This window comes from Triticum dicoccoides, chromosome 1B, assembly GCF_002162155.2.
Source record: "Triticum dicoccoides isolate Atlit2015 ecotype Zavitan chromosome 1B, WEW_v2.0, whole genome shotgun sequence".
NCBI classification, from domain to species: domain Eukaryota; kingdom Viridiplantae; phylum Streptophyta; class Magnoliopsida; order Poales; family Poaceae; genus Triticum; species Triticum dicoccoides.
In genome coordinates this window covers 322,823,086-322,895,174 of record NC_041381.1, presented here as the reverse complement: position 1 = coordinate 322,895,174, position 72,089 = coordinate 322,823,086, and the positions used below count along the sequence as shown (strand labels likewise).

The 72,089-nt window shown below is 45.4% G+C and overlaps 1 pseudogene; it reads left to right on the top strand.

The window, feature by feature from the left end:
• The first annotated feature begins 17,529 nt into the window (after positions 1-17,529).
• Positions 17,530-65,808, top strand: LOC119304605 (annotated as a pseudogene).
• Positions 65,809-72,089: the final 6,281 nt, after the last annotated feature.

The window sequence follows — 72,089 nt, the reverse complement described above, 5'->3', positions numbered from 1 at the left end:
CGAGTTGACAGCAGGGGGAAGGTTTTTTTCGCGAAATACGGTGGCTGTCGGGTGGGTCCCAGCAGTTAGGGGCAAACGTTTTTTCACGAAATACTGGTGGCCCATCCGCTGGGTCCCTGCTGTCAGGTGGAGGAATAATTATTTTTCACGTAATAAGGAGGCACTTCCTTGCGGCTGCCGTGGACCCAGCTATTAGCCTCTCCACGTACAGTATTCTTCCGATGGAATTCGGTCGTTGACCACATTTACCACGCCACGCCGTGAGCACCACGGCGGTGGATGACGGCGAGGCCTAGGAAGGGGACGACGCGGATCCGGGGAAGACGCAGCAGTGGATGCCCACGCGGAGAGGAGTACGAGGGTTCACTGGTTCGGCTGCGCTGCCGCCGTCGTAGAATAACAGGGGGTGTGGGTGAGTGGAGTGGAGGGATGGCCTGGCCAGCGGTGGGAGTAGTATGGGGGCGGTGAGGCCTCCGCGGTAGCACAGCCGACCATGGGAGGCAGGAGCAGGCGGCACGACCGGCGCTGCTTTGGGCGGCTGGAGCAAGAAGACCAGAGGTTGAAGAAGCACTACGACCGTTGGATGGACATCATACGGTCAATCGAGCTAGAATCACGCATATTGACTAAGTTGACAAAGCCCTTCGTCCCCGTCAACTTAGTAGGCCCACTATACTGGGTCCCAGCTAGCAGGGGGAGTATTCTTTTTTTTGGGTGTAATAAGGAGGGACTTCCTTGCGTGCGAAGCTATAGCTGGTGGGTCCGAGCTGTTAGCGGCGGTAACGTTTTTTTCACGAAATACAGAGGCCCTTTCGGTGGGTCCCAGATGTCAGGTGGAGGAATCATTATTTTGCGCATAATAAGGAGGCATTTCCTTGCGTGCGGCCGTGGACCCAGCTGTCAGCCTCTCCACGTACAGTCCACTTCCGATGGATGTCGTTCATCGACCACGTTGACCAGGCCACGCCGAGAGCACCAGGGTAGTGGACGACGGCGAGGCCTAGGAAGAGAATGACACGGAGCCAGGGAATACTCGGCAGTTATTTCCCACGCGGAGGAGTACGAGGGTTTACTGGTTCGTCTGCCGTCGCCGGAGAATAATAGCATGTGTGGGACTGAGGGTGAGTAGAGGGATAGCTAGGCCAGCGATGGGAGTACGGTGGGGCGGTGAGGCCTGCGCGGTAGCACAGCCGGCCGCGGGGAGGAGGGAGCAGGCAGTCCTGCCGGCGCTTGTTTGAGCGGCTGGAGCAGGAAGAGCAGAGATTGAAGAAGCACGACGGTCGTTGGATGGACATCCAACAGTATACAGGCCATCTGTGGAAAGCCTCAAATCTGTGGAAAACAGCATACAACCCATCTTCCATTATTTCAAATAGTTTATAGCCCATTTGCTAATTCATACGCGTTTTTTTGGAGCCCATATTCTTTTTGTTAGCATTACAGCCCATATTGTGGCCACGGTTAAAAAATTATACGAAATTTTGCATATGTCGGTGCGGTCTGAACTGTTTTTAATCCCGAAATTTCGAGTCACATTCAGACTGATTTTAAAAATAAATGTATATCAATATAAAATCCAATAAAATGTCCATGCATAAAAATCAATGCAATTTTAAATCTCGAAATGAAAAAAAGATATTTGAAACTAATTGCCGGTTTGATGTGTTTTAAAAATGTACAACCCATTTCTCATTACTGATAGGACATTTTCTCGGCCAGCCGAATGAAGCTCTCCTCGTCTAGCCCAACAGGCCTGATAAAGTGACTTACTTGACAAATCACAAAAAAAACTAGGCTAGCCATTTTCAAAAAGAAAAAAAACTACTGGGCTGGTCCGTGGTAAACATAAAAGAAAAGGCTGTCTAGACAGGCCAGAGTGTCCCGCGCAGCCGAGTTGACACCCTACTTCCGTCTCAAAAACATATTAGATAAATGCCACTCCAATTATGGCGATTCATAAAAATGCCACTGCAATTTCCAAACTTTGAAAAAAGCCACTGCAATTTTTGCAAACTTTGAAAAATGCCACTGCACTTTGCAAACTTTGAAAAACGCCACTCCAGACTTCAAAAAATGCCACTAGAAATGGAATGAAATGGCATTTTTCAAAGTTTGGAAATTGCAGTTGCATTTCTCGGAGGCATTTATCAAATTAACCCAAAACAAAAATAACTGGGAGAGCTGCTAGGTCCCTTGTGTCAACCGCTTGTTGTGCAATTCTCTCGTTTATTGACTACGTTGACAATGGCATGGGACCCACATGTCAGAAATCCACTAGGAGGAGCCTTTTTGATTGGCTTGAAATAAGGAGGCACTTGCTTGCGTACTGCCATGACCTTGGCGGGTCCCTGCTGTCATCCTCTCCACGTACAATCATCTCCTGATTGTGTACGCATCAACTTGTTAGGCCCACAAGTCAGCCTTTAAACCCGTGGAGGACAAATACAACCAATTTAAAAAAATAACAACCCATTCCATACATTCAAACGGAAAGTTCAACATTCAGAGCAAAGTAACAGGTCTGATCCACATATAGAGTATTGAACTTCCACGTTGACAACCATCATAGCCAAGTTAACTATCTATTCCCACTAGACAAGTACTAACTTACTCTTAGCTAACTAGACGATGCCGGCGGTACACGCTAAACGCCGGCACCGGCGTCCTGCGCCTCGCCTTGGACTTGCCAGAGGTGCGATAGGGCGCGTTGCTCGCACGCGTTGGCCCTTTCCATGCCGCTGTGGTCCACCGAAGCTTCGGCTTCCAAGCGGGAAACCCACTTGACGAGCTAGTAGTAAAAATCGGCGTCGCGAACGCGTGCGTCCCCGACAGCCTCCAGGGCTATTTGCTGGGCACCGGCCTCCATGTAGTCGGCCCAGTTGCGGGCGCTCTGCTCGAGACTCAGAGCATCGGTGCACTGCTGCTCCATGTCCCACTGGCGGCGCAAATCGGCGATACGCTGCTCCTCCGCCAGGCGGTCGTGCTCCAACAACTCCTGCTCCTCTGCAATGCGGTCGCGCTCCAACAACTCCTCGATCTACGCATTGCCATCTAAAGACAGATAGAATGCCTCCTCCCTCCGTCTGCCTTCCGGTGAAAAACCGAACACTAGTTCCGGCGGTGACCGCCTCCGGCGTCGCCTACCACGGACGGGCGGGGGCATGGCGTATGTGGAGAGCAACGTCGGGCTGGTGGGGGCTTATGAGGATATGGCGAGTTGGGTCACGGTGGCACTGGGGAATGCCGAGAAATAGTACTTATAGGGGGAAGGTAGCGCGATGGTCATCGGAATTCAATGCATAATGGCTTAGCGCGCCAGCTTGCCATGGAAAAGTAGGGAAACTAAAATTATGACTGTGTCGTCCCGTCCCGTCTGGGTCGCACGCCGGCATGACGGTCAAAGAGTGCACTTGAATCTTCTCCCTCCTTGTCAATAATGATTTCACGGATTTAAAAAGCCCACAACAATTAAAGCGTATCTTTTTTCGCATCAGTTAGCTGCCTTAATTATGGCCGGCTGCTTGTAGGCACTCAAAATCGCTCGCAGGCAGTACACGAAGCAGCATGCAACGAGTCGCAGCCGAGGGCACGCATGCAGCCACTTAAATCGCTGGAATTAATTAGGCTTAAACTTCTGCATGCCGTTAATTATTGCCATGCCTTGGTCCTGCTGCTTTGCTCACCGGACTAATAAACCCGGACGGAGGGAGTACCTTGGTTGGTGAGAGGTTTGAATTAAACCCTGCAAACCGGAAAGGAGGTACTAGTACATGCGTGATCCGCTATTTATTCGTGTAGGATCGAGTAGGTCGTTTCTTGAATTGAGCCCTGCAAACCAGAGAGGAGGTTGTACGTGCGTGATATGCTATTTATCCGTGTAGGATTGATAGTGTAGCTTATCAGTTTCTTCAGAGGTAGGCATTTTTATCTGTGTAGGATCGATAGTGTAGCTTGTCAGTTTCTTCAGAGGTAGGCATTTTTATTCAAAAAACTGCCACTTTGCATCTTGCGTCGCAAATAAAACTGCCAGGTGCGCATTTGTAGGCTAGCTAGTGATCGATCAGTAACTTGTAAACACTGAGCGAACATAAATAAGTAACTGTTAATGCATCTCAATGTAGCTCCAAAAGCAAAGATCATCCACTTCGGATCTTGGGTCGCAACTAAAACTAACTAGTACGATTCCCATACATAAGATCAACATGTTAATGCATCTCAATTATTCACTGATCATATAGAAATATGTAGCTCCAAAAGCAAAGATCTAGAAAAAACATCTGTTCTTCCTAATAACATGGATGCTTCTCTTGGCCAACATTCAGTACAGACTGAAAGACAAATTTGTTTGTGAAGTCTACAATTCCTCTTGCAAACGTAAGTGGTTTCACCAACAGCTGGAACCATGAGAATGAAGCACACATGATGGAGGAACATCCACTGCAATATGATTTGGTCTTCTCTCGATCACACCGCGAGACTATTTTCGGAATACAAACTTTAACTTAGTGAAAATGATGCCCATTGTATAATTAGACCAAAGAAATGAAGCACCAAGTGTTGGCCAGTAAATAGTACAATACTACTTTTCTGCAGTCCATGAAGTGACTATCCAATCTTTGTGTCTATTTTCAAATGGCACTGCATGCAGTGACTATACTATTCTCTTGTGCAGTTCAACCAAAATTGCGGACACTTTGTTTGTTTGCCAAATAGCAACAAGCAGACATCTCTGTCTGCACAAATATCAAGCAGCTAGTAAACATATACCACACCATGTTCGCAGTGATGGAAGAGGTGAAATCGATACAACCGAAATTGAGCATCCAATCATTGAATCCTGTCCTACACCTCCAATGTAGGTCCACCCTGCCAATAAATTCACATGCAAACCACTAGTATTACTAACTAATGACAGTACAAAAAGAGTAGCAAGATAGTAGCAACCCATGTACCTTCGTAATGAACAGCTCATAGTGCCACCAATTGGATATAAAGGTTTGGAAAAAACATGCTCCTAATGTTGAACCAGTTGGACTTTTTGTGCAGCTCCACTAAAATCGAGCATCCCTGTTTGCATAGATATTGAAAGTGTGATTACTATAAAAGTGGCACTAGTTGAAGCATAGACTCACAAATATAAGCATTCCAATTTCTTAATGGGAAAAGGTAGCAAGACTGTTTCTAACCACCTGTTTGAAGGAATAAATAAAGCAACAACGGCTGATGTCAGGAAGACATACATAGTTTTTTCTAAAAAACTGAGCCATTCCTGACCTTTCCTCTTCTTTTAAGCAAAATTTGTGCAGTTCTACTAAAATAAAATGCCATCACCGCCTTGACAATTTAGTTACACTGTACAAAAGGAAATGACTTAACATTACATCATGATGTCGGGTATGTAGTAGACAGGCATTTGAGACAAACACATAGACCTCCTCTGATAACATAATGAACATTAATTTTAACAAAGGTGTGACTAGCTTTACCGGGATAATTTGAGTGAACTCTACACCCTTTGTTCCTTAATATAAGACGTTTTCGCGCTTCAATTTAAAGTACCCAAACGTCTAGTATTTAGAAAAACAGGTAGTAGTTTTCTTGAGCACATATCTGGGAAAGCTTGCCACACTTTATTTATGTCCATACGCTAATGCAACACCATTCGAATACTACAAATATACACTAATCCAGTGGCTAGTGCAACAGTAGAGTAGTTAGTTTATTACAGGGTACAGTACAATAGTTTTACTGAACAGATTTCAATAAACTCTAGCACTGGAATGTTTCTATAAGAATTAACAATACAAAATATAAAGGTAACAAGTTTCAGCATTGGTATACTAGTTGTGCATGAGCATTAAACCAAATACAAAAGTATGAAGGTAACTAGCATTATTAACTAATCACAGTATAAAAAAAATAGCAAACCATGTACCTCCAAGGTAAATATCATTTCAAACTCGGGGGGACCTTAAAAATTGCTATTCCAATCTTGATAATCGATCAAACATAAAAACTTGATCGAACGAATCAAGAGAACAGCCGGAGGAGGAGGTGCCCACTCTTAACCTTTCCTCTTGTCTTCATAATTGTCTGTGCAGTTTAACCAAAATAAAATGACATCAGCACCTTGGCATTTTGGTGACACTATACAAAAAAATTAACTTATCTCATGAAAGTGAGGTATGTAATCTATAAGCATTAACAGTGCTAAAATCTGAAGGTAGTAACAAGTTTCGTCATTGGTATACTGGCTGTGCAACAACATTAGAATGCCTTAGCTAAAAAATCTTTAATACATCCACAATCAACAGCTAACACTGAAATGATCCAGTGACATTAAGTGGCACTGCTTAAATTTATCTGTGGCATTAGACTGAGAGCGGCATTAGTTAAATGTGGCATCACTTTAGCAGTAGAATTGCTTGACTTGACTGCTGGCGTTATACTAACAGCAAAAAAAGTGGCAATAAGAGCATGGGAGGCCCATTCGAACAGTGGGCGCACTAGTACGATGTACCTCCACGGACACAGAGTGGTGAGGGAGGTATGGTTGCCCAGAGCAACAAATATCCAGGCAGCATATGTGGATTACGTCCCATTTTTGTTCTCTTTATCCACCTTTTTCCTATGTGAGGACAACAAACCGATCGACCTGGTCATTCTCTATTGCGTTGTCATGCCTTTCTACCCTTCTTCAACCAAGAGACACGAGACTCGTTCCTTAGCTACTGATTTTCCCCTTTTCAACCTAGATGCGGGTTCGATGCCTACTCTCTTGGACAGTACAATATCCCTTCCTTTCCTTATTCAACCCAGACATGCGTTAGTCTGCATGAAGTAGGGTTTCCTTTAATAGTGCAAATTATGGTTTTTGACTGCGTGGCCAGCAGAGCAGAGGATAGAAATTGGGAAGATGGTGGAGTGGAAAAAGATCCACATGCAACGACGTGCCAGATGGGGCTATAGAACAAGGGTATGGTTCGAAAAGAGGTAGCATACCTGAGGGTCGGCGGGAAGTGGCTTCGCTCGTGCTCGTCGTCCTCCGCACACACTACGGCAGCGATCCCGCGCGGGCACTAGGTCTGAGAGGACGGCCTTGTTGTCAGTGCGTGACCTCGCTCGCCGACGACGAGTGCGTCAACGCTGCATGTCCTTTTCTTCCCCGGTGGATCTGTGACCACCGGTGAGGAGGGAGGGAGGGGCCGTCTTTTTTAGATCTGGAGAGAGGGTGGTAGTGTGAGAAGCAAGTGGGCAGCCCTTGGCAAGAAAGCGCTGAAGCTCCAGCCTATATATCTTCTTTATACTACTAGTACTGGAGGTGGAGTAGTGGTAGAGTAGTTTATATTTTCTCTACGTACAGTACCAGTTAGTCGTGCTTCAAAACTGAACGACACGCCATTAAAAAAATAAAGGCCGATAACTAATGCGGCACCTCGGGCCAACGCGGCCAGATCACATTTTGCACGAGAAATTACACACCATGTTTCGTTGACATGTGGTCCCGTTCCACATATCAGTGAGACGACGGCGAGTAGTAGGAGTATTTCCGAATCGACGTGTAGGCCGGGGCGCCCCTTCGTGAACCGTGGCAAACTGGCAACCATCCACCGACTCTTCGCCTTTCCCTCTCGATTTGGAACTGCTGTCACACGCTCTTCCTCTCCCTCCTCCATTTTCCTTCAGCCCTTCACCCTTTCTTCTGCCATTGTTCGATCGTCTTCTCCATGGAGGGAACAGGACGGAAATGACCCCGTTATTCTTGCTCCGATCTGAAAGATGACGTGGTGGAGGAACTCATTGATCGGTGCGACGTCATCACCTCGGCTAGCATGGCAGGTTCATTCAAGCCCATTCTCGACTCAACTAATAACATCATTACAAGGAACCCAAGAGTTAAGGAGCGGTTTGATCTCCCCTATCTTCTTTGCCGTGACCCTGATGACTGGCGCCGTCACGACAGAGGCCTCGCCCTGTGCAAGTTGATGCCGCTTGATAATGATATGTATGATGTTAAGATGCCATCGCTTGAGGGCAAGGCTTGGGCATGCGCAAATGGAGATTGGGTTGTTTACATTGGGTCCAGCTGCGAGTGGGAACTTTTGAATGTGTACACTCGTGACCGGGTTCCACTTCCAAAAATCTCAGCAGTCTGCCCAGAGGTTGAGCACACCGGTATTGTACGCACGTTCAAATACAATCATGGTGATAGTCTTCTACGGAAGATAGCAATTTCTCGAGTCCCCAACCGCTCTTGGAATTACAACAACTATGAAGTTGTTTCTATCTTCGACAAGCTTGTTGCCATCGTCAGTGGTTTGACTGGATGGATATTGCTCAAAAATTAGTTTCTGTACACGGATGAGTACTGTGATGCAATTCAATACGAGGGCCTTGTGTTTGCTGCCACCACTCGTGGCACTGTTTTTGCATGGCATCCTCGTTGTTTCGGTACGTTTGTCTTCCACCGTAATTATAATTGTTTCATCCACATGCATGCGGGTTAGCAAGGTTGGTCATAGTGGGGAGTAACTTAGACTAGTAACATGCATATGTTACTAGTTTATGTTACTACCTCTATATTGCATAGTATCTTAGATTAGTATCATAGGTGGTCTCATTTATTTCCATGCATGACACATAGTAGCATCACATTTATTATGTTACGGTATCTACCTATGTTACTATAACCATCTCTCTCTTCCTTAATTGCCTGTCACATAAGCATGTTTGCGAGTCCCAAGTGCATGATACTACTTATGTTACCCCCACTATGGCCAGCCTTACTAATTAACCTTCTTCTTGTGTTTCCAAGGTCCTGTGAACATTCCACCACCTATACTTGAAGATTTTTATAACCAAGGGGGTTATGATGATGGTGATGATCACGAGCATGAGGACGAGCAACGCCCATATACAATTTGGCGCCTGGCAACTAATTCTGATGGATCACCTCTTCTCGTGTGTATACAGCCCACTGATGATGTTACTACTAAGGAAGCAGGTGTAGTCTCCCATGGTCGCACTCTCCGGACCTATTCCAACACCTGTTGCATGGTATTCGGGATGGACACTAGTGTGCTAGCGCCAACTCCTTCTCCCTGGTACAGAATTGGTAGTCTTGGAGAAAACTCGCTCTTCCTTGGACAAAACTATCCAATGATGGTGAAAGGCGATCCAACTTCTGTTGACACAACATTACTACCATTTATGAGAAGCAACTGTGTCTATACCTCGGACATTTGGGTGGTTCCCTACCCTGGTACTGATATAGTAGGCCGCTTCAGCCTGGATGACCAGTCCTGCGTTGGTCTCCAGATCGACAATGGATGGCCCGTCCCAGAGAATCACTTGTGGTTGAAAGCAAGCGTTTACAACGCCGAGGAATGGTTGAGTTGAAGTTCATTTCATTTCTTGCTATTTGTTGTGTGGTGAAAACTTTAGTATTTATAATGTATCCTCGTTGTCGATGTGGGTTGATGACCTGTTGTATGTAATAAAATGATATGCCTGTGATAAACTTACTAAATTTATGAATGGCTTTTGAGTTGCTTCTGTGAGTGAGTGGTGCGACGAGGCAAAAAATATATTTTCCGAATACATAATTGTACGTGCATTGCAACAGGTTATCAGATGAGGCCAATCAACAATAGTAGTGCACTATTTGTACTAGCTTCACATGCTTTGCGCGTCGTGCGGGTGTTTTTACTGTAGCCATACTGTACTACATAACCAGCACCTCGAATCCTCGATACTAGTAGTACTATATAGCACTAAGTAGTAGGAGTAGTAGGGTGGCATGGGCCAGAACAAGCATTCACGTCCAGGAGTACGGCACACACCACTAGCACGACTTCCATCTGACACCATATTTCTTGGAGTCCGTGCTAGAGCAATCTCTTTAACCTCATAGTTTCTCTAACTCAGCCATCGCGCGGCGGGCGAGGTGGGGGTTTGCCGATAGTCGGTTTCCTTAACTGCGGTCCCACTTGTAAGGCCAACTGCAACGCATGACCCCAAACGGACCTCCGTTTTGCACGAACTCCAATGATAATTTTGACTAGAAAAGCAAGACCAAAGAAAACAAGAACCACAAGAATACATTTTGCTACTCCTGTAAGTTGGATTAGTGCCTTCTCGATGCATTCATTGTTGATCTGCGGAGGCTCGATCTTGCGTGCTTCTTTCTTCTTCGAGTGTAAAGAAGTAGACGTTGCTTCCTCGCATCTAGTCTCATGTCTAGCCTCTATTCTAGTACTCCCTCCAGTCCATTTTTCTCTGCGTCTAAGCAGCAACACGCATACCAAGTAGGAGTATTAACAAGTGCACTAATCTCATCTATAGCCTCTGTGCTAGCTAAAAGTGATAGAACATCTACTAAATTGCGCTCTATAAATATATGGATGTACTCTTCTTCCCAATACAAAAACTTGCATCCATTCTACTCCCTCCGTTGCACAATACATGCCTTCTATTTGTCAAAATATATATGTATCTAGACATGTTTTAGTATATAGGCACATCCATTTTTGGACAAATGGAAGTTAAGTATTTTGGAACGGAGGGAGTACACAATAAAAAATTTAAGTTAGCACAACTAGTCTAATCGGAGAGCACAATCGAAGATTTGGTCGGGTTCTTCATCCTTTTGCCGACACGTGGGACATCCAACACCCAGGACGTGTCATGAAAGAAAATAGAGTGGTAGTTGAAGCCACGAGATGTGCATCTTGGGTTAAACTGTAAATAGAATCTTACTACTCTTGAGTAACTCCAAAAGCGACCACCAAAGATCTTTCTTGGATTTGTTTTTCATCACCAGCACGTCGAGGTGAAAGATGTGCAGGTTCAGTGGGTCCGCTTGTGTTTTCACTGACATGTGGGACTGCATGTGAGAAAACAGACGATGGGCTCCGCGCGTCCGCTGGCTGGCTGAGAAGAGAGATAGAGGAGTGTTGATCACGGACTGCAGGAAATTTGTTCTATGTACTGTACCTCGATATAGGCTCGATATAGTGGGGTGGCATGGGCCATAACTGGCATTCACGTCTAGCAGTACGGCACACGCCACCCACACGAGTCCCATCCGACACCAATTTTCTTGGAGTCCGTGCTACAGCCATCTCTTCTCCCTCCTGTTTTCTCAGCCATCGCGCGGTGGGCGGGGTGGGGGTTTGCCGATAGTCGGTTTGCTCAACTATGGTCCCACTTGTAAGTGAAAATGCAACACCGCACGCATTCCCTCTTAAGCGGCGTGTCGGATCAACCATGTGGGGGTGCGACGCGAACACGGCAGGCTTTTCCTTTTGAACTCGTAACTTGTAAAATTTGGTTCTGCTCCATGGCGCGATCGATAGATAGAAAATAACAATTTTGCCTAGAGTAATGAGAAGTTTGGTTCTGGCGCCGTTCATGCATGGAGTACGTACGAAAATTATGAAGTTGATGCAAAAGGTAAGATAATTACTGTAGTATCATATACTACTACATGGATTTGACGGAAAGATAAAAATACATACGGATCCATCAACGACATCCTCACGCCCTAGTGCACCGGGTCACCAACTGACGTGTGAGGAGCAGCGGTGTTGGCGGCGAGCTCAACGTGCTTCTGAACAGTGCCGTCCAAGGTTGCCCTGCGGTCCAAGAAGGCCAGCGTCCTATCGTCCTCCTCTTGCATGCGCGTAGACGTGGGTGATTATGTCCATGGTGTCTTGCTGCGCCAGGCGCTGCGCGGCGAGCACGACCTCAAGGTGGACATTCTCCAGCACGACGGCGGGCAGTCGCAGGGCCACCAGTGCGTCGAAGAGGTTGTCCCCATAGTGGCCATTGAGGGTGGCGGGCATCGCAGAGCCTGGGCGCGTCGGCTGAAGGCTTACGCCAAAGTCGTCCGTGAGCTTCTTGATGACGGTGAACTTGTCGATGAAACCGACGAGGACCTCGTCGAACAAGGAGATGAAGCTGTCGTCCAAGTGACCTCTCGCCCTGCCGGCCTCAAGCAATACTACCTGGAGACGTTCCTCATTGTCGGGCCACAGGCCAGCGTCGTGGACCATCTGGCATAGCCGGCTGATGCTCGCGCTCATCGCCTCCATGGGTCTAGCTTAGCTTCTACTACCTTCGTCCTGGTTTATTGGTCCCCATTGTAATCCGTGTCAAATTTTGACCACAGATTTAACTAACAAAATGTTTAGGCATGTTACTAAAAATTATATCTCTGAAAATTATGTTCAAATACAAATCCAAAAATATAATTTTTGTTGACATGCATCAACATTTTGTTAGTTAAATCTTTGGTCAAAATTTAGCACAAATTACAAAGGAGACTAATAAACCAGGACGGAGGTAGTAGTAGTCAACTGATCTTGCGATTCGAGTGATCAGTCTTGCCCTTGGTTAGCGTGCGTAGGTGCGTAGGATTTCGTACTACTCCTCGGCCCTCTACTGCACCTGCCTTTGGCTGTATGATAGGTGGGCCAGCCACCCCCTGGGCTCACATGTCATTCACCCAAAGGCAGTTGCCGTAAGTCAATGAAGCTGCGCCCCCCTCCGTGCGGGTGCAGTATAGTCATCTCACCGGACCTCTAGTTGGGGCCAAACGAGAGAAGTTTGATGTTTACTGGTTTATTGGTCCCCTTTGCATTTTGTGCTAAGTTTTGACCTTTGATTTAACTAATAAAATGTTAATGCATGTGAACAAAAATGTTGTGTAAGTCACATTACAAAAACCAAATAATCCCAAAACACTTAGGCACGGTGCATTAACTCCCTCCTTGGTTCTTATTTCGTGACATATCAACCAATGAGAGATGTGGGCCGTGCATGCTTTCAATGACTTGAGACTACCAAACATGACATGCAGTGTTTAGTTCATTGCATGTAATCCTATTAAGACTCTAGTTAGCAGGAAAACATTAAGTTCTCTCGCCGATAGGAATAAAACACCATGTATTTATTTACAGAGGGAGTAGTACATTTTTTGTGACATGCATTACTAGATATTGCTAGTCAAATACTAAAATCCAGATGGACGTGGTAGTACTCCTAAATCCATACGTTGGTGCTACTAGTACTAGTAGTAGTACTACCAATGTAGTACTCCTAGAAGTACTAGCACTGTACTACCCGTTGGTCAAATTATTACGTGCTGCTCCTCACAGTGAAGTGACAAGACCCTGCGCCGGAGATGACACCTGAGTATAGGTGCCGTGTTTGGCATACCATAGTCAGCCTCACCGTCTGCAGTCACTATCATCATGGCTGTAGAGCTAGCCTGCTTACAACTAGCCCTGTTCGACATAATTTCCCGTGCGTAGATGCCCGTGCATTGCACGGAACACCAAGATTGGGGATGGACTGCTCCGGCAGCGGCCATCGCGCCAGATTTTTCCACAGCCTTCTAGATGTCGGAGGAGATAAGGCTGATTGTGAGAGACAAGGAGTTGTTTGTAAATAGGGAACAAGTGCGGGCATCTTTTTGCAAAAATGGATAAGCTTGGTTTGTATGCGTCAGATCTAGATCCGACGGCTATTGGTGAAAGATGGGAGGCACAACATCATCACCAACTCAGGACCTGTTTGATTCACAGGATTTTAAAAATGCAGGAATAGGACATGGCAATATTACAAGTTTCAAACTGATATTACAAATGTTAGGAGTAATGTTGCACCTAGGAAGACGGAATTACTAGGAAGTTCACGTAAGAACTTTCGTTACTTTAGGTGGATGCAGCGTTATCGTACAAACTAAAATCCACCGCCCTGACAAGTCACTAATGGGAAAATAAGTTTTTGAGTCTCTGGCCACTTGATGTTTCAAAAAAAAATATTCAGCTTCTGCGAAGACTTTGTCATTCAGGCTTAGACGCTTGCGGTGATCAGCACGCCATTCATTGTTGCGTCAGAGAACGCCAAACCTTATTACCTTGAGCAGACTTGCCTCCAGAACAAAGAACCTGGCCAATTTAATCTCAGATGTGCTGCCTCAGTAGTCGATCAAATCAATTTCTGTAAGATGGAGATCAAGGCATTCGATGAGATTGTTATAGTGTAGCACATTTTTCACTTTCGGGTCTTTTTTATCTGCAAAAGAAGAGAACATATTAGAGCAGCTGGCTGCATAAGATTGCTCGTGTCATCAAGAGGTACCAATATCATTTGCTCATATGATAGGGTTGGCTGGCTAGTGATATTTTTTCACTCACTCTCTCTCTCTCTCCCTCTCTCTCTCTTTGTTTCTGTTTCCTCTCATTTAACTAGGAGCACGTGAAGAGCTTGGGCATTTGTTGCCTTCCACTATGTGTATAATGCCATATTTCGCAAAAGTATGCCACATAATACGCATCGATGTCAAATCAAAAGATTTTGGCACCGCTCTCGCGATGTGAGAGAGTTGGCACCGCTGTGCACATAGACCCACATGTATAAACAAATCAATCAAACCAACTACACCAACCTCTCAGTCTCCCAAACAAGTGTTCTTTTATTGCCTCAGTCCTCTCTCTCTCCCACGCAGTGTTTTTTCATTGCGTGAGTTAATTTGGCACCGGAGCAAAGTAGGTGCTCCAGATTGGGGCACCAGGTGAGCAATGGAGGGGCATCAATGCCAAATGCATCACAAGTGAATTTGGCACATGTTTTGGCCTACATATCCCACTTTTGTACTTCCTCTGTCCCAAAATTCTTGTCTTAAATTTGTCTAAATACAGATGTATCTAGTTACATTTTAGTGTTAGATACATCCGTATCTAAACAAATGTAAGACAAGAATTTTGGGACGGAGGGAATACTACCTTGTATTTAGTATAAAATTTTGACCATAGATTTACCTAAGAAAATGCCAATGCATGTCACTAAAAATTACACCATTTGAAATTATGTGCAAATACGAATCCAACGATATAGTTCTTAGTGACATACATTAACATTTTGTCAGTTAAATCTATGGTCAAATTTTGATACTACAAAATTGGAAGAGTAAACCAGGACGGAGGTAGTACTTGCCCTTAGGGTAACCACAGAGTTACTGGAGTAGTCTAAGTTACTTTCCACTATGACTAGCCTAGGCTACTATAGTAGTACAACATAAAAATGATGCAGGTGATCACGTGAGAAAAAATACTAAAAACATTTCTTTCGGTGCAGTGCGTAGATGTAGTTTTGAACACTACACTTGTCATCGTAATTTGGGAAAATTACGAAAAAATTGAGCTACATTGTGATTATCATTTACTAATAGGAAAGAAGTTTCACCTCAATGAGTAGCTTCTCCGTGCATGGAAAGCATGTAAGGAATCCAACAACTTGATCCAGATTGGGGCCGATAGATTTTAGTGCTAAGATCTTCACTTTGCGCATGGACTGGGTCAAGCTTGTGGGAATCATTTTCTGGAAGACGATCATAAATACATCAAGAAGAAATTTAAAAACGTGAATTTCAAGAAGACGGAGAAGAAGATGAGTGCTGTACCTGAACGATTACGGATACAATAAAGAGTTCGGAGAATTTGGCAGACGAGTACACCAACTCTGTCAATTTCGGCGCGTCAATGACCCTGATTTTTGTTGGACCTTCTAGATCCGATACAAGCAATCTCTCAAGGAAAGGCGCATTCTCAATGACCATAACGTGGAACAGCTGGAGTGATCTCTTCCCAATTGATGTCTTGTTGCAGGGCCAGCAAGACACATAAATCCATCGGAGATTCATCGAGGCGATGTGGAGGCTAATGAACCTATGGATCTGCTCAAGACAAAGGTACTCGAGCGCAGTACAGCTGCGGAGCAGGTGCTCCATAGCCTTCTTTGAGATGACAACGTCGAAGAGGTAGAGCTGCTTGAGTTGAGGGAGAAGAAGGGCGGGCGCGGCATTAATCTGGGGAAGATAGTAGGAGCTGAAGCTGGCGCGGCGCAGCGTTGGCATGAGGCGGAGCGCGGACGGCGACAGAGAGCGACATCGTCCAGCTTCAAAGCTGAGCTCCTCGAGCTGATCTAGGGTGGGGGATAAGAACCACTCGTCGAACTTGGGTTGGACCTTGCAGTTGGTACTGAACATGCGGATGTCAAGGCGTCTGGCTGGCCCAGGGTGCGATGAAAGGATCTTGGAGACTGCGGCCATGCGTTTGCAATCCCCGTCGCAGAGGCAGCTGTCGACGGTGAGGCTGAGGGGGACGCAGCGCCAGAGGGGGCGCCACTACCGGGAGAGCAGGGTGGTCCGCATGGCAGATTTGGTGGGGAGGAGGCCGATGATGATGAGCAGCATGTCGTCGGGGAGGCTGCTGATGAAGTCCAGGCTCGCCGGATGCGCTTTTGGCTCGAGCGGCCTCTGCTTGTTAGCTGCCTCGCCGTCCATCTCAACCGGCGGCGATGCCGGTGTACACGTGTGCGGGTGTGTGTTCTGTGCTGGGTGTGCGCGAGTGCGTCCTTCTGTGCATGCCACCGCGCAGTGGTGAATTGTGCGCGAGTGCGTCCTTGGCGCGCAAGAAGTATGTCCTCAATGCGCCCTCAATTTACTAGCGTGCGGGGTGCTACCCCGAGTGGTTTCAACTTTGTTTCCTTCACCGTGCATCAGATGGGCCTCTAGTTTACTTATTTTCACCCACTGCCACATGGGCCAGCACACCAAGATACAGAACACGAGCTGACAACGCAGCATGTGGATTGGTTGACCGGCCAACTAAACAATATACAGAGCTATACGCTGACACAGTGAGCGTATAATCCGTCGGTATAGAGAATTCGAGTGAGAGGGGAGGCCCGTGAGAGATAGCAGAGAGAGAGAGAAAGAGCTACTCCCTCCGTTCGATAATGTAGTTACAACATTTTTTTAAGTCAAACTTTTGAAACTTTGACCAAGTTTATAAAGAAATTACTTATATCGGCAATACCAAAGATAAATGATAGTATGAAGTAAGTACATGTTGTGATGAATCTAATGATCGGTCCAGATGTAAATGTTTTTCTCCACATATACCTAGTCAAACTTTTCTGAGGTTTGACTTTTCAAAACATCCATATGCTTATGGATGTGACAGAGTCCCTGACGAGAGAGAGAGAGAGAGAGAGAGAGAGAGAGAGAGTGAAAAAAGTGTGTGTGCGTGTGTGAAATAGACATGGACAACACACGATAAAAGTGGATAAAAAGCGTGCGTGTCTTATGCAAACATATCACACATGCATCTTCAACAATGGAGGCAAGGTGAGGAGATAGTGTGTGGTTGTTTGGAACCGAGACAGGAAGACCCCTAGCACGTGGCCAAGAGGGGTCTGACAAAAAAGGGAGAGAGGTCGAGAGAGACGTGCGGACAAAAGGTAGACATGGGGAGGAGAGAGTGTATGTTTGTCATAGAGAGATCCCCTGGAGATCGTGATGGGACTACATGGATGGGAGATCGAGTGACAAGGTGTGTGCGTGATAGAAGATGCCCCGAGAGATATCGAGATAGACGTATGGATGGAAGGAGACAATACGTGTGTTCCTGATGGCTAGTAAGAGATAATCATACCTAGGAGGGGGGAGTGCTTGCGCCTATGGCCCTATTTGGATACTCTAACTCAGTTAGAGGTTAGAGTTAGATTCTAACCCTGAACTAACTCTAAGTAAAGAGGTGTTTGGATGGCAGGGTTAGATGGAGCGCGGATACGGCGAGGCACCTTCACGGGCGGTGCGAGAGGGAGGGAGGGAGAGGACGAGATGCTTCGAGGAAGTGGGGAGGGATCTGCTGCGGGGAGAGTGAGAGAAAAAAGTGTTTATTAGTGGTCCCAAGAAGAACTAACCCAAATAAGCACCTCTTGGATGCGTTAGTTTTTTTTGGATGGGTTAGATGCATCTAACCTAAACTAACCCTCCTGTTTGGATCTTTTTGGGTTAGTTGACTCCAAACTAACCCAAACTAACTCTAACCCATGGATCCAAACAGAGCCTATGATGGGGTGAGGGATTATGGTACTTAGGGGGGTGCGTGTCACACGGAGAGAGAACAAGGGCGGAGAGTGTTGGATGGGTCTATATGTATAGCGCGAGCGAGACATGTGTATGTGTGAACCAGGGAGATATAAGGCCCGTTTGGCTTGCGTCGTGAGCATCTTTTGCATGGCCTGGGGTTGTGGCTGGATTTCATGCACGCTTGTTTGGTTGCTACCCTGTGAAAAAGAAAGCCCGCCTGGGCTGGGTTCCCTTGCACTTTAATTAGGCTGGCTAAACTCTTGACACTGCAAGTAGCCTGGCCCAAGCGACCGATTTTGAACGCCTGGCCGTGCCTGGTCGTGCGGCCACAAGGCTAACAGCCACGTGGATGGATATTATAATTAAATAATTAATGCATGGATTGATTGATGGGACGTTGATGCTTTGCCTGGCCCAGGCATGAACCAAACGCTTCAGCACCACACAAGCCTGGCCAGGCAGAAATATTTTACATCTCACGTCCACACCAGGCAGTACCGACCATCAAGGCATGAGGGTCAGGTCATGAACCAAACTGACCAATAAAGTTTGAGAGAGATTGAGGAGCCCCGATAAGGCTGAGTGGTTTGTCAGATAGTTGAGAGGGGGAAAGAGATATTCCATCCGCTCGATAATGCAGTGCATGTAAATTTTTTAGAAGTCAAACTTTGGAAACTTTGATCAGGTTTACGCAAATGTTATTTATATCTACAATACCAAAGATACATCATACAAAACTACATCTCATGGTGAATCTAATGGTATATGTTTGTTGTACTAGATGTAATTCTTTTTCTCCATGTACATGGTCAAACTTTGTGACGTTTGACTTTTCAATAAATCTATGTGCTATGGACGGAGGTGAGTGCCTTAGTCGAGACAGATCAAGTGCGTGTGAAGGAGAATGAGTAAGTGTGCAAAACGAGTATGTGTGTGAAAGAGAAAGTGACAACAAACGATAAATTAGAGAGAGTGTGTGTTTTTTCGTTTCTTATGCGAACATATCACGCATGCATCTCCGAGATGGAAAAGCGAGGTGAGGAGATACACGAAGATAGCTAGTGTGTGATTGTTTGCAACGGAGAGAGACACCCCTGTAGCACATGTCCAATAGAGGTCTGGGCAACAAGGAAAAAGGTCGTGAGGGACACATGGATGGCATGGACGCATGGGGAGGGAGAGAGGGTGTGTTTGTGATAGAGAGATCCCCTCGAGATCGTGAGGGGACTATATGGGTGGGAGATCGAGGGAGTGCGTGCGCGATAGAAAGATGCCCCGAGAGAAATCGAGATAGACCATGCACATGTTTGTGATGGAGACTAAGATTAGCTAGTCATATACATATAGGGGGGACTGTGTGTGCCTACAATTGAGTGAGAGACCATCATACTTGGCTACCTGGGCATGAGATTGTGTGTGTGTGTGTGCGTGTGAGATGGAGAGAGAACGATGGAGAGAGATAGAGTTTTAGATGGGTCTATCTAGTGAGAGTGAGATATGCATGTGTATGTGTGACCCAGGTGGATGGAGAGTTTGAGAGAGGGGGGCGGGAAGAGCTCCGAGACGACATAGTGGTGCATGAGAGAGTTATGGGCAAAGAGCCAAGGAATTTGTGTGCGTACGATGAGTGCACCCAAGATATCTAGCTTGGACTAGCTAGAGTATCATACATAGTGTGCGAGAGAGACCTATAGATGGTGTATATATGAATGCGGACTAGAAAGACCCCCCCACACACACACAGAGAGAGAGAGAGAGAGAGAGAGAAAGGGAGAGGGACCAACAAGGTTTTTGTGTCGGATGCATGCGACAGAATTGAAGATTGTCAGCGAGAGAGTGTGAGAGAGAGAGAGAACATGAGTCCGAGAGAGGGGAAGGTCGCGTTTTATGCATCAAAGATTGATATAAACCATGTTTCGATATAAACTTGCATTCAAATATTTAAATTGGAGAACATGTTGTCTGCAATCCACACATGAACAGATATATGCGTATATCAAACAAGTTCATTAATTTGACTTTCGACATGTTCATGGAGTACTATAATACTGTACAACATGCTACTCGATTGAGGTGTTCAATTTTGGATTTAGTTCACTATTTTGACCTACTGAACGAGCTAGTTCATTGAATCGAGATATTTCATTTTGGGTTTGATTCGCGTTTTTGAGTGGGTCAACTATTTGTCATATAGTAAATCGCTAGCAAGGAGCATGTAAAAACACATTACTCCCGAGCATCATCTCTCCATCTAAAAAATAAGTGGCAAGCTAATATTTCAAAATTTGATTCGAATCAACTTGGTAAGGTAGACATGGATGCTCCTTCTCCCAAAATTTGAACGAACCGTTAAACATCCTCTCTGCTCGGTGGAATTCGCCCGAGCAAATAAATGGGAGACGCGAAATTACCGTCCTATGTGGGATAGGCATCAGTTGGCCCGTTGTACATCGAGGGTAGGTTCGTAACTTCATCCAAGCGCGCCTTCTCCTCGGCCGAAATGACATGTGCCGAATAGTTCATAAACCATGGTCGGCAAAACAGGCCCTCCTCACCCGAAATAGCTCGCGCCCACTATTTCAAAACACGCTCTCCTCGCCCGAATTCGCTCGCGCCCACTATAGTTCAAAACACGCCCTCCTCGCCCGAAATCGCTCCCGCCCACTATTTGGGGAGAGGCAAAGTTACTCTACTATCCCCGACCCTCAGTACATAGACCCAAGCCGAGAAGCCTATAGGCAAGGGTAGAACTGTAACTCCCCCTCACATTTCAGACAAATGCGTCCGTAAGACATGGTTCCACTCCCCTCCCAATTCCCCCTCGCCCGCCCCCATTCATACCTTGTGGGCGCCAAATCACCTTCTCCCCGGGAAGCTCCCTTCTCCGGAGCCGCGAAACCTCAGCCCCACCTCCATGGCGCCCCCACCGCACCAATTTCACAGCCGCCCTCCTCCCTAATGCCAGAGACGCTGTCCCATTGCCCTCGTGCACTAGGACGTGTGCCTCGTACTCCATGCTGCTGGTGCTGCCTCGACGACGGCCGCGTGAACCATACCGGAGCCGATTCACCCCCGCCGTTGTTCACGGCGCCGGAGTGGCTCCAACTTCGGATCCGTCCAGAGACCTGGCGCAGCTTCCGCATAGCCGTCAACCGTGGCGACATCGCTCTTTCCCTGTCGCCGGTCGCCACCACAACCGCGCCGGCCTCAGCGACTCGTCAGCTGGACCTGCCTACTTCACCATGCCGCCAGATAGGTCGCACCCTCATCTAAAATCACTTTATTGAGGCGTCAGTTGTTTGAATTTTTATTCTGGGCCAATCGATTCCCAATGGGAAGCAGCACCACTCGAGGCGGCGGAGCTCCTAGGCTGCCGGTTGGCTGGTGTCTAACATAAGGGTGCGGGGCCGCAAGTTCACCATGGAAGCAGTGCTTAGGTGGCTATCTTTTAGAGTTGCGTGGGTTGAAGGTACTGCCGCCCCGGATCTGGATGACGGGGAGTCTTTGTGGATTGGCCCGGGGCGGTGCAACCATGGTAGTGTGGTGGGGCGGGGAGCGGGGTTTTGGACGGGGCCATAGACGGCGGAGGCAGGCTGCTCTGCCGTTGGTCGCTGGATCTTCGGGGAAGATTCCGAAAAGTGTCAGTCGGGAGGCACAAGACAGCCATCAAGCCATCCGGCGTAGATCGGACAGTACCAAAATAAAATAAAATCGTGTGACCCCAATTTAGTCTTTAGTCAACAGACGTGTGACCACTCTCGTACCTTGCTGTTGATCTCTTAGTGTATTTCTTCGGATCAAAGAGATATGTCGTTCTTAACATTATGCGTTATCTGCATCTTCAGACACACCGTCTTCCGACTCACCGCAGCTGGGAAGCATACACCAGAAGGGAGCTACAGTCCCCACTCATAGTTCCCTGCATCGAATGCGCGTGCCCGACATGGACAACCACAACAATTGCAGGGTCATCAACAAGTCAGCACATGATGCTCACTCCTATGGATGGCAGCCAGATAGGTTGTACCCTCATCTTACTTGTGTCCAACATTTATGGCTTTGTTATTCATCTAAGCACGGAAAAATAGATCATCACATTTCACTGTATATACATGCTGATCTCTTACGGGTCTTGTTCAGGAGTTCACGCTGTTACATAGTTCAGCTAAGATACTTGTTCTTTAGGTAACGCTGTTCCATAGTTATCATCCATCAGCCAATGCTATCCCACAGGCTGGTGATTATAGTATTATACCACTTCTAGTATGACCTATGTTGTTCTTTAATACTTTTGTGTGCCATCTAGTTAATCTCGAGTACAAACGATACATATTCTGGAGCTTTCATCTGTGTTCTCCCTTTAGTTTATGAGACCTGTTGCTACTAGTTAACCCCAATCCTACTCTTTATGTCGTCTCCTACAGGCACTCATTTACATAAATCTAACTACTAGTTGTCTTCCATGCATGTCAGATATAATTGCACACACTGATATATCCACAAGAACCTCACGGAGCAATGTAAAGGCCAATAAACTTGATGTCAATGATACCAAATATGATGGAACATGTAAAGGCAGTTCTTCAGAAGACTTGCAGAAAGATGATGAATCCTCTTCACCCCACAAGGTCCTTGCTCTAACTTGGCCTGTGATATGGGTACAACATGCATATAATGTCCTAGAGTGTATCTACTCTGTTGCAATGCCATGTGCTTAGCATGCTGATCATGCATGTAAACATGTCATGCCTTCCTGTTTTTCAGTACCTATTCCATTCATGATAACATGTTTTCAAATTCAAGTACTGTCATTCTACTCTATCGCAATGCCATCTGCTTAATTTGGACATCATGCTTCTGAATATCTTATGCATTGTTATTCATCAGTATGTACTTCATCTGTCTGCCATACCATGTTTTTTACATTGAAGTGTTGTTCTAGTGCTCTGTTGCAATGCCATCTTATTTTCCCAATCATACACGTGTATGTTGCCTTAGTTATTTCTGTACGTATTCCGCTAGCATATAGTTTTACATTCAACTAGTTTTTTTGTGTTGTCCTGTCGTATCCCTAGCTCTTACACCATACTCCCTCTGTCCAGACTACATTTTGCCAAAATGGATAAAAAGGATGTATCTAGAACTGAAATACTCCTAAACCCATCCATTTTTTTCCGGATGGAGGGAATACATGTCAATATGTCATGCCTTTCTATTCTTCAGTACCTATTCCATCTCTCTGTTGTTGCATGTTTTATAATTAAAGCACCATTCTTCTATACAAGGCATGCAAGGGGAAGACGACTATGTTAGAATCTGAAGGGTTACAAACAAGGCCTTTGCAAAAGATCCAAACGCCAGGAGATAATAAACGAACTCCAGTTTTTATAGATACTGCTCCAGCACAGAGAAACCCAACTCCTACTGATAATAAGCAGTTTCCAGTGGCCAAAGAACTAGTCCGCTCCAGTCGAGCAAAAATATGTCAACTCAATTCTAAGAAGCGTGTGCGTATCCTTGCATCATGAAATTTTACAGCATGATGATCATATTTTCTACATGTTTCTTACCCATCTCTCTTTTAGAAAATAAGCTTAACAGATAGAAGAATTTCTGCAATGGTATCGTTTATGAGGAAAGATTCTTGCAAGAATTCTTTGTGCTCCAATGTAGATGTAAGTACCTGTTGTATATCACTATATTTTTACATCAGCATGTATTTTTTTAATCGGCGTGAATCCAGCCTTTATCTGATCTAAATTTAGTTGTAGCAAAATGTATGATTAAAGGCCACAATGTTGATTTTTGTAAGGAAAACTGCCTGGTAGTTTTGCATCCTGAGCTGCATGAGTGTACTATCTCATATCAGCGGGTTTGAATACTTTAGTTCTATAGTGGGTTTTTCAGTGTTTTTTTTACTGTGTTGTCCTGTCGTATCCCTAGCTCTTACATCATACTGCCTCCGTCCGGATTAAATGTCGCAGAAATGGATAAAACTGGATGTATCTAGAACTGAAATACGCCTAGATCGGTCCATTTATTTCCGGATGGAGGGAATACATGTCAATATGTCATGCATTTCTATTCTTCAGTACCTATTCCATCTGTTGTAGCATGTTTTATAACTGAATCACCATTCTTCTATATAAGGCATCCAAGGGGAAGACCGCTCTGTTAGAATCTGAAGGGTTACAAACCAGGTCTTTGCAAAAGATCCAAACGCCAGGAGATAATAAACCAACTCCATTTTTCATAGATATTTCTCGAGCACAGAGAAACCCAACTCCCACTGATAATAAGCAGATTCCAGTGGCCAAAGAACTAGTCCGCTCCAGTCCAGCAAAAGAATGTCAACTCCATTCTAAGAAGCGTGTGCGTATCCTCGCATCATGAAATTTTATAGCATTCTGATCATATTTTCTACATGTTTCTTACCCATCTCTCTTTTAGAAAATAAGGTTAAACGATAGAAGACTTCCTCCATTGCGATCGTATTCGAGGAAAATATCTTGCGGGAATTCTCTATGCTCCAATGTTGATGTAAGTACCTGTTGTATATCACTATATTTTTACATCAACATGTATTTTGTTAATCAGCGTGAATCTAACCTTTATCTGATCTAAAATTAGTTGTAGCAAAATGTTAAAGGCGCCAATGTTGATTTTTGTAAGGAAAACTGCATGGTAGTTTTGCATACTGAGCTGCATGAATGTACTATCTCATATCACGCACATTACTGAATTGTAGTGCTTCTCTGGTTGCCCATTCATTCATTGTGTCAATGTTGCTTTCGTACTACCTTACCTGGCTGATGATAGTTGTGTCATATTGTGTTAATTTGGTGTAGGCTACTTGCTCAAACGTTCGTTGTGTCAATGTTGCTTTCCTATTATCTGACTTGGCCAATGATAGCAATGCTAGTGTGTTAATTTTGTGCAGGCTGCTGAAGATAAGAAGACAAACTCTGAAAACAGCAAGGCAACCCCATTGTTTCTTTCCAGTAAATCTAGGCCATGTAATATGGCAATAACTTGTGATTAATCTGTTTGGTTTCCATCCTAATTTATGTTATGATGCAGTGGTCGAGACACTCTCCACTATCAATAATACAAGCCTGCCAAAATTGCCATCTCAATCTGTTCAGTATCCTCTGTCTCGAATGCAATGGAATAAATGTATGTTTGTGAACCAATTAATGGCTGAAGCAATGATGGAAACGGTGGATGAATTAGAGGTGCAGAGTCGTGCGGCACAACAACTGATCAATGTTTTCAGAGACAGTGTAGCAAAGCAGAAAGAACTTGCCCACATGCTTATGGGCGTCATCTGTGCTGAGGTTGCAGATTGTGACGTTGTAGATGGTTAGGTTATGCTCATTTATTTGCACTAGCATCAATCTTTGATTGCCCAGTGTATGTAATTTCATGTAATATATGCTGGATGTGCAACGTTATTCCCTGTATGTCGTACCTTTGCGTGATCGGTTTTGGTCCTGTGCATAATTGCTCATCGTAATGGGCTCAAATTATCTAATTTGGCCTAAAGACATGTACGAACTTTAGTGGGCCCATTAAGTTAATGGTCGTTACTAGGCCGAAAGTTAATGGTCGGCCTTCTTACCTCCCGGGTCGTTAACAGGCCAACATCGAAGCGGGCAACAGGTGGCCCCAGTTTATTTCACGAGCCGTTAACAGGCCGTTACTAAGTTTGGGCTACATATGGCCCAACTATACTGTAGGCCTTTAGCAGGCCGAAAGAGACAGCGGGCTTGTACTGGACCATGAAGACCATGGGCCACTAAGAGGCCGAAAGTCAGGTCATATTGTAAATGGCCCAACTGTGTTGTGGGCCTTTAGCAGGCCGAAAGAGAAACTGGGCTGGTATTGGACCATGAAGGGCATGGGCCGTTAAAAGGCCAAAACTAAGGTGCGACTACAAATGGCCCAACTCATTTATGGTCCGTTAACAGGCCAAAAGTCACACAGGGTCGGGAATTGGCCCAACACTTAAATGGGTCGCTAAAAGGCCAAAACTCAGGTCCGACTAAAAATGGCCCAACTGATTTATGGGCCGTCAACAGGCTGAAAGTGACACCGGGCCAGAAAATTGGCCCAACACTTAAATGGGCCGCTAAAAGGCTGAAACTCAGGTCCGACAACAAGTGGCCCATCAGATTTATGGGCCGTGAACAGGCTGAAAGACACACCAGGCCGGAAACTAGCCCAACATTTAAATGGGTCGCTAAAAGGCCGAAAGATGTACATCCTGAAAATTGGCCCATCCATTAAACGGGCCGTTAACAGGCCGAAATCTCATCGGTCCGATATTGAGCCCAGATATATAGCAGGCTGTTAATGGGCTCAATCTGACGATGGGCTGCAATGGTGTCAAATCTTTAACGGGCCATTGACGGGCCGAATTGGCTCATCTCGTATGGGCCGTGGGCTTAAATGGACCTGACACAAGTAAGCCTTATATAGGCTGGCCTGCTCATTTTTACTGGGCCGGCCTTTTCATAGGAATGGGCCTCTGTTGGGCCGTGCCACCTGTCGACGTACCATAGGCGTATTCCGTCCAATGAGTGGATGACATCTGTCCCAACGGTGAGCCGACACGTGTTTCCTCCAGCCAATGATGATTTTACACGTGGAAAATCCCCATTGGTCGGGGCTGTTAACGGGTTATCGGATCCAAGACCCGACCCGATAGCTTAATGGTGTTCCATTACGGTGGATGCCACGTGTCGGTCACCCTTGACGAAAGCACTTGTGTGATGCGCAATTTATCGTCATGGAAGTGGACACTTCCGTGATGATAATTTTAGTAATGTCATGGAACACTTCTACGACAGCACAGGTATGACTATCTTGATTCTGTCATAAATTTGTCATGGATGTACATGCATGACAAAAAACGCGACCTACTGTGACAAACACGTATCATCACGGAAGTGTATTTTTTTTCTAGTGCTTTACCTTGCAGTCAATCCTTTTTGATGTCTTCTGACGTTTCCGGAGATAATCTGACACAGTCTGCTTGTGCGTCCCTTCTCTTAAGCAGACAATGTAGGCATCTGTCATGTGTTTTGCCCTCTTGCGTATGCCAAACCCTGCACATCTTGCATAATGGTTATAAAAGTCCCATGCCTTGTCGTACATGGTGAACTTCATTCCAGCGGCAGGTATGAGGTTCAGCGGCATGTTTTCATCCTGCATTAAGTGTAATGCTTTATGAGATAATTTGTTCTGTTCTATTTTTTAAATACGAGGAGTGCATACGAGTTTAATAAAGCATTGCAATGTTCCTAAGTTTTTAGAAGAATCCAATGTATTAGATGCAAGGTCAAACCTCACAAGAAATATCAGTGTGCACTGCAACATTATCAGAATGGACTACAACTATTATTATTATTTTTCAGAACATAAACTTACATGTGTGTAGAGTCGTTCACCTGATGGTGTTTGCAGCTCGCCGGGTTGTATTGGACATGGCGGGGTTATAGCAGATCTGTGCAGTTGAGGATCTCATGGCGGCAATAGTGAGGAGGATTTGTACCTGCTATTGATTTTTGACCGAGGCACCGTTGGTGGTCGCAATGTCGAAGTTGATGAAGCAGGTCTGCTTGGAGCTCTGTTTTTCGATGTAGCAGGTGGACGCTGAGCTCTGTTTTGTGGTGCAGCAGGTGGACGTGGTGGTAATCCAGTATTGTGACGATGTCTCAGTGGATTGGTTTGAAAATTTTGGAGCGGTGGCACATCATCATAGTCATAATCATCATCTGCTGCAACATCATGTTCAACTGCATCATCATTGTCTGTTTGGACATGCTGTCCAAACATAGTGAACTCGTGCTTATACTCTGGGTTGAGAACTGTTAGTCGCTCATCTTCATCGTCATCATCGTCATCATCTCGTTGGTTAGTGCCCTCCCAGACGAATGTGAAATCATCGTCATCTTCGACTACATCGTCTTCCTGGAAAAAATCTTCTTCCGGAGAGTACTGCACCTTGTTTGTTGTCATGAAGAATCCTCGAGGAATCTCAGGGGTAACCCAGCCAGTAGGTCTTTCAGAAGAAGCTTCACTCTTTTGAAAGTTGTTGTTCTCAGTGTTGTCAATTATGCGTGGCATTTTGTATCTGTTGAACATCATTTCCTGCACACAAAATGACCGAGCTGAATTGTCAGCTTAAATGAACTAAATCATGCAAACTGCAATGTGTTCGAAATGGTACTGCCGAAGTATTGCAGGCTGACAGCATCACCCCGCAAGGTGAACTGAAGCAACCGCACTGCATCATTATCCGTAATGAACCTATACAAGCGTACTACATAACCAAGAAAGTGCACTGCATTTTCCCCCACAACGAACTGAAGCAACCGCACTGCATAGTTTTTGTAGGCGTACTGGACTGTTTGTACTGCTTTGTCTGGAATAACTAAACTAAGATGGTTGAGGAAGTGTGCTGCTTACCTCGTGTTGCAGTGATTTCCTGCGTTTGCTGTAGGAAGTTCCCTTCTCATCCGTTTGCACAACTTTCATGTTCGCCCCTGCAGTCCACTTGCCCTTCAGAAGTTCATGAGTGGTCTGGACGTTGCTCAAGGTGAACGGGGACGGAGGATTTGCTCTGAAGGTCGTTGCAGACTTATTCCAAGAAGCTGCCGTGGATGAAGGAACCTTGCGCACAGTCCTCCTTGCTCGAATTGGTTTGATGTCGAGGCAGCACCAATCCACATCTGATGAAGTACAGCTAATTGCAGGCCTGCAGGAGTTCGGTGGCGGCGCTACCGAGCTGCTGCTTTGGAAGAAGGCTGATATGCTGGTGGGGGAGGTGTTGCTCCGTTGTTGCCGCGGAAGAAGGCCGACAGGCGACGGGCGGCATCGCTGGTTGGCCGGCGCCGCAGAAGAACGCCGGGAGTGGAGGGGCCGTGTCGCTGCCAGCCGCCACCGCGGAAGAAGGCCGGGAAGGAAGGAGAGGTGGCGCTCCCAGGCCGCCGCCACGGAAGAAGGTGAGGAGGGGAGGGGTGGCATCGCTCCCAGGCGGCCGCCGCGCATAGAAGGCAGGGAGGAGAGGGGCGGTGGCGCTCCCAGGCCGCTGCCACGGTAGAAGGCCGGGAGGGGAGGGGCGGCGGTGCTCCCAGGCCGCTGCCACAGAAGAAGATCGGGAGGGGAGGGGCGGCAGCCATCTGTTGGGGGGTGTGCGGAATAAGGATGGTGTTATTAGAATAAGACTCTTAAGGGGTGTTATCATAACAGACCCACCCTATAATATATATATATATATATATATATATATATATATATATATATATATATATATATGCCCTCCCACCTCTTCAACGCGTACTATATACCACCATAACACAAACAAAAAAGATTCTAACTTGCTGGTCAAATTAACCTCACTACCGGCTGTTCGTCAAAGTGGTGGACGACGACCTCGCGGGCCCACAGAAAGCATCATATGCGAGTATCGAGTGTCGTGTAGGACAACCATCGACTGCATGTGGCTAGAACATGTATGTATGAAAGGTTTGTGTAATTTTTAAATTATGAATTCACGACTCTGATGTGGCACCGGCATGCCTAACAAAATGGCCAACCCACACGGTGGCTCACAACTCATAGTGTACTGCGAGCCACTTGCCACCCCCAGACGCACACACCCACACACACACCACGAATCCACCGCAACTATTATGCATGTTAAATTAATTATCCCGCGGTGAACATATGTACGTTACCAAAGGAGGGACATTTTAATTTTGAAAAAAATCAGAGATCATCAAGACGTTTTAGTACAGTTATTGATTGATTTTCTAGGGGTATATTGTGCAAAAATCAAATTCAAGCTACATGCACACGTGACAGTGCACCTAAATGGATTGGAAAAACACATGTGTCTCACTGGGTGCATGCTTACTCCCCGTGCAACAAATTTCAAACAATGAGAATCTTGATTTTTAAATTCTAGTACATCCAAAACCTATTTAAAGTTCACGAAACCTATCGTGTTGTCATATGGACACCAATACAATGTTGCATTATACTTTTTTGGGTAAAATTTGAGACCAGTTTTGATGTAATCTTTATCTAATTACAAACGGGAGATTATTAATAATTGGGAACCAATATCCCAATAGGACTGTTTATTCGAACCGTGAGTGTTAGACCAACAATGGATACGTGCCATGCTTCGGTTAAGCAAAAAATAAAGCGGCATCATTAATTATCCAAATAGAAAAACAATATACGAGTCGCCGCGTGACCCATGTAACATACGAGTAGGCGTGAGTTGACGGGACGCATTCGAGCAGTTCGCCGCATAGGCAGACCGGGAGGCGTGCGTGCAGGTGTGTGAATTTACGGAGGTGTGCTCACTGCATAGTGTCATCGGGAGGCGTGCAAGTAGCTGTGTGAAACAATGGTAGGCATGCCAGAAGTCCGGTGCGCAGGCTCACTAGGAGGCAAGCCAGCGGTTTAACCGCCGCCCGCCTCTCTCCCACTAGTCCCACTACTCCATATTAATGGTGCGCCCGAGCGGTAGCACCCCCCGTCCTCGCCACACACACAATCACCTCTCTCCGCTTGCATCCTCGACGCCGCTCTCAGTCATCAAAGCCGTCAGTGTATGAGGATGCCGCCGAAGCGCCCCATCGGAGGGAGTGGCGACGGCGGGCTGATAAAGCACCGGAGCACGGCATGGAGATGGAGACAGAGGTTGCCGTCATCGCCAGCAAGTTATTGTTGCAACCTGACTTCGTCGACGACATCGATATTCCATAGCCAGAGGCGGAGTTCCACACCGACTATGGTGACGACTCGGGCGACGACCACTCCTCCGGCGACGAGTCCGAAGACAGCGGACAACTGGTTAGTCATCTATACCCATTTATGTGTCAAATAGATCCCAGGGTTTCTCTAGTTACTCATGCCTCCCCCTTTTTGAAATAGAAATCATATGGTTATGTTCTCCCAATCCATGAAATCTGAGTAATTTTCGTTAGATCCGTGTAGTGTATTGATTGCTTGAATGGTACAAGTGATAAGTGATTACTTGTTTCATCTGTGGAAATGATTTCTGCTAGTGTTCGTGCTAATAATTCCTGCCAGGACTTGACAATTGATTTTGAATGACCTACATATGTTTGTGCCATTATTTTCTTCAAGATTGGTCTGTACATAGACGAACGTGCTTAAAAATCGAACCATAATCTCTGGATAAGTACAAATAAATATCCATAAATTCCTAATCCTACTTCACGGCATGTAATTGTTTATTTGATGCCAATTTTTGCTACTGCCAAATGTTCGCTAGAGATTAGTTTGTAACCATTAATTGGATGCCAGATTTTTTTAACTATTTGTATAGGTGTTGTCTGACGATGTGGACAGCGAGGATGAAGATGTCCAGAGGAGGTACAAGAGGCAGATCCCGAGGGAGCTTTATGTAGGAATGCATAATAGGCGTATTAGGACCGGGAACAGCGGCTATCGATGCCCATTTTGCAACCACAAGCTTCATGACGCGTATCAAAGTGTTTTGGCGCATGCAAGAGGACAGGTCGTTGGCTCCTTCAAGAAGAAGTATGCTCGCAGGGTGTAGCATGGCGCGTACACCGAGTACCTAGAGAAGCTTTGAGATCGTGTTGGCTTGTGAGATGAGATGTGGGATCGAACTACATATGCTTGAGCATGCTTAATGACAGTTGACTATGCTTGTGTACGTGTACGCTTATTATCTATCTCTGAGTATGTTTAATCTATGTTTACTTATGTCTAACTGTGGGATATGGATGTAATTAGGTTGGTTGATGGAATCTACCTTCGTCCTCGTTTATTGGTCCCCTTTGAAATTTGTGTTAAATGTTGACGAAAGATTTAACTAACAAAATGTTAGTGCATGTCAGCAAAAATTATATCGTTGGATGTGTATTTGAACATGGTGTTCAATGATATAATTTTTGGTGACATGCATAAACATTTCTTAGTCAAATATTGGTCGAAATTTGGTACAAATTATAGAGCGGACCAATAAACCAGGATGGAGGTAGTACGTCAATCACACACGGTTCCCAAAATTGGAACCGTGTGCAATGACTTTCATTTTGCATGTTGCTTCAATCACACACGGTTCCCAAAATTGGAACCATGTGCAATGACTTTCGTTTTGCTTCTTTCGTCAATCACACACGGTTGGCTCGAGCAAACCGTTGCCTCCGAAATTCTTTGTGGGACAGAAAAACCTCACCACCCAGTTAAAAAAAGAAAAAGAAAACCCTCACCATCCCCATGTCACAAAAACCCTCACCCCCGCCCGCCACCCCATGCCTCCGGTCCCCATTCACACCTGCACAAGCTCCTCCCCATCTATGCATGGCACCGCCTATCGCGGCGGTAACCACTTAGCTCACCGCCTGCTGCCGCCGCCAGGCTGCCGGCAAACCCCGCCGCATTTCGCCACTTCAGCTTGCCGTCGCCTATCGCCATCGACTTACTCGATGCTGCTCGCGGTCGACCCAGCTCCGCTCGGTTGGAGAATCTGCCGTACTGAGGGTTTTTTCTCATGGACGACAAGGTAACTAATTTAATGAGATATTATCTCATCTCTCACCCCAGTTCATCTGCCTCCTTTAATCACCTGGCGGAAATCGTCGTGAATTCATTTGTATTCGTGCTGATTTGAGGGTTTTGTTTCATTCATAGAGTGTACAGTGCGCCGACACATCAGGACCTTGCGACCTCCGCCAGAGATTCCATCGCACTGTACCAGATGACTTGAGCATGTGTGTGGTATGTTCAATCTCACCCTAAATCAGTTGGAATGGCCTACTTTCATGAAGATATTCTAAATGTTGCTACATTTGGATAAAAGGTGCCACATGCACCATATACGTCAAAGGGGATTTTTCCCCTCTTCTTTCTATATTAGGCAAATTAATGATGTATTGTTTTTTCGATTACTCTCATATTTCTATGACATCATGTTTACCCTATCTGTTTAATTATAGATGTTTGTCCTTCGATTTCATTTGATGTACAGTTCTTTCAATTCGGGCCCATATTTGCATATTACCATATTTTCTTTAACAATCCTACCATTTTCTGCAGCGCATCCCTTGCTATGCAACAGACTATGTAGTGCACAACTTTTTCCTTTACATAGATCAAGGTTGCACGGTTGTCATACTGCACACAAACCATGGATTTGCAATCGTTGCTACTGTAAGACTTGATAAACGTGGTGACTCCTATTTTGGCGCTGGCTTTTGGAAAGAAATTTCTAAGTTTTATGTACTAAAAGCTGGCACTAAAATTGGACTACACATAAAAGGTCCTGGTCATGAGATATATGGTAACTTCCCCGACAAAATCATCCGCCCTGAGTTTGTTCGAAGTAAGTTTTGTTTTCAACTATCTGCATGTTGAATTACCCAACAATGTTAAATAAATTGTGTAGTATTTAAGCAACCAATTGTTATTCCCTTTTCTTACTATATTCCTACCTAATAACTTCTAGTTACCAATACACTTTTCTATTGCCCTGTTTTAACTAAATATTCCATGTACTCTCATTTCTATCAGAAAGCGCCACTGACAAGGAGACTCCGAAGGTGGAGAACGGGGATGCCAACAAGCAGAGGCAGGGCGAGCTAGAACCGCAAGCGACTCCAGGAGGCATAGACTTCATCAGTAGGCTCCCCGATGATATGTTGAAAGTCATCATCTCCCTCTTCCCAATCAAATGTGGGGCGTGGACAACCGTCCCGGTGGTGGTGCCCCCTATGGAACTTCACCCCTCTCGACCTCATCGACACCCACGAGCTCTGCCATGGCTATCGCAAAAGCTTGGATGCGTTCTCCAAGATCCTCGGCAGTCACCCTGGCCCAACCAGAGGCCTTAGAATGGGCAAGTTCCATTCCAACGGCAGGGACCGAGCCAAGCTCGATGCCTGGTTCGGATCCCCCGCCCTAGATCAGTTCGAGGAGATCACTTTTGATGATGGGCATATGCGCTCACTGCCAACGTCTACGCTCCGCCTCGTGCCCACGCTGCGCGTCGCCAAGTTCAGGAACTGCCATTCCCCCCCCCCCTAATGACGCGCCCGCTCTTATTCTACCACGACTAAAGCACCTCAAGCTCGTCGTCGTATGCCTCTCAAACGGTGATAGGGAGAGCTTGCTCTGTGGCTGTACTACACTCGAGTACCTTCGTCTTCAGGCGATCAATGGCTTGAGTACATTCCACATCACCTCCATGACTCTCTGGACTACTTATGTGTGTTGCTAGTTCGGCAGGAAGACATCACAAGGTGTGTACCACGGTATGGTCATTGAGGACACGCCTGCACTTGAGAGATTACTTGTACTTGATCAAGTAGGTCCAACAAGAATAAATGTCATTTTTGTGCCGAAATTGATAGTGCTAGGCTACCCGTCTGACAAATACTCCAAACTTGTTATTGGATCCACACCCATTCAGGTACAACAACCGCCTTCTACCTCTCCTTCCAAAAATTAACATTATTTCTAATTTTGAAGATGTTTGTTCATCTGTCATTCAGAAAATGATTCCGACAAGCCTCACCGCGAAACTGCGCGCAATGAAGGTCTTGGCACTAGAATTTATCGGCCCCAACCTAGAGCAAGTTGCCACTTTCCTGAGATGTTTTCCGTGCCTGGAGAAGCTATATATCGAGGTGATGTTCCTTTCCTGTTAAATGTTAACCATAAGGGAGTTTAATTTGTGACACCTTTTTCCAAGTTTACAATGCCAATGTACTACGATTTCTGAAGGATTCTTTTGGAGGATTTCAGTATATACCTGTCTCCTTTTCCAAGTTTACAATGACAATGCTTGATCCATATGGTTACAGTTCATATGCATTTCTCCTTTGGATTCATCTGTACTAGTTTTCTTAGGGAACTTTTCATCCACTCCAATATCTTGTGAAGATCAAAGATGGCATGTTAATGCCCATGTTAATCATGTCAGATCGAAGATAGCATGTTAGTGCATTTTACAAATCCTGTAAACCAAATAGGCCTGTAGTAGTGTTCAAAACTGCATCGAGGCACTAACATGTTTTCTTCTTTTGCAGATAAGATTAGGCCCATTGGTGGATAATGTGATACAATATAACAATCACGTCGAATGCCTAGATCTGCATCTCTCAGAAATTACTTTGAACTCCTACCGAGGGACCTTACCGGAGATTATATTCGCCAGGTTCTTTGTTGGCAAAGCAAGGGTGCTGAAGGTAATGAGGTTTGCCCTACATTTATTTCAGAAAAATGAATGGTTTGTTGATCAGCACTGGTGCCTGTGGCAGAATGGAATAGGCTCCAAAAATGCTGAATTTCATTATGGAACTTCAGATGACAGAGTAATCGGAACTCATCGTGTCAACCCCATACATGACTTCTCAGTGGCTAACCCCTTTGCAAAAGTTCCGAGGTTTCGAAACCAGACTTAGAAGTGGTAATATTAGTTTGAACCTCTCTGATATCCATGTTTAGCGGATCAGCGCGAGCGTTTGCAACTAATAAGCTGAATTTCATTTCTAATATCAGTTTAAACCTTGTAATCTTCGAATTTGAGCCATATAACTCTGGAATTTGAACCTTGTAATATTTCGAGCCTTGGTGGTACAATCGTTGAAATGGCATCATATGATACTCGTATATTGGTAGCACTATTTTGAACTTAATATGCAACGGTCTTAGATTTGACTTTACTAACATTATCGTATATGTTTACCTTGTCGATCTCACAGCGCACGATTTGTATAGCTAACTCGACTGCGATCTTGGACATTATTGCACACAGTTGGTTTCTTCCACCATGTGCCATATAGAGCGCATAATTAATTATTGCACTTGAGTGTCCATCATCACCATTCTGTGTAACTTTTACCTCATCACCCACTGGTAAACTTACGACCGAAGTAATTCCACACACTTTGTTTTTACAAAGCTTTTTGCCAATAAACGTCCATGATTTGTCCCTCTTCTAGCCTACGTGTGGCAAACCAAGCCGGGCGGGAAGCTTGCGCGGTAGTGCGGGAACAGGCGCACCGACGATACATTTGGTGCCTCTTCGAGCCCACACGTGGTTAAGCTGTGGTGTGGTGTTGTGCATGCACTGGAATTCTCACTTGGGTGCGGTGTTGTCAAGCGTGCACTGGAATCCTCCGCTATGAACGTCGTGACAAGACGTGATGATTATAGGACGGCTGGCCCCCATTTGTTACTGCGGCTATTTAACCCTTGTGTCTCTTCAACCTTTCTATTGAGCCCCACCGTTGCAAGAAGTACACCCACCATGAAAAATTCTTAGACAGTATCCTGCGCGGCTCCAATGGCGCTCCGAGCGGCTGCCGACAACGAGCAGCAGATCACCATCCATGCCATGGTGGACACCCACCAAAGGTTCAAGGAGATCTCGATGGTGTACACCAAGCACCCGGTCTAGGTGGAGCACTCGATCCGCATCATGGAGCTGTTACCTGCCGACGAGAAGTACAAGGTGGTCGGGTTCGACATCGAGCATACCCGCGCTCATGTCGGGTCTCGTCACAAGGTCGTTGTTGCCCAGATGTGCGTGGGCCACCACGTCCTTGTCTACCACTACTGCCTGGACACAAGGCCTTGCGAGCGTTTCGCCAGGTTTGTCAGCATCCCCCACTACATGTTCGCTATGGTCGACATCACCAATGATGTCAATGTGCTCAAGAATTCGCGCATTGCCTGCCAGAATCTTGTCGACATCCAGGGCCAATACAAGATCTGGGGAAGCAAGGAGCATGAGAAGGACTCACTGGTTCACCTCGCTGAGGCCATCATGGACCCCTACTACAGAGACATGAAAGATTCCTGCAACAATGACAAGCGTGCCTGGCACTCGGCCTGGATGGAGAAACTTGACAAAGCTCACGTCGTGTACGTGGCCAAGGAGGCACACATGTGCTACGACATGTACACGCGGATCGTTGACATGAGGAAGTGCCTCCTTCCCCAAAACGGCCAGGGATCCAGCCGGAAGCAGAGCAATGTCAAGCGTCGTCGCAACAAGACGTAGATGATTAGATCCTCATTTCTCCTAGTTTAGTATGCATGTAATTACTTACTTTGGTGTGTGAAAATGTTATCTGTGTAGTCCCTTGTGTAATTGTATGCTTAATTTGGTTATGCAATGCTGTCTTTTTATGTATATATGTTGATGCTCTGTAGACAAAGAAAATCACATCGCACACGGACTAAACAAGGGAACCCGTCGGTGATGATTTCATCAATCACTGACAATTGTATACCAGCAATCGTGTGCTGACAACACACACGGCTTGTTAATAGGAATCATCTGTGTTGTTATCGGTCTTCCCACACATTTCTGATTACAGACCTGTTTGCCACGTATCACACACATTTTGTTATATTGAACCGTTTTTGTTCTCTTGTCTCAACACAAATAGTTCATCCGAGTGAACCGCATGTTGTATATCGCACACACCTTGATCTAGCTGACCATTTCTTTTGTGTTGCCTAGTCACAAACAGTTCATCTGAGTTTACCGCATGCTATGTATCGCACACGCCTTCATCTGGCTGCCCGTTTCTTTTGTTCCTCCTCATCGTAAACAGTTAATTGAACTGAACAGTATGCCCTGCATCGCACACGCAACAAAAATTTGAACCGTGTTTGATGCATCCATCATCACAAACGTTTTGCACATTTTTGACGGTTCTCTTACATCACCGTTTGCAATTATTGCATCACACACAGTTTCTCAGAGGGTCTCTGATCATAGTGTCGCGTTAGCAGCATCCTACAGTAGTGATTGTTTGTTTTCAATTTTATTCTGATGATATTATATATATTTTGTGATGAACTAATGAACAATTAATATATATATATATATATATATATATATTATGAATTCCATTTTCTATCTGTTTTTGTACAATAATTTGTATCTAGCTGTTATCATCCACATATACACAATGGAAAGCGTATACACACACATTGAAACAGAACATATAAGAATGGAAAATACAGTACACACATTGAAACAGAGCAATAAACAGAGCAATGTTATGATTGCTGTGAATACATAGTGATCCACGTCGAAATGACTCAACAAAATAAAAGTTGTCCATGAGACCATGACCAGCAGCCCTTGCCTACAGTAGCTCTTGCCCCTGTCTGAACTCGTGTAGGCGTTCGTCCAAGCGGTCAACACGCTCGCGGTACATCTGGAGCGCGATCTCGAGCTCCAAGTTGGCAATTACATCAGAGATCGCCAGCTTGAGGATGTGACGGCCATGTTCCTCTATTGCGCCCAAGTGCACACCTGGGCCAAGGAGGCGGTCGAGCCTATCGACCAGTGCGTTGGCATCGAACAGGCCGCGGCCAAGGCAAACGATGCGACCCATGCAAACGGCATGGTGGGCGTCCAGCGCAAGTATGGCATAGAGGGCCTCTATCCACTCCTGGGTACTGACAGGACGTGTACCCAGCTGCGACGCCCTATCGACAGCAGGCAAGCGCCGATGGATCTGCTCTTGCTGTGCGGCGTGCCGCGCCTCTCGCTCTGCGGTGCTCCAATGGTCTCGCCGTGCAGCGAGCTGCAGCCTATCGGCACAGCTTGCTCTACGGCGCACCATTGGTCATATATGCGGTGAGCTGCAACCTCTCGGCGCTGACATGCCTATCTTGATCCGCAGTGCTGAAGCGCCATGTGCCAAAGGTTGACTCAACCCTGGCGATGACGCGCAGCCTCGTCCATCACGTTGCCAGGGAGTGCCTCGGCCTCGATGGGCCGTGACGCCTTCTCGTTTTCCTCGTTGACGAGGTTGATGGCAGATGCGGCGCTTTGGTGTGGTTGGCATGCTTGGAAAAGGTGGATGTGCTACAGGCTGTGCTTGTTGCCTCCGTGTGTCACGTGCCGCCTAGGTTTACGCGCAATATCGCTGGGTGGCGGGAAATAGGTGAGGAAATGGCGGGAAACGGTGGCATGTTCATAAAACGCCATCAATTAATGGAAACTTAGCATAGAAGGAACATCGAGCTAGCACAAGAAGTAGATGATGATCAGATGATTGGTTATCCTAGTTAAATATGCATGTAATAGTTTACTTTGGTGTGTGGAAATGTCATGTGTGTACTAGCCACCTAGGTAATTTGATGTTTGCCGCGTATTGCACACATCTTGTTTATGTGAAACGTTTCTGTTCTCTTGGCTCAACACAAACAGTTTATCGCAATGAATCGTATGTCATATATCGCACACACCTTGATCTGGCTGGCCGTTTCTTTTGTGTTGCCTAATCACAAACACTTCATCTGAGTGAACTGTATGCCGTATAGCACACACACCTTCATCTGGCTGCCCGTTTATGATGTTCCGCCTCATCACAAACAATTCATCCGAGTGAATTGTATGTCGTATACCGCACAAGCCTTCATCTATCTGCCCGTTTCTGTTCTTCTTCCTCATCGCAAACAGTTATTGAACTGAACCGTATGCCCTGCATCATACACGCAACTAAAATTGGAACCATGTTTGATGGCTCCGCCATTGCAAATGTTTTGCATCTTTTTTGACGGTTTTTTTACATCATTGTGTGCGATTAATGTATCACACACAGTTTCATCAAAGGATCTATGATCATAGTGTCGCGTTAGCAGCATCCTGCAATAGTGAAAGGAGCACTCTATTGCCAACTTTAGCAACTGTAGGGGCAAAATCTTTGCCGTATACCTTGTCTTGGGAGACTGGGAGGCGTAAGTATTTGAAAGGAAAGCTTCCCAGAGTACAATTCAGAAGATGGGCCACCCGTGTGGCCTCTATTCACCAACACTAGTGACAATGAGCTCGATCTTGAAGAAGTTGATTTTGAGACCCGAGAGGGCTTCAATACAGAGAAGAATGACTTAAGGTGGGAAATGCAAGAATCATTCAGTTCCACCACTACAAAAAAAGACACATCCATGAAATTTTGGGCCAAACAAAAAAAATTCTGTCATACATATGACACTTCTATGACAATAATTGTAACAAAACCCGGTATCATCATAGATGTGGTAGGCTCCTACTTCTATGATAAAAAATCATGACAGAAAATTGGCTTTTCGTCCTGGGTGGGCCGGAGATGCAGCTGCATGACATTCTTTGGGCTGTCCATGACGGAAAAACCCATGGTAGAAGAGAGGGGGAGCAAAATTTCGGGAGGTTGCCGGTTACGGTGGGAGGTTGGGGGCCGAGTGATGCGCGTTTCTCTCGTACACGTACGCGCGTGTATGCGAGGCCTTGGCTCTAACTGAACCCGAGGGAGGCGTTGGGCTCTAACTGAACCCGAGCGATTGCACTGCAGGCTACGCGTTACTGAACCCGAGCGATCGATCGATGGCTGTTAACTGAACCCGATCGAGCGATTCCTTCGCTATTGCTGCTAATTGAAGCCGATCGATGCTACCTCTGGGATGAACAGTGAGCGTTGGGGGGGGTTTGGATGAACAGTGAGCGGTGGTGTTGCCTCTGGATGAACAGGACCCCGTGGTGTGGAGGGCTGGATGAACAGTAGACGGTGGAGGGGTGGCCGTGGAGGGGTGGTTGAACAGGACCCCGTGGTGTGGATGGCTGGATGAACATTAGACGATGGAGGGGTGCCCATGGAGGGGTGGTTGAACAATAGCCGGTGGAGTAGCACGCGGTGGAGGCTGGATGAATAGGAGCCCGTGGAGGCTGGAGGAGGTCGACGGTAGCCCGTGGAGGCTGGAGGAGGTCGACGGTGGAGATGAACAGTATCCCGTGGAGTCCCGTTTTGCGGTACACCACACCCCTCCCGATGAACAGGACCCCTATTTCAACCGTAGGAGGTCCGTTTCGTCCGTTTTGCGGTACGCCACACCCCTCCCGATCAACAAGACCCCCGTTTCGACCGTAGGAGGTCTGTTTCGTCCGTTTTGTGGTACGCCACACCCCTCCCGATCAACAGGACCCCCCGTTTCGACCGTAGGAGGTCCGTTTCCTCCGTTTTGCGGTACACCACACCCCTCCCGATCAACAGGACCCCGTTCCGAACGTAGGAGGTCCGTTTCCTCCGTTGCGGTACGCCAGGCCTCGTTTCCATCGCCTGTTCCGTCCAAGTCGGTTGGCTCCCACGCGTTCCGTTGCCTCTCGATGAACACGACACATTTCGTCGCCTCCCGATGAACACGACGCATTCCTTTGCCTCCCCATGAACACGACTCATTCCGTTGCCTCCCGATGAACACGACGCATTCCGTTGCCTCCCCATGAACACGACGACGCTGTTTCTACGTTCCGACCCAGCCATGCACACGAGCCCTAGCCGTACGTATGCACGAGTAGGCGTTCGAGACCCTGCCCGTATGTACGTACGTGGCCGTATTTTCTTTCTTGCACCCTCGTCGTTGTACGTACATATACATGCTACGTGCGCGCCTCTACTACGACATGTGCGCGCCTCTACAACGACCAGTATGTACGTACACGTTCCCGACCAGAATGACAATGCTACGTACGCTTCGACCAGGTGGGTCCCGACTGTCAGGCACTTCCTTGCCTGCGAAGATGTAGCTGGTGGGTCCCAGCAGTCAGGGGGGGCGAATCATTTTTTGCCCGGACGCACTTCCTTGCGTGCGAAGATGTAGCTGGTGGGTCCCAGCAGTCAGGGGGAAATGTTTTTTTCACGAAATACGGTGGCCCGTCCGGTGGGTCCCCGCTGTCAGGTGGAGGAATAATTATTTTGCGCGTAATAAGGAGGCACTTCCTTGCTGCGACCGTGGACCCAGCTGTCAGCCTCTCCACGTACAGTCCACGTCCGATGGAAGCCATTCCTTGACCACGTTGACCACGCCGCCCCGAGAGCACCAGGGCGGTGGACGACGGCGAGGCCTAGGAAGGGGATGACGTGGAGCCGGGGAATACGCGGCAGTGGATGACCATGCGTAGAGGAGTACGAGGGTTCATTGGTTCGCTGCGGTGTGAGGCTGCCATCGCCGCAGAATAACAGGGGGTGTGGGTGAGTAGAGGGATGGTCTGGCCAGCCGTCGGAGTAGTAGGGGGCGGTGAGGCCTCCGCCGCATCGCAGCCGGCCATGGGAGGCAGGAGCACGAGGCACGACCGGTGCTGGTTTGGGCGGCTGGAGCAAGAAGACCAGATGTTGAAGAAGCACTACGGCCGTTGGATGGACATCGTACGGTCACTGGAGCTAGAATCGTGCATATTGACTAAGTTGACAAAGCCCTCCATCCTCGTCAACTTAGTAGGCCCACAAGTTAGCCTGCCACTATACTGGGTCCCAGCTAATAGGGGGAGTATTCATTTTTTCGTGCGTAATAAGGAGGCACTTCCTTGCGTGCGAAGATATAGCTGGTGGGTCCAAGCTCTCAGCGACGGTAATGTTTTCGTGAAATACAGAGTCCCTTTTGGTGGGTCCCTGATGTCAGGTGGAGGAATCATTATTTTGCACGTAATAAGGAGGCATTTCCTTGCGTGTAGCCATGGACCCAGCTATCGGCCTCTCCACGTACAGTCCACTTCAGATGCATGTCGGTCGTTGACCACGTTGACCAGGCCACGTCAAGAGCACCATGGCGGTGGACGACGACGAGGCCTAGGAAGGGAATGACACAGAGGCAGGGAAGACTCAGCAGTTGTTTCCCACGCGGAGGGGAGTATGACTGTACGAGGGTTTACTGCTTCGTCTGCCATCGCCGGAGAATAACAGCGGGTGTGGGTGAGTAGAGGGATGGCTAGGCCAGCGATGGGAGTATGGCGGGGCGGTGAGGCCTGCGCGACAGCACAGCCGGCCGCGGGGAGGAGGGAGTAGGCAGTCCCGCCGGCGCTTGTTTGAGCGGCTGGAGCAGGAAGAGGAGAGATTGAAGAAGCACGACGGTCGTTGGATGGACATCCAACAGTCACTGCTTGTGCGTCAACCTTTTGTTTAGGAAAGCCTCAAATCTGTGGAAAATAGCATACAACCCATCTACCATTATTTCTAATAATTTACAGCCCATTTGCTAATTCTTAAGGTTTTTTTGGAGCCCATATTCTTTTTGTTAGCATTACAGCCCATATTGTGGCCACGGTTAAAAAATTATATGAAATTTTGCATATTTCAGTGCGGTCCGAACTGTTTTTAATCCCAAAATTTCGACTCACATTCAAACTAATTTAAAAAAATGTATATCAATATAAAATCCAACAAATTCTCCACGCATAAAAATTAATGTAATTTAAATCTCGAAATGAAAAAAAAAATATTTGAAACTAATTGCCGGTTTGACGTGTTTTAAAAATGTCCAGCCCATTTCTCATTACTGATAGGCCATTTTCTCGGTCAGCCTAACGAAGCTCTCCTCGTCTTGAAAGATTTGCAGCCCAACAGGCCTGACAAAGCGACTTACTTGGCACATAACAAAAAAACTGGGCTGTGGCCGTGGACTCATCTGTCAGCCTCTCCACGTACAGTACTCTTCCGATGGAAGTCGGTCGTTGACCACATTAACCACGCCGCGCTGAGAGCACCTAGGCGGTGGACGACGGCGAGGCCTAGGAAGGGGACGACGCGGAGCCTGGGAAGACGCGGCAGTGGTGCCCACGCGGAGAGGAGTACGAGGGTTCACTGGTTCGGCTGCGGCGTGAGGCTGCCATCGCCGCAGAATAATGATACATCCATTTTGCATCATGCTTTTATATCAATATTTATTGCATTATGGGATGTTATTACACATTATATCTCAATACTTATGGCTATTCTCCCTTATTTTACAAGGTTCACCATGAAGAGGGGGGATGCCGGCAACTGGAATTCTGGCTGGAAAAGGAGCAAACGTTGGAAACCTATTCCGCACAACTCCAAAAGACCTGAGACTCCATGAAACAACTTTTCAGACTTAATAAGGATTTTTGGACAAAAGAAATAGGCCAGGGGGCCCACACCCTATCCAGGAGACAGGGAGCGCCCCCCCTAAGGCACAGCCCCCTATCTCCTGGGCCCCCTAGTGGGCTTCCTGCGTCCATCTTCTACTATATGAAGGGTTTTCCCCTGGAAAAATCGTGGGCAAGCTTACGGGAGAAACTCCGCCGCCACGAGGCGGAACCTTGGCGGAATCAATCTAGGGCTCTGGCGGAGCTGTTCTGCCAGGGACACTTCCCTCCGGGAGGGGGAAATCATCACCAACGTCATCACCAACGATCCTCTCATCGGGAGGGGGTCAATCTCCATCAACATCTTCACCAGCACCATCTCATCTCAAAACCCTAGTTCATCTCTTGTATCCAATCTTGTATCAAAACCACAAATTGGCACCTGTGGGTTGCTAGTATTGTTGATTACTCCTTGTAGTTGATGCTATTTGGTCTACTTGGTGGAAGATCATATGTTCAGATCCTTTATGCATATTATTACCCCTCTGATTATGAACATGAATATGCTTTGTGAGTAGTTACGTTTCTTCCTGAGGACATGGGTGAAGTCTTGCTATTAGTAGTCATGTGAATTTGTTATTCGTTCGATATGTTGATGAGATGTATGTTGTCTTTCCTCTAGTGGTGTTATGTGAACGTTGACTACATGACACTTCACCATTATTTGGGCCTAGAGGAAGGCATAGGGAAGTAATAAGTAGATGATGGGTTGCTAGAGTGACAGAAGCTTAAACCCTAGTTTATGCGTTGCTTCGTTAGGGGTTGATATGGACCCATATGTTTAATGTTGTGGTTAGGTTTACCTTAATACTCCTTTTTGTAGTTGCAGATGCTTGCAATAGGGGTTAATCATAAGTGGGATGCTTGTCCATGTTAGGGCAGTACCCAAGTGCCGGTCCACCCACATATCAAAGTACCAAACGCAAATCTTATAAACGTGATGAAAACTAGCTTGACGATAATTCTCAATGTGTCCTCGGGAGCTCCTTCTTCATTATTAGAATTTTTCCAGGCTTATCCTTTGCTACATAAAGGATTGGGCCAACTTGCTGCACTTTATTTACTTTATTTACTTTTTGCTCGTTACTATTTATCTTATCACAAAACTATCTATCACCTACTATTGCAGTGCTTGCAGAGAAAACCTTACTGAAAACCGCTTATCATTTCCTTCTGCTCTTCGTTGGGTTCTACACTCTTACTTATCTAAAGGACTATGATAGATCCCCTATAATTTTGGGTCATCAAGACTCTTTTCTGGCGCCCTTGCCAGGGAGTGTAGCGCTCTTGATGAGTGCAACTTGGTAAGGAAACATTTATATAGTGTGCTGAAATTTTCTGTTACTTGTCACTATGGAAACTAATCCTTTGAGGGGCTTGTCTGGGGTATCTTCACCCCAACCAGAAGAGCAAAGAGATGCTCCTCAACCTACTAAACCTTATGAAAATATTCACTTTGAGATTCCTTCTGGTATGATAGAAAAACTGCTAGCTAATCCTTTTGCAGGAGACGGAACATTGCATCTCGACTTACACCTTATCTTTGTGGATGAAGTTTGTGGATTATTTAAGCTTGCAGGTATTCCCGATGATGTTGCCAAAAGGAAGGTCTTCCCTTTATCTTTGAAGGGAGATGCAATGACATGGTATAGGCTTTGTGATGATACGAGATATTGGAATTATAAGCAATTGAAGTTGGAATTTCACCAGAAGTTCTATCCTATGCATCTTGTTCATCATGATCGTAATTACATATATAATTTTTGGCCTCGCGAAGGATAAAGCATCGCTCAAGCTTGGGGGAGGCTTAAGTCAATGTTGTATTCATGCCCCAATCATGAGCTCTCTCAGGAAATGATTATTCAGAATTTTTATGCTCGGCTTTCTCTTGATAATCACAACTTGCTCGATACTTCTTGTGCCGGTTCCTATATGCTGAAGACTATCGATTTCCAATGGGACTTATTGGAAAGAATTAAACGCAACTCTGAAGATTGGGGTTCCGACGATGGTAAGGAGTCAGGTATGACACCTAAGTTTGATTGTGTTAAATCTTTTATGGATACCGGTGCTTTCCCGTGGATTTAGCTCTAAGTATGGACTTGACTCTGAGATAGTAGCTACTTTTTGTGAAACTTTTGCTACTCACGTTGATCTCCCTAAAGAGAAGTGGTTTAAATATAATCCTCCTATTGAAGTGGAAGTATTTGCACCTATTACAGTTGAAGAGAAGATTATTACATATAGTGATCCTATTGTTCCTACTGCTTATGTTGAAAAAACTCCTTTTCTTGTTAGGATAAAAGATCATGTTAAAGCTTCAACTGTTGTTCGTAAGAGAAATGTTAGAAATTATACACCTCCTGAGGAAATCAAAGTTGAACCTAATGTTGCTATTGTTAAAGATCTCTTGTCTGATAATATTGATGGGCATGTTATTTATTTCTGTGATGAAACTGCTAGAATTGCCAAACCTTGTGCTAAAGATAAACATAGACATGTGGTAGGCATGCCTGTTATTTCTGTTAAAATAGGAGATCATTGCTATGATGGCTTATGTGATATGGGTGCTAGTGCTAGTGCAATACCTATTGACTTATACAAAGAAATTAAGCACGATATTGCACCTACTGAGTTAGAAGATATTGATGTCACAATTAAACTTGCCAATAGAGATACTATTTCACCAATGGGAATTGTTAGAGATGTTGAAGTCTTGTGTGGGAAAACTAAATATCCTGCTGATTTTCTTGTTTTTGGATCCCCACAAGATAGCTTTTGTCCCATTATATTTGGTAGACCCTTCTTGAACACCGTTAATGCTAGGATAGATTGTGAAAAGGATGTAGTTACTATTGGTCTAGGTGATATGTCTCATGAGTTCAACTTTTCTAAATTTCGTAGACAACACCGTGAAGAGGAACCATCTAGTAAGGATGAAATTATTGGTCTTGCTTCCATTGTTGTTCCTCCAACTGATCCGTTAGAACAATATTTGCTAGACCATGAAAATGATATGTTTATGAAGGAAAGGGAAGAAATAGATGAAGTGTTCCTTAAACAAGAACCTATGCTGAAACATAACCTTCCCGTTGAAATTCTTGGGGATCCCCCTCCACCCAAGGGCGATCCTGTGTTTGAACTCAAACCATTACCTGATAATCTTAAGTATGCTTATCTTGATGAAAAAGAAATATATCCTGTTATTATTAGTGTTAACTTTTCAGAGAAAGAAGAAGAAAGATTATTGAAAACTCTGAAGAAGCACCGAGCTGCTATTGGATATACCCTGGATGATCTTAAGGGCATTAGTCCCACATTATGTCAACACAAAATTTCAGTGGAGAAAGATGCCAAACCAGTTAGAGATCCTCAAAGACGATTAAATCCCAAAATGAAGGAAGTGGTAAGAAAGGAGATACTAAAGCTCCTTGAGGCAGGTATTATTTATCTCGTTGCTGATAGTGAATGGGTAAGCCCTGTCCATTGTGTCCCTAAAAAGGGAGGTATTACCGTTGTTCCTAATGATAAAGATGAATTGATCCCACAAAGAATTATTACAGGTTATAGGATGGTAATTGATTTCCGTAAGTTAAATAAAGCTACTAAGAAAGATCATTACCCTTTACCTTTTATTGATCAAATGCTAGAAAGGCTATCCAAACACACACATTTTTGCTTCCTAGATGGTTATTCTGGTTTCTCTCAGATACCTGTATCAGCGGGGGGTCAATCTAAAACTACTTTTACTTGCCCTTTTGGTACTTTTTCTTATAGACGTATGCCTTTTGGTTTATGTAATGCACCTGCTACCTTTCAAAGATGCATGATGGCTATATTTTCTGATTTTTGTGAAAAGATTTGTGAGGTATTCATGGATGACTTCTCCGTCTATGGATCCTCCTTTGATGATTGTTTGAGCAACCTTGATCGAGTTTTGCAGAGATGCGAAGACACTAGTCTCGTCCTGAATTGGGAAAAGCGTCACTTTATGGTTAACGAAGGCATTGTCTTGGGGCACAAGATCTCCGAGAGAGGTATCGAAGTTGATAAAGCCAAAGTTGATGCTATTGAAAAGATGCCATGTCCCAAGGACATAAAAGGTATAAGAAGTTTCCTTGGTCATGCCGGTTTTTATAGGAGGTTCATTAAGGACTTTTCTAAAATCTCTAGGCCTCTGACTATTTTATTGCAAAAAGATATTCCTTTTGTCTTTGATGATGATTGTGTAGAAGCTTTTGAAACACTTAAGAAAGCTTTGATCACTGCACCTATTGTTCAGCCACCTGATTGGAATTTACCTTTTGAAATTATGTGCGATTCTAGTGATTATGCTGTAGGGGCTGTTTTAGGGCAAAGAGTCAATAAGAAATTGAATGTTATCCATTATGCTAGCAAGACTCTTGATACTGCTCAGAGAAATTATGCTGCCACTGAAAAAGAATTCTTAGCAGTTGTGTTTGCATGTGATAAGTTTAGACCTTATATTGTTGATTCCAAAGTTACTATCCACACTGATCATGCTTCTATTAAATATATTATGTAAAAGAAAGATGATAAGCCTAGACTCATTAGATGGGTCCTCTTGCTCCAAGAATTTGACTTGCATATTATTGATAGAAAGGGAGCTGAGAACCCCGTTGCAGACAACTTGTCTAGGCTAGAGAATGTTCTTGATGACCCACTGCCTATTAATGATAGTTTTCCTGATAAACAATTAGCGGCTGTCAATGCTTCTCGTACTGCTCCTTGGTATGCTGATTATGCTAATTACATTGTTGCCAAATATATACCTCCTAGATTCACATACCAACAAAAGAAAAACTTCTTTTATGATTTAAGACATTACTTTTGGGATGATCCACACCTTTATAAAGACGGAGAATATGGTATTATTAGACGTTGTGTGCCTGAGCATGAACAGGAACAAATCCTACGCAAGTGTCACTCTGAATCCTATGGAGGACACTACGCTGGAGATAGAACTGCACACAAGGTACTACAATCTGGTTTTTATTGGCCTACTCTTTTCAAAGATGCTCGTAAGTTTGTCATATCTTGTGATGAATGTCAAAGAATAGGTAACATCAGTAGACGTCAAGAAATGCCTATGAATTATTCTCTTGTTATTGAACCGTTTGATGTTTGGGGCTTTGATTATATGGGAACTTTTCCTGCCTCCAATGGTTATACACATATTTTAGTTGTTGTTGATTATGTTACTAAGTGGGTAGAAGCTATTCCAACTAGTAGTGCTGATCATAACACTTCTATTAAAATGCTTAAAGAAGTTAGTTTTCCGAGGTTTGGAGTCCCTAGATATCTTATGACTGATTGTGGTTCACACTTTATTCATGGTGCTTTTCGTAAGATGCTTGCTAAGTATGATGTCAATCATAGAATCGCATCTCCTTATCATCCGCAGTCTAGTGGTCAAGTAGATTTGAGCAATAGAGAGCTCAAATTAATTTTGCAAAAGACTGTGAATAGATCTAGAAAGAATTGGTCCAAAAACCTTGATGATGCATTATGGGCCTATAGAACTACATACAAAAATCCTATGGGTATGTCTCCATGTAAGATGGTTTATGGAAAAGCATGTCATTTACCTCTTGAACTTGAACATAAAGCATATTGGGCTATTAAAGAGCTCAATTATGACTTCAAACTTGCCGGTGAGAAGAGGTTGTTTGATATTAGCTCACTTGATGAATGGAGAACCCAAGCATATGAGAATGCCAAGCTTTTCAAAGAAAAAGTCAAACGCTGGCATGATAAGAGGATACAAAAGCGTGAGTTTAACATAGGAGATTATGTGTTATTGTTCAACTCTCGTTTAAGATTTTTTGCAGGAAAACTTCTCTCAAAATGGGGAGGTCCCTACGTTATCGAGGAGGTCTGTCGTTCTGGTGCTATAAAAATCAACTACTTTGAAGGCACAAATCCGAGGGTGGTAACCGGTCAAAGAATTAAATATTATATTTCAGGTAATCCTATCAATGTTGAAACTAATATTATTGAAACCATAACCCCTGAGGAATACATAAGAGACACTTTCCAGAACGTTCCAGACTCCGAAAAGGCATAGCTACGTGGTACGGTAAAGTAAACCGACTCCAAAACAACTCTAATGGCAATTTTCATCAGTTTTGGATTATTTAAGGATTTTAGGAAGAAAGAAGTACTCCGAAAGGGACACGAGGCTCCCACGAGAGAGGAGGGCGCCCCCTGTAGGGCGTGCCCCCTGTCTCTGGTCACCTCGTGTGTCTCCCGGACTCCGTTTTCTTGTATGTTACATATTTTGGTCGGTAAAAATTCATTATATATACTCCCGAAGGTTTTGACCACTCTATCACGTAAATATCCTCTGTTTTCGTTTTGAGCTGTTTCCGTTGCAGATTTAGAGCACCATCACTTCTCCCTCCTCCAACAACGAAGACAAGGATGCTTGGCTATTGAAGCTAGAGTTGAAAAGAGAGGAACCAGAAGAAGTCAACAAGGATGAAGGGATCAAGAAGGCCATGGAGGCTCAACCTCCGGTGGTAAAAGAAGAAGACATCCCTCAACCTTTACCTAACCTTTTCACTCCAACAGAGATTGAAGCTTTCAATATGATTGAGTTAGCCCGCATACAGAACAAGTACCTCATAGAGGAGAATATTTTGTTGAAAGACCATATTGCTGGGCTCAAGGGCATTATCCGCAAGTTGGAGGAGCTTTTACGCTCGATGTACGATTATCCACCGTCATCATCACCACCTCCATCACCTCCAAAGAACTAATCACATGGGTATGGGCACTCACCTTGGCAACTGCCTAGCTTGGGGGAGGTGCCCCGTTATCGTATCACCATCACACTCCTATCTTTACCGCTTTATTAAGTTCGATCCTTTTAGTAGTATCTTGATCTATTAGTTTGAAGTTTTGATATCAAGTAGTTTTGAGTTTTTCATTTTGATCTCTTTATGTAATCGAGTGCGTGTGCTATCTATAATAAAGATTAGTGTTGAGTCAAGGGCTTTACTATGTTGCTATGATCTTGAAAAAGTAGAAAGAATAAAAGAGTTCATATTGATCTTATGGATAGTGATAACTTCACACATAGAAAGTATGAGGCATAAAAATTGTTGAGAGTTGATGAACATAGCCTTGGTCATCGTTGCAATTAATAGGAAGTAATAAGGAAAGAGGAGTTCACATATAAATATATTATCTTGGAAATCCTTTATGATTGTGAAGCACTCATTAAGTATGACATGCTAAAAGAGTTGACGTTGGACAAGGAAGACAACGTAATGGTTTATGTTTTCCGACATCTTAGTTAAAGTATATTGTCATTGACCTTCCAAACATGTTGAGCTTGCCTTTCCCCTCTCATGCCAGCCAAATTCCTTGCACCAAGTAGAGATACTACTTGTGCTTCCCAATATCCTTAAACCCAGTTTTGCCATGAGAGTCCACCATACCTACCTATGGATTGAGTAAGATCCTTCAAGTAAGTTGTCATCGGTGCAAGCAATAAAAATTGCTATCTAAATATGTATGACTTATTAGTGCAGAGAAAATGAGCTTTGTACGAACTTGTTGTGGAAGTAATAAAAGCGACAGACTGCATAATAAAGGTCCACATACAAGGGGCAATATAAAGTGATGTTCTTTTGCATTAAGATTTCATACATCAACCCTAAACGCACATGACAACCTCTGCTTCCCTCTGCGAAGGGCCTATCTTTTACTTTATGTTTCACTTTATGCTGGAGTCAAGGTGATCCTCACCTTTCCCTTTTTCATTTTATCCTTTGGCAAGCTCTTCGTGTTTGAGAGATCATGATGCATATATCCAATTGGATGTAAGTTGGCATAGGCTATTATTATTGACATCACCTAAAGGTGAATATGTTGGGAGGCAACACAATAAGTCCCTATCTTTCTCAGTGTCCAGCTAAAACTCTATAACCACAAGTATCGCGTAAGTGTTAACAATTATAGGGGACTACGAGATAGTTAATTATGTGAGCTTGCTGAAAAGCTCTATTATTGACTCTCTCTGATGTTACAATAAATTGCAATTGCTTAAATGACTGAGATTATAGTTTGTTAGTTCCCAATGAAGTTTTTGAACCATACTTGACATTGTGAATTGCTTATTACTTGAACATAGGAAATCATATGACAAAATCCATATATGTTTCTGTTATTAGAATGATCATGATGCCCTCATGTCCGTATTTTATTTTTATTGACACCTCTATCTCTAAACATGTGGACATATTTTTCTATTTTGGCTTCCGCTTGAGGACAAGCGAGGTCTAAGCTTGGGGGAGTTGATACGTCCATTTTGCATCATGCTTTTATATCAATATTTATTGCATTATGGGATGCTATTACACATTATATCTCAATACTTATGGCTATTCTCCCTTATTTTACAAGGTTCACCATGAAGAGGGGGGATGCCGGCAACTGGAATTCTGGCTGGAAAAGGAGCAAACGTTGGAAACCTATTCTGCACAACTCCAAAAGACCTGAGATTCCACGAAACAACTTTCTAGATTTAATAAGAATTTTTGGACAAAAGAAATAGGCCAGGGGGCCCACACCCTGTCCAGGAGACAGGGGGCCCCCCCTAAGGCGCAACCCCCTATCTCCTGGGCCCCCTGGTGGGCTTCCTGCATCCATCTTCTGCTATATGAAGGGTTTTCCCCTGGAAAAAATTGTGGGCAAGCTTACGGGACGAAACTCCGTCGGCACGAGGCGGAACCTTGGCGGAATCAATCTAGGGCTCTGGCGGAGCTATTCTGCCAGGGACACTTCCCTCCGGGAGGGGGAAATCATCACCAACGTCATCACCAACGATCCTCTCATCGGGAGGGGGTCAATCTCCATCAACATCTTCACCAGCACCATCTCATCTCAAAACCCTAGTTCATCTCTTGTATCCAATCTTGTATCAAAACCACAAATTGGTACATGTGGGTTGCTAGTACTGTTGATTACGACTTGTAGTTGATGCTATTTGGTTTACTTGGTGGAAGATCATATGTTCAGATCCTTTATGCATATTATTACCCCTCTGATTATGAACATGAATATGCTTTGTGAGTAGTTATGTTTGTTCCTGAGGACATGGGTGAAGTCTTGCTATTAGTAGTCATGTGAATTTGGTATTCGTTCGATATTTTGATGAGATGTATGTTGTCTTTCCTCTAGTGGTGTTATGTGAACGTCGACTACATGACACTTCACCATTATTTGTGCCTAGAGGAAGGCATAGGGAAGTAATAAGTAGATGATGGGTTGCTAGAGTGACATAAGCTTAAACCCTAGTTTATGCGTTGCTTCGTTAGGGATTGATATGGACCCATATGTTTAATGTTGTGGTTAGGTTTACCTTAATAATCCTTTTTGTAGTTGCGGATGCTTGCAATAGGGGTTAATCATAAGTGGGATGCTTGTCCATGTTAGGGCAGTACCCAAGTGCCGGTCCACCCACATATCAAATTATCAAAGTACCGAACGCGAATCTTATGAACGTGATGAAAACTAGCTTGACGATAATTCCCAATGTGTCCTCGGGAGCTCCTTCTTCATAATTAGAATTTGTCTAGGCTTATCCTTTGCTACATAAAGGATTGGGCCACCTTGCTGCACTTTATTTACTTTCTTTACTTTTTGCTCATTACTATTTATCTTATCACAAAACTATCTATCACCTACTATTTCAGTGCTTGCAGAGAAAACCTTATTGAAAACCGCTTATCGTGTCCTTCTGCTCCTCGTTGGGTTCGACACTCTTACTTATTGAAAGGACTACGATAGATCCCCTATACTTGTGGGTCATCAAATAACAGGGGGCATGGGTGAGTAGAGGGATACCCTGGGCCAGCGGTGGGAGTAGTAGGGGGCGGTGAGGCCTCCGCGGCATCACAGCCGGCCACGAGAGGCAGGAGCACGCGACACGACCGGCGCTGCTTTGGGCGGATGGAGCAAGAAGACCAAAAGTTGAAGAAGCACTATGGCCGTTGGATGGACATCGTACAGTCACAATCGTTCATATTGACTAAGTTGACAAAGCCCTCCGTCCTCGTCAACTTAGTAGGCCCACAAGTCATCCACCCACTATGGTGGGTCCCAGCTAGCAGGGGGTATTCATTTTTTGGTGCGTAATAAGGAGGCACTTCCTTGCGTGCGAAGAAATAGCTGGTGGGTCCGACCTGTCAGCGGGGGGAACATTTTTTTCGTGAAATACAGAAGCCCTTCCCATGTACAGTGCACGTACAATGCGTAATAAGGAGGAACTTTCCTTGCATGCAACCATGGACCTCGTGGGTCCCAGCCGTCAGGCTCTCCACGTTCAGTCCTCTTCCAATGACTCTCGTATGTTGACCACGCCGCACCGAGCACACCGAGGCGGTGGACGATGGCGAGGCCCCAGACTGGAACGACCCGGAGATGGGGAAGACGCGGCAGTGGAGTCACAGACGGAGAGGTGTGGGAAACTTGACTGGTTCGGGTGCGGGGTGGGCCTACACTCGACAGAGAATAACAGGAGGTGCAGAGTGGAGGGATGGCCTGGCCGTCGGCGGGGTAGCGTTTCGCTGAGGAGCGCAAAACAATGACGCTGGACACCGAAGGCTGGAGCAGGCGGTTCCGGCAACGCTGGGGGAAGTAGACGAGAGATTGAAGAAGAATGCCGGCCGTTGGATGTAAATCCAACGCCTTCTTAGGCTTCGACCTACTGGCCCACATGTCAGCCAGTCCATTTGTTTTCTTACCATTTGGTGGGCTGGGTGAAACAATGATGTAGGATCTATGCAGGCCGTTTAAATCCCATTTTCATTTTTCTTGAAATCCGCGGACTTGCTGGGCTGGGTGAAAATATCATGTTGGGATAGACGTAGAAATGTTATAAAAACATAAACACATGATTGCACGTCAGTAAAATCTTTGCAAGCTTATGTACGCAATCACTAGGAGTTAACTTGGCAAGTTATATATAAACAATTATTATTATTATTTTGTAAGAACTTTCAACTTATGAAATAAAATATCATTTTAATTTGATGAGTTAATAGTACGTGGGGTATTATTATTTTTTAGGCTAGACGTCAGACAGTTGAGTTGGTTCTAGGAGAAAGTACAGGGAGAAAACTCAGTTTACATCGAAAAAGAAAGTGGGAGAAAATTCAGAGACCTGTTGGGTCCACCCGAGGAGAGGAATATGTTGGGAGGAAGGAGATTCAAAGCACGGCAGCCGAGTGAACTAGTTTTTTTTACGGACAAGTGAACTAGTTTACATACATAAGCAAATAGCCACTAAAAAAGCAATCAGGTTAATGGGTTCTTAAAAGAAATATTTCGGACAAAACAGATAATTACGGCACATAGGCTAATGCATGAAACACTCAGATGATAAAGGTGCTTATAAACAGATAAAGTACAACATCTAGACCTTCCTGGCATGCTTGATCATGACGCTGCGGATGTCCGTGTACTCGCCGGTTACGGGAAGCAGACACGCCCTCATGTCCAAGATCTGCCTGTACATGTCGTAGCATGCGTATGCGTCCTTGGCCGCGTAGGTTATGTAGGCTAGATTCAGAGGTACCTCCCACGTGTTCAGGTTGTCTTCTTTCATGTTGGCTTATCAGGGGTCGATGATGGTCTCAGCGAGGTCAACCACGGAGTCCTTCTCCTGCCCGTTGCTGATGATCTTGTACTGCTTCTGGATGTCGACAAGCTTGTTGCACCAGATGGTTGAATCGTCGCGTTCTTCCTTCTCTCCACCATAGCGAAGGTGCAGTCGGCGCTGCCGACGAAACGGGTGAATGCTCCAGAACCTGGTGTAGCCATAGGACTGAGGCGAGGCAGAGCTTCACCGAGTCTGTATCGTTGGTGTACATCACATTCAACTTGGTGCAACCATAGGACTGAATGGCGAACTAACTCCTTGTTGAAGTCCATATCCAGCAGTCTCACCCCTTGGATCGCCATTGGAGTCTCTTCGAGTGAACGAGTGTGTAGGCGGCGGCAGCAGTTCGTTTTTCAGCTCTTAGGGAACTGGATTCAACAGTAAGCTGAGTGTGTACAGGCGACAACAGTTATACCCCTCCCTCGTCCGCTGCACGCCCGACAGAAGATGCACCCTTGGCGCATTCAAACGCCTCCATTAAGAAACCTACTCCGGCCACACGTCGGTTCACGAGAGGGTCTGTATTGGTACTATAATAACAGGAGTTAGTGGTCACTTTACTTAAATTTAATTAGCTTTAATAGGAATTTATACTTAAAACAAGTAATGCATTGGCTCATTCTATCAGTGCCACGGGATCAACATGCACAACAATTAGAATTATTATTCTCAGGACGCACACGATCAGCACATTTGTCGCACTTTCACAAAGATAATACTACCAAGTTTGAACTGTTTGTTATGGTTGTTGTCCTCTGCATCATCATGTCGTGTTTACCAGCTTGCAAGATTCAGAACCAACAAATAAAATCCAAATAATAAGTACAACAAAGATGCCTACACATCTCATTGATTCTCAGCTTGCAAGATTCAGAACCAACAAATAAGATCCAAATAATAAGTACAACAAAGATGCCTACACATCTCATTGATTCCCAGCTTGCAAGATTCAAAACCAACAAATAAGATTCAAATAATAAGTACAACAAAGATGCCTACACATCTCATTGATTTCCAGCTTGCAAGATTCAGAACCAACCCATTAGAGCCTTTTGATAAAGTGAATATCGGGATTAAATCCATCTTGGCTAGCCATGTCATACAATCGAAGAACTTGGCGGATGCTCTTAACCGTCACAACATCTGTAGTTGAGTATTCCTGTTTGCATAGCATGTTTGCACAGCACAAACAAGGATATGGGAGAGCATGATTTCACTTTAATAGCGGCCTCCTTGAACTCAACATCCAGCTCCACTAGGATGAGGTCTGCCTGGAGTTCCATGATTCAATTCATGCGCCTTTTTCTGCAGTTCACCTAAAATGAAGCAAAGATTGCATCATTCAGCTAGCAAGAAGTACTTGCTCTTGTGAGCTGGCAGGTTCTTCTTTAGTAGTTGCACTAAAATTGAGGAACATTAAGGTTGGTTGTCTGGCTCATGTAAGGTGCAACTATAATTTTCTTATCCTTTTGTGCAGTTCCACTAAAATAAAGTGCCATTGTGGTGACAGTGATGGCTCCATCTTGCAAAGGCTAATAAAATGTTGCACGAGATTACCAGCAGAACTTGACGGAGATTTTGGAAACTCCAATCACCATTTTGTGCAGTTCCACCAAAATTGAGAGATGTTGCCCACGTGACATTTTAGTTGAACTGCACAAGACACTCATTCCAAAAAGAGTGTTTTGTGCAGTTCACCAAAAGGTCACAATAGCAACAAGGTGAAATGGATATCCCTATCTACACAAAATGATAGAAAGTAAACAGTTGCTGGTCAATAAGAATATACGAAACATATACAAAATTAAAAGAAGCATCTTAATTATGTTCATGTCAATCATGCAAGGAAAGTAGAAATTTTAAAATGTCAGCAACGCTTCATGTTACCAGAAGCATTACGATCAACAATGAGATTCCTCAAATATGGGATTACTTTAATGGTGGCATTGCTTGTTTACAAGACACAGTAAATCAACAGCAGCTAAAGAGTTAGTTTAAGGGCATGGGACCGTGGGGACACCAGGACACTCAGCAGCGTAAAGGAGCAACTTACTTATCATACTGGGGAAAACAGCAGGAGTGCCTTTGTAACACGGTTTAATTGCATCTTATCACTGGAGGCATTAGATTAACAATAACACTGGTTAGACATGTCCCTAAGGTAACAGTGTGATCGCTTCATTTTACATGCGCCCTTACATTAACAACAACAAAAGTTTGGTATAAGGACATGCAACAGTGGACTCATTAGCACGATGTACCTACAAGGAGGCATAAAGTGGTGATGATGAGCTTGTTCATGCTATGTGAGGGCAGCAAACCTAATCCTGGAGACCTTGTACTATGTGAGGGCAGCAAATCTAATCCTAGAGACCTTTTACTATGTGAGGGCAGCAAATCTAATCCTAGAGACCTTTTACTATGTGAGGGCAGCAAATCTAATCCTGGAGACCTTTTACTATGTGAGGGCAGCAAATCTAATCTTGAGACCTTTTACTATGTGAGGGTAGCAAATCTAATCCTGAGACCTTTTACTATGTGAGGGTAGCAAATCTAATCCTGGAGACCTTTTCCTATGTGATGGCAGCAAATCTAATCCTGGACATACTCTGTTGACTTGTCCACCAGCCGCCACTGTCTATCCTTTTTTCAACCAATAATAGATATGTTCCTTATCCAGTTTGTACTACATTTTCCCATTATTTCACTTTTCAACCAAGAGACCGGTTGGGTATCTGGTCTATACTACTTTCATCATATTATTTCCTCTTTGAATCAAGTCCTAGATTCATGCTACAACTTTCCCCCCTTTCTTAGTTGTTTGAACAAAGCCCTAGATTCGAATGCATGAAGTAGCTTTACCTCTAATAATACTAAAAATTTAGGTGGCTTTGGAAGAGCTGATGGGAGTAGAAAAAGATGCACATGCAGACACGTGGGGAGCTAGGGCAGTAGAGCAAGGCCGCTTTCGAAGAACTTATACCTGAGGGTCACCGGGATGTCGACGGCGGCAGGTCGGATCTGCGGACAATACGGCAGGGAGGAAGAAGGGTCGGAGGACCTCCCGAGTCGGCGCTGTGTCGGAGAGAACGGCACGGGCAGAGGATTGGGCCCCTCCAGCAGCGGTGGGTTTCCTCCCTCGGCGGTGATGACCACGTGAACGATGCACCTTTTAGTCCTCTACACACACCGGCCGAAGGGATCCGGCCGGATCTGTGACCAGCGGTGAGCAGAGAGAAAATGTCGCTACCGCTGTCTTGTTTATATCTGGAGAGGATGAGAGAACGAAGAGAGAAACCCTAGTAAAGCAAGCGCTTAGGCCCCTGCGTCCATATATAGTGGAGTGATTATTTTTTTTCTCTCCACAACAAGTCTTTCAATTTGTGTACGTGGCATTAAAGAAAAGAAACTCTCTATTTAAGGTGACTACTCTATGACTCCTACTTACTACTACAGTTTGTTCACTTGTGCTCCCCGCCCCTCCATTCATTGAACAACCCCACGGGTGAATAAACATACAGTAAGTACTGTATTTATATAGAACGAACAAGCTCGAACTCTTTTCGCGTAGTTAAAAGTTGAGGGCGGGGCTTTTCTCGGGCAGTACGCGCGGCAGTTTTCGGGTAGGCGGTTTCACTGAGAGGCGAGGAGGGTGAGCGAGTGGGGCTGTGCGATTTAACGGCGCGCTACTGCTGGAAAGACTTGTGATATGACCACTCACTATAGTCATGAATTACTGGCGCTCCGACCTGGGTGATGCCCCCCTTCCGTTCCGCGCTCTAATCTGGTGCATGACACGTCGACCCGGATGCTGGCTCTCCCACATGTCGGAGTAGCAAGAAGGAGCAAAGAATGATGCGGTATATACTAGTACTATACTACTCCCCCCGTTCCTAAATATAAGTCTTTGGAGATATTTCACTATGGACCACATACGGAGAAAAATGAGTGAATCTACACATAAAATGCATCTATATACATCCGTATGTGGTCCACAGTGAAATATCTATGAAGACTTATATTTAGGAACGGAGGGAGTACTACTCAGGTCGGAGGAGTGCGAACCACGACAGCCCAGTGAACTAGCAGTACAAAACAATGTGGTGATATGGCCATAAAAAACAATGTGCTACGGTCCACACTGTAGCATGTACAGTAACACTCATCTTTGTTTGGATCCCTGAGTTAGAGCTAGTTTGGGTTGAAATAGCCTCAAATTATCGAAACAAGAGGGGTTAGTTTGAGCTAGTTTGCTCTAACCCAGCTAAAAAAACTAGCCCGGTGGAGAGGTTCTAATTGGGTTAGTTATCCTCGGGCCTACTAAAAGAGAACTAAAAAAATCTCACCTGCCCGCACCAAATCGCTCCCCCCTCTCTCGCACGACTCCTCTCTGTTCCCATAGGGCTGCCCGCCCAAGCGCCGCTCGCCCTCTCTCTCCTTCGGCCGCCCTCTCAATCCGGCCTCCGCCGCCCTACTCCGGCCGCCCTCTCCCTCCGGCCTTTGAAGGTCGCCCCGCTCCCCCTTCACCAGTCGTTTTTCTCCCTCTATCGTGCGCGGCGGCGGCGCATCTACCAGGGAGGTCGCGAGAGGGGTGAGTTTGTTTGTTCCTTCTCTGTCTCACGGCCATATCATTGATCTTGCTTGCTCTAGCGCTAATTCTGATTTGGAAAAGTAGATCCTGATCAAACTTGCTATAGATTTGTGGTGCATGCATGGAATTGTTTGATGCTGCTTGAGGAGGTAATAAATATTTCTAGAGGCCCAAAGATTCAGGTCACCTTTCTAGGTATTTCAATTTCAGGCTTGCATTATTTGTAGAGGCCCAAAGATTCAGTTCACCTTTCTAGGTATTTCAATTTCAGGCTTGCATTATTTCTAGAGGCCCAAAGATTCAGTTCACCTTTCTAGGTATTCCAGTTTCAGGCTTGCATTATTTCTAGAGGCCCAAAGATTCAGTTCACCTTTCTAGGTATTTCAGTTTCAGGCTTGCATTATTTCTAGAGGCCCAAAGATTCAGTTCACCTTTCTAGGTATTTCAGTTTCAAGCTTGCATTATTTCTAGAGGCCCAAAGATTCAGTTCACCTTTCTAGGTATTTCAGTTTCAGGCTTGCATTATTTCTAGAGGCCCAAATATTCAGTTCACCTTTCTAGGTACTTTAGTTACAAGCTTGCATTATTTTTAGAGGCCCAAAGATTAAGTTCCCAGTCGGCGGCAAGTGGCCCTGCTACCCATGCCGGTGTCGACCTCAACTCACAAGGGCCGGCGTCGGAGGGGTTCCAGGGGCTTGGGCTCTACAGAGCCTTCCTCCAGAGCGACGATGGCGAGCTCCTCCCTCGGTGTGCGAGGGGCTCCGGGCTCCCTCCCTATCATGAATGACTTCCGTGATGAGTTAGCTCATTCTTTGTTTCATGAAGTGTTTTTTTATTTTGTGAACCTTGATTGACGACTTGTATGTTTAAGTGGGATATCTCATTTGTATGGACAAAGTAAAAATTATCATGTTTTGCATGCTTGATTTGTATAGATGGTTTGTTTATGTCAATTGTGAGCGGGAGGAGGCCACAGAAGAGCTGGCCACACCAAGAGGGTGCTTGGATCCAAGGGACTTATTTTAGTCTGACTAAAAATAGGGTCCAAAGTAGTCAAATGATTGTGATAGAGCATTTATTGTCAATCTAACCCTGCCATCCATACACCTCTTTGGTTTAGAGTTAGTTCAGGGTTAGAATCTAACTCTAACCTCTATATGACTTAGAGTTCTCCTCGTCTCAGTTCATCGCCATCATACTTTCCCCATTCCTGTGTTTTCAGTATCCTGCGAATCAAAGAGGCCCTTTTTTGCGGGAAAAATCAAAGAGGCCCTTAGACTGGTTTAGGTCCGGTCATTTTTTATAAACGTGTTATGTCCAAAATTTAATGAACATGCTCTGGTTTCCACGACAATAATCCGGTTTCATGTAGTAATTCATTCATTTATTTATTCTTCTGCGGGGGGTTTGCATGTAATTCATGAGGTTTGAAAAGTAAAGTACCCCGGCATATGCTCCGAGTCGTGCATGCACTATGACCCAGATGCTCTATGTCCCACATGTTGGCGAATGGGAGCATGTGGAAATAGCCTAGGAGTACATATAGGAGGATAAATGCGTGAAAAAATATGTACTGTGAAGCGTAGCCGCGATTCGAAAAGGAGACCTAAAGTGATGACAGCTATAGGTCGCACGCACCTAACTAGTGGTACTAGACATACGACTAATTTTTCCCTCAAAAAAAAGAGGCATGAGTGCTCAGTACTCCTATTCTATAAACACGAGTCCCATCTGACAACAGCGTCCGTGCTACAGCTAGCTCTCCTCCCTCATTTCTCTCTTCTAATTCTAAACTCGACCGACGCCCGGTGGGCGGGGTGGGTTTGCTCAACTGCAGCCCCACCTCACAGTGAAAACGTTACAACTGGAATAAAAATGCCATATACTCCCTCTGTTCATAAATATAAGCCTTTTTAGATACTAGTTCAAATGGAATACAGGACAAAGATGTATGTAGACACAGTTTAGAGTGTAGATTCACTCATTTTGCTCCGTATGTAGTAGTCACTTGCTGGAATCTTTAGAAAAACTTATATTTGGGAACGGAGGGAGTACTATATTAATAAAACATTAAGGCCACGAGGCGATGCAGTGCTGGTTACAGGAGGCAAGAAGTCGAGATGCATCCATCGACGACGTCCACCTCCTCGACTCAGGGTGCCAGCCCACCGAACGGCACCTAAGTAGCAGCGGCTTTCGTGGCCAGGTCGACGTGCTTCTGAAAAATGGCATCCAAAGATTCCAGCCGCTGGAAGGAGGCCAACGTCTTTCTGTCTGCGCTTGCCTTGTAGTTGCCTATGTAGACGATTTCCTCGTAGACGTGGATGTGAAGGTCGACGGTTTCTTGCATGGCGAGGCGCTGCGCGGCGAGTGCGGCCTCGAGGTGCACATTCTTCGTCGCGACCTCCGGCACCTGCAGGGCCACCAGGGCTTCAAAGAGTTCGTCACCATGTAGGCCGATGAGGGTGGCAAGCAATGAGGAGCCTGGGCGCGCGGGATGGAGCAGTACAATAAGGTCGTCTGCGCGCTTCTTGACGGCAGTGAACTTGCGGATGGAGTTGACCATCATGTCATCCATGCGAGAGGCAAAGCCGGCGTCGGCGAGGGCTACGATGCATGCGGTCGCCAGCACTGTCAGGAAACGCTGCATGGTGCGGGGCTGCAGGCCGGCGCCTTGGATGATTTGGCACAGCCGACTGCCACTCGCGTCCATCGCCTCCATAGGTGCTTGTGGCTTCTGGTCACTTGGTCTTGGATTGTAGTGAGCAGTGTTGCGCAGAGACTTGGGAGTAGATTGATTGGAGTGGTGGGGCACCTTTATTATATGAGAGTCCAAACTCTGTTGCATTCACATCATGCTGGCTCTATTCTGCTTCTCCAATTAATTCCCTCTGCATGTAATTGAGGATGCATCATTGACCATTCAACGTCTCGGGAACCGCTACCCTCTTCCTCCTTGGCATTCAAGCACCTATGGACCCGTCGACGACGAGGTGCCTACCTATGGACCCGAAAATTTCAAGATGATAGTGTCGTGCATGCGTGTGTTCATAGGGGTGAGTGTATGCGCGTGTATATGAGCACTTGCGTCTGTATTGTGTCAAAAAAACATAAATGCATGTCAAAAAGAGACTAGTCAGTATACTCAATATTGTGCACCTCGGAGAGGAAAACGACAGAACTAGTACGTATTTATTTACGGTGCAGATTCACTCATTTTGCTCCATATGTACTCCGTCTCGGTGTAGTCTAGTCACTTGTTGAAATCTCTAGAAGGGCAAATACTCCTTTCTGGTTTACAGGGCCATACTAGCAAGTAGTTGTACGTACTAGTACAATAGTGGGCTCACATAGCAATTTTGTCTCATGCAAGAGCCTGGCTATATGCGTGCTCCAATGTTCGCAACTGCAATGTTCGGTTTGCGCTTGGCTCTTCGCCTCTTCGAGAAGACGAACAATGATCTTACTACTACTGCTTCTACAGTGTCGAATCCACTGCTGCATGTCCGTCCACCACGAGCGGGACGGATAGCTTGTTGTAGAAGTACTACTAAGCAAAAGGTTGTCCTCGTTTGCGAGCAACCGCACGCATGGGCGAGGGACAAGGCGTGTAGTAAAATCAAGCTTCTCCTCGTTGTACGAGTTGACGCGACACATCATAGCACTGGCCCCACATGCTTGCCTCTAAACTTGGCTGAAAGACCCGCGGTGTACAATATATTTGCTGCAACCTCTAACATTTACCCACCACAAATTAAAATATATGTGGTCGTATGCATCGTTCTGATGCAGAGGCCGGGGAGTCCCCCCTTTTTAAAAAAACAAATTAAAATATATATTCCTGTCTTGACCAGATGAGCATGCAAACTACAATCACCAGGGTGACAGGTAGGGCCACAAGACTATTTTAATTTTTCTTTAAAAACTTCGAGACGGACACATAGCATGGAGCCGACCCCAACGATTTTAAGCTTACAGGCACGGTGCACGCTATCCTAGACTACTCTACACATGAAACTGCCACACGAGCGTCCGGGCTGCGCTTGGCTCTTCGCCTCTTCAGGAAGTCGAACAATGGTGGAGTACTACTACACTGGAGGAGTACTACATTACGCTTATGTCCATCTGACACCGATTGAACTGTTGCATGTCCACCGCATGCGGGAGGGAGAGCGTGTAGTGAAAGCTTCTCCTAGTCTTGCCAGCCACCACGCTCATGGGCGAGGGAGGGACGCACCTGCATTTGCGTGTATGACAGGTGGGCCCGACAGGTGTGTGGCCAACCTGTCATACAGCCAAAGGAAGGTGCAGTTAAGTCCGCGAGGGAGAGGATAATCAAACTTCTCATTGATGTACGAGTTGACGCGACACATCAAAGCACTTCACTCGATATATTTCAATAATTTACATTTACCGATGCATTAATTACAACGCATGCATGGACGCCATGACTCTTCTTTTGATACTTGCATGTGTTGATTTAATGCACCTTGAGGTAGTACTCCCTCCGTTCCTAAATATAAGTATTTTTAGGGATTCCATTATGAATTACATACGGATGTATAGAGATGCATTTTAAGTGTGGATTCATTCATTTTGCTCCGTATGTAGTCCACCTAGTGAAATATCTATAAAGACTTACATTTAGGAACGGAGGGAGTATAAAATATGTGACGGTAAAGCTTTGTAATACCCCGACCCAAGTCGAGAGATGGTTGTGCACGAGGAGGGCGAGATCATGCAGACCGAACAGGACCCGACGATGGAGCTATCTAAGGTCTCGATGGACCTCACCGTGCTCCACTTCCCCTTGTGCCTCCGCCCCTTGACGCCTCCAGTGTATGAGGTTCGAATACACCTCGTCCATTCGGCTGATTGAGCAAGGTGCAGGTTTCTTGATTGATGTGCTATTCGATTGATTTCTGCAGTGCGAGGGAGGGCACCTGGCCTGCACGGACTACCACGTCGAGCGCCCCGGGAACCAGCGGTAGTGCCAGAAGTGCGAGCATGGCGGTGGCTTCGACGTGCGGAACACGGAGGTAGACTCCGTCCTTTCGTCGGTGGGGGTGGAGTGCCCGCACGAAGGCTGTGGGCTCTACGTCACTTACCACAAATTCGCCGATCACCAGAGCGTGTGTCCGCTCATGCCCTGCAAATGCCCCGTGCCCGTCTGTGGCTACGAAGGCCCGCCGCCGGCGCTCTACCACCACATCAGCACCGCGCATCCCGTGCCCGTGCACAGGATCCAGTACGGCAAGGTGCTCCAGCTGCAAGTGCTACTGTCAGAGCCACGGCTCTTGCTATTTGCGGAGGAGGACCGCCCCACGTTTTTCTTGGTCGGCGGCGTGCTCGACATCGGCGCTCCTACCGCCGTGTCGGTTGTCTGCATCAGAGCAGGGGTGTCCCCACTACCGCACTACTTGGCTAAGTTGTGGGCGAACGGCCCGCCGGGGGAGCCCAAAGGCACGACCGACGCCGTCAAGGTGGAAATGGAGGTGACAAGCAGTAAGGATCTCGGCGACGTCGACGTGCAGGAGCTGACCTTCTTGACTGTTCCGCCCAAGCTGCTGTCCGGGACTAAGCTTGTGTCCCTCCACATTCAGATTGACAAGCTCACATCCTAAATGTTTCTACACTGCCTTCTGTTTATCTTAGTAATATGCTAATATAGGGATTACCTTGGTATACTTTCGCTTAAGAAATGGTGGGTTTTGGTGGCGATGCAGCAATTACTTCGACATCATATCAGTAATTTCCAACAGTCGAACGGATATTTTGTGTCTGTTGGATATAAAGTTCCTTTGGGTAAGAAGTACTACTTGTCATCAAAATGGATAAAAGGATATGTATGTAGACGTATTTTAGTTCTAGATACGTCGCTTTTTATCCATGTAGATGACAAGCACTCCCTCCGTTCCAGAATACATGCCTTCCATTTGTCAAAATATAGATGTATCTAGACATGTTTTAGTATATAGGTACATCCATGATAGAGCCAATCGGATGGTTGAGAACACTACAATTTGTAGCTACAGATGCGTGTGTGACTCCCAGATGCAGAGGCCGGGGTCATCATCCTCCTTTTCGAGAAAAATAGACGCGTGTGTGAGAGCACGAGTGTGTGCGTGCACCTATTCTCTTCCTGTATAACGTACTACTAAACTCAGAGTATAAGGTTTTGTGGGTGGCATGATGGTGCATGCGAGAAGTCATGAGAGATAGGTTTAATGCATCTGAAAGAAGGACTAGCCTAGAGCTCGCCGCGCGGCTATTCCTATCGAACGCCCCATTAACCGTAAGATATGTATATGACGGTGCCAGTTATTGCACGTACACAGCAGTACTCCCTCCTTTCCGGTTTATAGGGCTTAATTCAAAAATCTCACCAACCAAGATGGTGAGTGGTGGAATATTGTTTGTAGTTTGCAAAAGCACCTAATTAATGCTCTTGTTTTTCTCAAAAAATTATGTTTATCAATGCATTAATTGCAATGCATGCATTCATAAAGTACATGCATTGGTCAATTTTCTCTTAATACTTGCATGCAATGATTTAATGCACCTTGGAATCTGAACATGTGCTGGAAAACAACCAAATTGAGCCTTATAAAATGGAAAAACTAAAATTTTGAGATAAGCCCTATAAAACCGGAAAGGAGGGGGTAGAAAAAGAAGTAGTCCATCCGTCAATAAATTTTGAGCTTTCATCTTGTCACATTCCAAATTACTCCACTCTATATTGAATTGCAAACCTGTTCACACCGATCACAACCTAAACGGTTTCCCACTTAGGAGCGTATTAGTACCAGCTATATTGAATTCCAAACCTGTTCACAACCTAAACGGTTTCCCACTTAGGAGTGTATTAGTACTCGGTTATAATTACTGGTATGCCAAGATAACTGCACATTCCTCCTCAACTCCTCATCCACAAAAACAAACAAGTCATTCAGCATCCTTCCCTTGCGTCTGCCATGGCCAGCGTGAGTTCTGGGTCGAGAGATTGCCACCAGGGAGAGGCGAGCATGGAAGCGGAAGCACGAGAGATGTCCCACCTCGCTGTGAGAGCAGCCGACATGTCCCGCCGGGCGGAAGTAGCAGTACAGAGGTCCCACTGCGCCGCTGAAGTAGCACGGAGGTCCCGCCGCGCTGTCGATGCAGCAGACTGGTCGAGCTGCACCACGGAAGCAGCAGAGATGTCCCGCCACACCACGAATGCAGCAGAGATGTCCTGCCGCGCCGCGGCGGCCTGGGAAAATTTCTTGCAGGCAGGTGATGACTGTTACAGGCGCATGCATGCGATCGTCCATAGCCAGATGGATCAGATCTCCGGCTGGGCGAGGTTGCAGGACGACATGAAAGCCTCGTTTGAACAGGCTACCGGCGTCATCCGGCAACTAAGGGAGGCAATGAGAGGCTCCAGGCCAAGCGCGACCTGCTGAGGGAGAAGATTGTCCGAAGTGCAGACCAGCAGGAGGAGACCAGTGCCTTGTTGAAGAGGATCGGCGTCATCGTCAAGAAACTTATGGACGAGAATGACATGCTCCGCAATGAGCGCCAAAGGCTAGTGGAGGAATCCGTGGATGTTCTCAAGCAGCATCTTGAGGACACGAAAGATCTCATCACCGCTCTCCGCGGAGACTAGTTCCCGCGGCCTGCAGCAATGCATCAAGAAAGTAGATATCAGCGAGCCAGATCCTTGTCTTCCTTCTTCTTTTGCCCTTGTGTATTTCGGGCGTAGCCTCATGTGGCTTTTTAAATTATCTTTCTAATTATGTAAGACAATTAATCATCCTTATCTTTCTGTGGAAGATCAATGTTGCGAGGCTGGAATGAACTAAACTCTTGTCGTGGCGACCCTGGCGTTGCTGTTATTCTAGTTGATGTTGGGCTTCCTTCAGTTTCCTAGTTTCTTTTGATGTAATAATCGGTTTAGGATGTGGATTGTGTCGTTGGTTGTGAAATGTTGGGTTCTAGCGCGGATGTTTGGCCTTTGTTGGCCTCTTGGGATGTTGCAATTTCAATCTGGTATCTTTTAGTACTTCGTGTTAGGCTGGAGTTGTGTTGAACTTCTTGTGAATTGTGGTGGTTTTCAGTAATGAAAATCAGAAGGGGCAAGCCCTTCTTTGATCAAAAATAAAATTTAATCGTCCTTATATATTCATCAGTCTTGCTATAAGTCGCAGTAGATGCTATATAGATCCATCGGATCTTACATCAAGATCTGTGCTTTCAGATTTTCTTTTTTCTCTCTTAAATCTCAGTCGAGTGAGACATAGCCACGCCATTAAACAAAGGCTCGGGCGCCATTAATGGAGACCTTGGGAGAGAGGTGGACCGCAGATGGAGGTCAAAGGGCTCGCCTCCTGATAAGCACACGCAGGGGTCTGATCGCACGCCTCTCGTACTCAAATAGCTACCCTGCACGGCGCCTCCTAGCTAATAAAAAATGGGGACATGTGGCCGCACGTAAATGGTACTAGTAAGTAGAACGCCCACGGTTTCAATAATACTTGTGTTTCCGATTGTAACATGACAGCACTTGTTCCAAAATGACTTTGTTGATTGTTAATGTGTGCGCCTTCACAAATCGGACTGCAAATTTACCACAGCATGTTGGTGCCATGTCATGGCACCAAGCCAAGTTTCATTATTTGCATGCGTATTTTGGATTTACAGGAATTAAACAACTAAGTTTCTCAATGTTTCCAACCCAGCCACGACGCCCAGAATTTTGAATTTCATTCCCATTTCTTGCATGGAACCTAGAAATTTACCCGAGGACACACATGTGATTTTTCAACCAACTTTGGTGCACTGGAACATGTGCTTGTATTTCAAATTTGAATTATGCACACAAAGGTGACACGTTCCCTCCCAGAACCACGAGCCTTCTTGAGAGAAGCTCTGATTTGCAAGAAGCTTATACCAAAATTTGTTCCTATTCGGGATTTTTTTACCACGGCATGGTAATACCATGACATGACACCATGCCTAGTTTCATGATTTTAAAACCAAGTTTCTCAATGTTCTCGACCGAGCCACAATGCCCAGATGTTTGAATCTTATTCTCATTTTTTGCATGGGACCTACTCCCTCCTTCCATCTATATAGGGCCTAATGTGTTTTTCAAGACAACCTTTGACTATTGACAAGATTAATAGCACATGAGATGTATACTATGAAAATTATATTATTGGAAGCTCCTTTGACATACAATTTTAAAGGTATGCTTTGTGTAAGTTGCGTGTCATATATTATTGCTCTAACATTTGGTCAAAGTTAGCCTCTAAAACGCATTAGGACCTATATAGATGGAAGGAGGGAGTAGAAATTCACCCGAGGACACAAATGTGATTTTTCAATTAACTTTGGTGCACGGGAGCATGTGCTTGTAGTTCAAATTTGAATTATGCACATTAAATGACCAAAAACTCAATTAATGTGTAAATAAGGCCAAACGAAGCCGGAATAATTCCAAAATTTAACAGGTCACACATGTAGTTCTATGTTGCCTTTTTAATAAACTCGGGGGGGACAACGTATATCATTTCGCACTCAAAGGTGGCACGTTCCCTCTCAGAACCACGAGCCTTCTTGAGAGAAGCTCCGGTTTGCAAGAAGCTTATACCAAAATATGTTCCTATTCGGCCATTTTTTTTACCACAACATGGTAGTACCATGACATGACATCCATGCCAAGTTTCATGATTTTCAGACATGTTTTGGATTTACAAGAATTTTAAAACCAAGTTTCTCAATGTTCTCGGCCGAACCACGATGCCCGGATGTTTTAATTTTATTCTCATTTCTTGCATGGGACCTAGAAATTCACCCGAGGACACAAATGTGATTTTTCAACCAACTTTGGTGCACGAGAGCATGTGCTTGTAGTTCAAATTTGACTTATGCACATTAAATGACCAGAAACTCAATTAATGTATAAAAAACGACAAACGAACCCGGAATAATTCCAAAATTTAACAGGGCACTAATGTAGTTCTATGTTGCCTTTGTTAAGAAACTTAAGGGGGGGCAGCGTATATCATTTCACACTCAAATGTGGCACGTTCCCTCTTAGAACCACGTGCTTCCAAATCGGCCCAATTTTTTATCACAACATGTTAGTGCCATGACATGACACCATGCCAAGTTTCATGATTTCTAGCCGAGTTTTGGATTTACATGAATTTAAAATCTAAGTTTCTCGATGTTCTCGGCAGAGTCATGACACCCAGATGTTTGAATTTCATTCTCATTTCTTCCATGGGACCTAGAAAATCAACCAAGGACACACATGTGATTTTTCAACCCACTTTGGTGCACCGGAGCATGTGCATGCAATTCATATTTAGATTATGAACATTAAAAGTCCAGATACTCAATTAATGTATAAAAAGGCCAAATGAACCCGAAATAATTCCAAAATTTAACAGGGCACTTATGTAGTTCTATGTTGCCTCTGTAAATAAAATCAGGGGGAGGCAGCGTATATTGTTTCGCACACAAAGGTGACACGTTCCCTCTCGGAACCACGAGGCTTGTTGAGAGAATCTCCGGTTTTGCAAGAGGCTTATACCAAAACTTGTCCCAATTCAGCCAAACATTATACGTATGAAAACAGGGTTTAGATTATCCCGAACATCTCGCTACCTAGACCAATAATGTACTATGATTTGAATTCAACATAAAATGGATACAAATATTTGAATTGGAGAGCGTATGGTACATGTAGTTCATAGTGAAATATGATTACTGCTATAGGCATGTCTTTTTGTTATCAAGATAATATTTAAATTATTGTATAACTTGACAACAATTGTATTCAAATAAGGAAAATTGATTCAAATTTAGTCCATATGGTAGATGACAATATATATGTTCACATGGTGGAGTAAAATGTTCATATATGATGGAAAATCAAAATGTACAACTACATCAATTATGAACCGCAAGGTCACCTAATGATATATTCGACTTCAACATAACGTGGATTCAAAAATTGAAATTCAAGATCATGGCATCTGTAATCATATAAAAAGGGACATTACACTTTCTTTGGTGGGAATTGATTTGTTTTTTGTTGTTGTTGAGGGAAGTGCGAATCGATTTGGTACTGTGCAGGGTAATCTTGTTCTCCCAAATTTTTTTACATTTTTCTTGTAGTTTTTTCAATGGCATCTATAGCAATATAGTAAAAGGGGACATGACTCTCTTGTGTCTTGTATGAATTGTTTTTTACACGTTAAGTTTGTTCTGCCAAACAAGGAATCCGCACCTTGTTATCCCGAAATTTTCAAGCTCGAGTATCTTTTGTCTCACCTGCTTTGAAACTCCCGCTTCTTCAACCCGCGTCGCGCCTTGTTATCCCGAAATTTGGACGCGCGCGAGAACTCCCTCCTCATCCGAAATCGCTCCCGCAGCCCAGACACGCGAAATCCCCCTTCTACCCCTCAGCCGGAAATGAAGCTCCACATCGCGGTGTCAAAACCGGTGGAGGTACGCTGGTAACTTACCCTATATTTCGGACAACCGTGTCCCTAAGCTTGGCGCCCCCCCCATTCCTACACCGAGGCCGCCAAAACCCGCGAAACCCCACGCTCCTCCGTCAGCCTCCCGACTGCCTCCCAGCCGGAGACTCTTCCCCGACTACATCGTCCACCGCAACATCTCGCCATCCCTCATCCACCGCAACGGATGAGGACCCGTTGTCGATCTCGTCGTCTCGCCGGATCAGCCGCCCCGTCCTCCACCTCCAAGGAGCTGCCCCGATGTTCGCCTCGTCTATCGCGTGACCTCAATCCCCACAGCATCGTCTTGACCTGCCCCACCGGAACCGTAGCACCCTCACCAATTCCTTCGATGAAGCCGAGGCCAACTCGGCGCCACCAAGAAGGTTCTACAC